Source organism: Oculina patagonica, chromosome 3 (genome assembly GCF_052425735.1).
Source record: "Oculina patagonica isolate OP01 chromosome 3, crgOcupat, whole genome shotgun sequence".
Classification (NCBI taxonomy): domain Eukaryota; kingdom Metazoa; phylum Cnidaria; class Anthozoa; order Scleractinia; family Oculinidae; genus Oculina; species Oculina patagonica.
Genome location: NC_135760.1, coordinates 7,870,252 through 7,922,824, shown reverse-complemented (window position 1 = coordinate 7,922,824; position 52,573 = coordinate 7,870,252). Strand labels below are relative to the sequence as shown.

The window sequence follows — 52,573 nt, the reverse complement described above, 5'->3', positions numbered from 1 at the left end:
ATAGAGTGGAATCCGATGTCTTGAACCTCCAAAGGAAACCAGGATTGGTTCTAGTAATCGGGGAATTTATGAAATGGGGGGGGGGGGGGGGCTAAGAATTGCAGGAATTGACAGAGGGAACGAAACGACTTTTGGTTCGTGGTGTCGGAACATCGTTTTTAGTAGTAGATAAAATATGAGCGGGAGATCTGTATGGGCGTATACAATGGCGAGCCGATAGGTGAGCCATTGTATACGCCCATACAGATCGGACACGAATATTTTATTCTACTTGTGAAATGAAAACAATAAATTGAATGCGAAGTTTTGTTATGCGAATCAGTAGAGATCTGTATCAAAAGTAAACGAATACTAATTAGCTGAGCAGGAGTCTGTATCAAAAGTTAATTCTATTGTTTGATTTGTATTGGGGTTTATAGTTGTGTACATGTGATCTGAATACAGTGCTGGGATTGGTTTGCACCCTCATGAATAGTTAATGAATTTTACAACGTTATATAAAGTTAAGTGTCCTTTTTGGGCGATTTAAAGCCTTATTTTTAATAAAAACACGACGTGCCTAACTTTAAAACACAATAGGTGAGTACCAATAGATACACAGAGCAGAACTTTCTCCGGTATTTTAAAAAGGCAGTTAATATTTTTATTGTCTCAACCAATTAAAAACGACGTGACTAAATTAGGTACACAAAGCAACTGCGTTTCTCGGGCACTTTAAAGATGAATTCCAGTCCGTACTGCGCAATCTCGGCTGCAATGTTTATTGAGCCCACACGAAGGGAATGATTACAAGCAAAACTAAAAATTCCGCGACAAACTTACCTTTTTCTTCATTATTAACGCCAGATATCCTTGCAGAACAAATAATAACGAGTAGAAGAACCTTGACGCTATTTCAAACCGACGTTTTAGCTCATCGGAACTTCTTGAACGAAACGAACTGTAATGGCGGACTAAAAAAACGTCATGTATGCTGTCACCGAAGTGTAACGTTTTAACGAATTCAAAACAAAAACGTAAACAAACCCCGAGTCTGCGCAGTACGGACTGGAAATCATCTTTAAATTTCCCATAAAAAACTTAACGGTGTTTTAATTTTTTCGACCAAGTTAAAAACGACTTGACTCTAAGCAGTAGTTTTTCGGGGACTTATCGCAGTAAGAAAAGTGCATGTTTTAATATAAATTATTTGACCAAATAAAAAACGACGTCAGAACTAAGTACACAGAGCAGAAGTTTTTCGTGTATTTTAAAGGAGGTGTTAGACTTAATATAATTTAATTCTTTGACAGATTAATTAAAAAACGACGTGTTCACAACTGATCAAAAATTCTCCATCGCAAAACATTTCTCCACCGATTTCTCGACCTCGACGGGCAATTATTTTTGGTCTGCTGTCTGCTGTTTTAGGCGTTCACTGTCAATTTTTCAAAGGTGGGTTTGATCTCGCTCGGCTGAAATGACATCTGTTTTTTCTTGTTGTATTTCCTTAACTTTGCTATGCTTTATCAGGGTGAAGCGTTAGTTGGTTGCCAGCTTAGTGATTATAACAGCAGCCTTCCCGCTCTCCCACTCTAATGCAAACCCTCATTAGTTTAGCTGAGTTTGTTCTTTTCAACTTTTTTTATTGAATTTGTAACTTCTTGATCAGCCACAGGCGTAACGAATAAGGATCTGTCACCTTGTACCCTTCATAGCGAAATAGCAAGCAAAGAAAATTTTTGACTGTTTGTATTTATCCACTTTTCGACTTGATAGCTTTGTGCCAGTTAAATCTGCGGGACCTAAAAGCATGCCCTGCATCCCCCACCTCTCACGGTAAGGTAAAACAATAGAGATTGATGACGCAGGGGATTTGTGACTACATCAGGTTTGCCGTCGAACATTTAAAAAAACGACAGATTCGCCGTAGTGCTCTTATTTAATTATTTCCTTCGCTGTCGCTATTTCAATAAAAGTCTTGTCGTTCGTCGCCATTTTACTTTTTCCATGTTGCTATTTTTAAATGCCGAGTCGCTTGTCGGAATTTACCCTAACAGGGCTTCGGCCATATGTGGGTTGAGTTTGTTGTTGGTTCTCGTCCTTGCTCCGAGGGTTTTTCTCCGGGTTCTCCGGTTTTGTCCTCTCCACAAAAACCAGCTTTATTAAATTCCAATTCGATCTGGAATAAATGGGATCGGAAAAGCCACCATGTGGAAGCTGCCACAGTAAATTTCCATTTATTTAGAGTATTTAATTTTACTCCGAATCAAGATTTTTATAACAAGATAGTGCTTTAATCTAATCAAAACTGATATAGCATCAGCATTGTATAATATGATAATATTATGAAATGTTGTACAGACTTTGACCTAAAACTTCAGAATTCTTTCGGTTCAGCACTTGCGCAGAAATCCATAGAAAAATTCTTGCCAAATAAGAGAGAAACGATTAATTACTTCTGTATTGAACTCTTGTTTTAATTTCGGCGTAGATGTCATGTTTTTTCCTTGTCATTGAAACGTTGTCAAAAAACTATTGTACACCGACATAAATAAAGAAACTCATCGATAGTACCCTGACATACCAACAAATTAATAATAAAAAAACTCTTAGAACTAATTTAACTTAATTAATACTGTGCTTCTAATATTCAGTGCTTAATTGAGTTTTGATGTTGTATTATTAAGAACAGCTGAAACCCTTTTTTAAAATAAAATTTGTTCTAGGTAATTTTAATTCTGCCATAAAACAAATTTAAAACTGACACGCAGCTGTCCTGGGCCATTTAAGACTCGGCGTAATGACGTCATGACAGGCGTTTTGCGCATGGCTGTTACCAGTAATTGGACGGTTATTGACAAACTGTCGACCTGCTGGCGAAGGTAATTTTCTTCTCACGAGGTTATATCAGCTATTATATCTATAACCCCTTCGTGATTTAAGACCACATATAGCCGTTTGCTGCGTGCCTCGCGATTGGCTGTAATAGCCTTTAAATAATCCCAAGAAACAATGCCCTGAGATTTACGAGCAACATAGGTGTTATCGAAAAGGAATAAATAAACATAGAGGTAGCGAGAAGAGCTAATTCAAAATCTATCCAAATACGAAACTGGATGTGACTTCCCTCAATGTAAGTACCTTTATTTACTATACTCACCTAGAATTGTTGAAAGATGATAGCTAAACTAAGTCTTTTTGTAACTCAAAACAGGATAACTTTCATCGACGAAAAGCAACACCATTTTAGACTAAAGTGTAATGCAACATGAAGAGTTAGAATTAAACAGCTGCCGAGGTGTCAAATAAACGTCTTTCTTAAACGAACGAGGCTTTTTAATTAATAAAAACGGCCCTTAAATTTTGAGTTAAAATCCTCATTCAACTATTTCGCCTCATGCATTCTCTTTAAAGACTATCGTTTTATTTATAACGTCTTTTTTGTATGGGTACTGTACTTTTGACTCGCATTTACTTTGATGCGATAGACGCATTTGAAGAAAGAAAGCTGAGTTGACACCTCTCTATTCGTGAAAAGGTTTCTTTCATGTTCTTTGATGTGGTGTACAAAAGGCAAATGGGACATCTGCGTAAGGAAAACACAATTCATGATCAAACTATCTGTCACTTTTACAGCTCGCTAAATTTCCATTCAAATCGAAGAGAAATGCAGAAAAAAACAATCATGATTAACTATCAGTTTAAGTCCAACAGCTCTTGACGAAAAACATTTTGGTCATTTAAACATTCTTTGTGTTTGTGTTGCCGAGTATTCCGATTGTAGTAGATTATTTCCGTTTTGCAGCTTATATCAGAGTTAATAATAAAAAGCCAAAAACGCGGTGACGTACTTTCGACAAGTCAATATGGCATTTGTGGACTTCTGTCAGTCTTATTTGTACTTCGTTTGGCCTTTTTGCTACTTTACATAGCTGAAACTGGTTTCCAAAACGGCACTGAGTGAAAAATATTTCTTTTTCAAAGGTAAGGGCTTTTCATTTTGATAAGGGTGATCATAAGATGCTGAGTCGGAAAGCCAATTAATCAGAGAATTTTTGATTTTTTTAAGCCGTCTGCGATTCTATTTCATCGGTCGGCGTGATTTTTATATTATTAATTTAAAGAAACCAAGCCAAAAACGTCCTGAAAAAATATTTTATAGCTTGGCATGTCTAATTATTTGTAGGTTTTTTTAAATAATGATTAATAGAAGATCAAAATTCTGGTGAAGAATTCCTTCAAGGACATACCCTTATTCCATATGAAATTGTTATGAATTCTCTAGGAAAAATAGATAAATTTAAATGCATTAAATTCAGTAATCTCACTTCTACTAAGCTTTATATTTCGCCAGTGGCTTTTATCTAGCTAGCTACACAAAGTAAACCAATTCACAAACGAGATTTTTTATTTTCTATACTATTTCAGTTTCGCAATTAAGCTCGAAAATATAAACAAACAAACCCATTGGCGACAATAATAACATTTTCGGAAACCTTTTAACGTCCATTTGCAACATCGATGATGTTGACACTGATATAATGGGCCTTCTTGTCAAATAAACAACTGTAACTGTACAGCGGTCGCAAACGAGTGCACAATATTGCGGACACGAATGTTTCCCTGTTTGCCTGCGCGCGCAACATTCCTTGCGGGCACAAAATTTCTGTCCAGGACACAAAAAATGTTTCTGATTTTTTTGGAATCATTTTGTGTCCAAAAAAAATCATTTCCCCTTTGCACTGTATGGAAACAAAACATTTATTTTGCCCGTGTGCTCACCCAAGTAACATCACGAGCAACAATGTGTTCACGTTTGCCACGGCCCTAATCGTATGAAATCCTCGTAATCTCTTTAAAAATAGATATTAAAAATACCGTCCGTTGTAAAATAACAATAATAGCAACTAAGATAGCACCTAATCCCAAAATTATACAGTATTTTCTACAACAATAAACGCAATCTAAGTTTGATGTTAATGCTTTCAAACTTGGAGGTTTAAACTATCCTCCCTTCTCAAATTTCACGTCCAAGTTTACTTGACGGTTGCGAGAAGTCATTTAAGACTTTCGTTTTAGGTCTTTTAGGAAATATGGTTTGTATTTTTCAGAGTTGTTTACGAAGTACACACTTGTATGCGCTTGAATCCATAACCAAACCATCACCCGTACTTATCGTTCTTTTTCCTTCGTTGCAGTTTGTTTATAATGAGAAGCATTTGCTGTGGCTTTTGGTTCTTTTTGTTTGTTCTCTTCACTGTGATTGGTTAGTATGCTAGTTTTGTGGGGGGGGGGCGGGTGGCCAAAAACCGGGCACCGGAACCGATTTTATCTAGTTTTTATACTTTTGAATGGTATGGCTTGAAATATTCACAGTATGGTACAAGGAAGCATTGTTATGTTGGTTCTCGCGGGTCTGTTCAATTCCATGCCCACATTGCTGCCCACATAACTTTAGTAAATGGTATGTTGTAGCGCCAGAAGAAACAATGCAGGATCAGCCACTACGATACAGCTGAAAAGATATAACGTCTTTTCATTGGCCTCCTTATATAGTCTGTATTGTCCATGACATGGGATGGGATGGGATAGGATAGGATAGGATGGGATGGGATGGGATGGGATGGGATGGGATGGGATGGGATGGGATAGGATAGGAAAGGATAGGATGGGATGGGATGGGATGGGATGGGATAGGATGGGATGGGATGGGATGGGATGGGATGGGATGGGATGGGATGGGATGGGATAGGATAGGATAGGATAGGATGGGATGGGATGGGATGGGATAGGATAGGATAGGATAGGATAGGATAGGATAGGATAGGATAGGATAGGATAGGATGGGATGGGATGGGATAGGATAGGATAGGATGGGATAGGATGGCATAGGATGGCATAGGATAGGATAGGATAGGATAGGATAGGATAGGATAGGATAGGATGGGATGGGATGGGATGGCATAGGATAGGATAGGATAGGATAGGATGGCATAGGATAGGATAGGATAGGATAGGATAGGATAGGATGGCATAGGATAGGATAGGATAGGATAGGATAGGATAGGATGGCATAGGATAGGATAGGATAGGATAGGATAGGATAGGATAGGATAACTTTTTCTGGTTGGCTGACTGACTGACTGACTGACTGACTGAAAAATTGACTGACTGACTGACTGACTGACTGACTGACTGACTGACTGACTGACTGACTGACTGACTGACTGACTGCTCCACTGACTGACCGAGTGAATGAATGACTGGCTGGCTGACTGGCTGGCTGACTGCCTGGCTGGCTGGCTGACTGACTGGCTGACTGAGTAGTGGGCCTCCTATAAGGCACACTTAAAGTTCCTGACACTCAAATAAAGTTAATGCTGATGATGACAGACAGGCATACAGACAGACAGACAGACAGACAGACAGACAGACAGACGGAAGGACTGAAGAACTAACAGACTGATAGATCAGTTAAGCTTGTTTGTTTTAATTTCTTTAGAGACGGCAGTTTCGGACTCTGGAAGGTTCTGGGCTATCTGTTCCAGTGACGAGCAATGCCAAAATGGAGGAAGCTGCTTGCACCATAGTTGTGTATGCGACTATGGTTACACAGGCCCAAACTGCGAAGCCAAGATTCAATGCAACGACTTTAGTTGCATTAACAATGGTACATGCGTGTTGGACCTACAAACAAACAGAACTTTCTGCAACTGTAACCAGCATACAGTAAGCGATGGTCGATTTGAGGGGGTTTTCTGCGAAAGAAAAGAGCCCTGTCACGCGCTTGGTTATTGCTTGAATGGAGGGTTATGTAAAAGCGATCCTTACGTGAAAGATGCGTTCTTTTGTAAATGTCGTGACAGTTTTACTGGACCAGTTTGCGAAGAGAGAACATCTTGTTTAAAAAAAGACGATTGTCTCAATGGCGGAGTGTGTGACTTCAATATGTGCTTGTGTCCCAAGAAAAGCGGATACACTGGTTATTTTTGTGAACTGGAAGTCACGCCAGGTATGTCACGGTATAGTGAGATGTGACTGATAGTGACTGACTGATACTGACTGACTGACTGACTGACTGACTGACTGACTGACTGACTGACTGACTGACTTAATAACTGACTGACTGACTGACTGACTGGGTATAGTGGGAAGAAGAAACTTCTGGGAATGCGGTTCTTCTCTGTCTTTTTTCTCTATTCTCCTTTTACAGCTAGGTAACTGGCCGTAGCTAGTGGGCACCCCCTATGAGAGTTTTATATTTCTTACACCCCTTCCCTCCTCAGGCATATGGACACTTTCCTGTCCCATTCCACGACTTTTCTTTTTTCAAACGTGCAGCAAAATAATTACTGAAGATTGCCAATTGCTTCCACTTTAATAAGGCTAAATTAAATTCATAAACTGATACATATACGTTGAAAAGCTGTAAATAACTAGGGAGAACAAAGAACTGTCTTTCGATATACATATACGTTGATTTTTGCGAACTATGGCGGCTTTATAAGTTGTCTCTCTGACAGTAAAAATGGTCGAAATGCATTTTAACACAATTTTAATGTCATTCATTCACAGCGGTGAACTATTCAGCGGACTTTAACTGGGCTTTCAACCGTCAGAACTCTGCTTTCAAAGGTATAAAGTACACTTTTTTTCTTGATCACTCTTAGTTTGATTGATCTAGCACAGTTAAAACTGGGGTGTATGGACTATGTAACAGAACCGATCACAAAGATAAAACAGTGCCCATATGTCATGAAATTCCGGGGGGGGGAGGCTACTCAAAAACATTTTGTACGGGGAGGCTCCGCCCCGAGGTCCAACCCCTTATCCTTTTATATACCATTTTGACTGAAAAGGCACCCCATTCATATACCTTTTACTGAAAAATCCCTACAAAAAATCCCCTTAAAAACTACAAAAAGGTACCCCTTTCATATACCTAAAAGACATGAGGCGTAAAACATGATGTCTTAATGCCATTTTTATGTAGCGTTTAATAAATTTAAATGTTACGGCCATAAGGTGCGTCTGTTCGAAATATTTTAATTGAAATCCCTTTTAAATACCTAAATGACCGATATCCCTACCCTTTCATATATCTAAACTTGTGAAATCCCTACCCTTTTATATACCTGAAGCATGAAAAAGGTACCCCTTTCGGGCGGAGCCTCCCCGTATAGGCCATTATAGGGTGTATCCCCCCCGGTCATGAAATTCTCTCAACAAGTAAAAATAATTTTTGTGTTGATATAACGGTCAAAGAAAGGCGTTAAATGATAACTAGAGCAATTACCAGTGTAAACTCCAAATCTTACAAATATCACTGGCAAGATGTTGTTTGAACTTGAAAAGAGGAAACCGTGTAGCCTACAATGGCTGGTCTAACATACAACCATCATAACAAACCATTTGACTATCGTTTTTTTTGGCCTTTTTGTTTAATTTCTTCTGTCGTTTATTTTTATTTTTATTTTTAGTGAGTTGTCAACAGGCAATTCACCTTCACCTGTCCCCTGGCGCCAAGTTGGCGCTTAGGGCCTCGTCAACAAACAATACAACCTATTTAATGTGAATTATTATTTTTTAGCTCTCTAACTCATATTTTATTTTTCGGTTATTTTTCCTTAGGCGCAGCTAAAGTAGTCCGAGATCCCCAAATGGGAAATGTTATCAGTCTTCTACAAACAGGGGGAGGCTGGGTCGAGCTAGGTGAGTAGCTCAAAATAATCAAACCTACCAACTACAATACTGGTCCGGGTTGTTCGAAGCACGATTAAGCTAATCCATCATGATAATCACCCCGATCGCTTCTATCGCCTCTGTCGGTTCAAAAAGTTTTCATGTGATCGGGGCGATTTTATGGGAACTTTATTCACGATCGCTAACGTCTGCGGCGATTAGGGCGATCACGATCGCTTGAATCGCCCGCGTTCTATCCTTCTAGCTTCTCTTTCCCTTCTTTTCCGTAAAACTAACCTAACCCTAAACCCACAAGTTTTGCTCTTTCATTGAAAGCTGTCATTGTCCTGGATCTAGGGCTAAAGCGCCGCGGCGCTTAACTGATCATTTACGGTAGACTCTTATTTTCTAAAATGGATAAAAAATCTTATTAAGAAATAAGATAGGTCGACATTCTGGATGCTGTTTGAAGAGACTTAGGAGCCTTAAACCTGGCGTTTACAGCGACGCATCACAAGCGCAAGCACAGACGCAAGAATAACGGCTCTCATTTCACCGTCATTGCACCTCGACGCAAGCAGAAGCAGAAGTGCAATCACAAGCACAAGAATCAGAATTTTTCCACTTGTGCTTGCGCTTTACATTTTGTTCGCGTTATGCAGTGTGAAAACGAAACACCGCATAAGCACAAGGAAATTCACGACGTCTGGCCGTTTCCGCCCAGTAAAAACCCTCGTTCCAGATTCCCCCGCGTCTTAGCATTGAGCCTTGTAATTAGTAAACATCGTCTCCCTATTCCTGTTCCAAACGATATATGTCGACGTTCGTTAAATTGGAACAAAATACTTATGCTTGTGCTTGTGGTTGCGTCGATAGTGAAAACCAGCCTTTATCAGTTTCACTTTAAACAATTGCTTAAATAAAATGATATGCAAATTTCAAAGGGAAAAGGCTGAATACCACTAAAAATTCTATTAGCAATAATGTATATTTTTCTTTAGATAAAATAAGAACTTATTAAAAATCTAAATAGCCTAAATTTGAGCTACTTAGTTTTATGTACCTAAGAACTTGTTTAGGTTAAATTGAGAAAAATGCAGGTTCTTACTTGCGGGTTTTTACTGCACTTTATACGCTACCTAATTGGCAGCGTTAAAGTCCTTAAAATTCTGCCACATTATTAACTTATTTTGTATGTATCTTCTTGCCTAAGCGGTTTGCACATACATTTGATCACGTGATGCTGCAACAGTTTTTGACTTGTCGTTCTTTTTCTTTTTCTTCTTTTTCTTGTTCTTGTCCTTCTTCTTGTTCTTGTTCTTGTTCTTCTTCTTGTTCTTGTTCTTGTTCTTGTTCTTCTTCTCCTTCTCCTTCTCCTTCTCCTTCTCCTTCTCCTTCTCCTTCTTCTTCTTCTTCTTCTTCTTCTTCTTCTTCTTCTCCTCCTCCTTCTTCTTCTTCTTCTTCTTCTTCTTCTTCTTCTTCTTCTTCTTCAGAACAAGCCTTAAGTTTCCCAATACAGACTCGTGCAGAACAAGCTTCAACCTTCCATACACTAATAGGAAAGGTTATCTTGGTCTTCACGCGCCATTCGTCTTTTTTACTGTCATAGCATTCAACTGAGTACACGTCATTTACAGGATAACCAGGGCATCGACCACCTAGGACATACAGTGTACCATCAACACACACCATACTGCCACTGTGGCGACCAACTGTTAAACTTGCAATAAAGCACCATTCGTTTGTAAACTCATTATACACTTCGCAGCTTCTTAGCGATGTTCTACAAGTTCCGGATCCAGTTCCACCAGCGATGTAAAGTTTTTTATTTGCAGCTGCACCAAACGCAAAAATTCTCGCCTCTTGCATTGCAGCTATCTCTTCCCATGTGTTACTTACAGTGTCAAATCTTGCAGCGTCACTTAACGGAATTTGCTGATAAAAATTACCTCCATAACCACCAACAAAATAAATGTATTTGTTGAAAGCCACGGCACACACTCCAGGTTTTCCCACCAAATACGATAATGGTAGAATTTTCCATGAGTGTGACTCCAAGTTGTATTTCAAAAATAGGGGTTTGCCATCGAGTTGAATGTCGCTCCACACAACAAAAATCTCGCCACTGGCCCATAGAATACTAGATATTACATAACACATACAGAGTTCCTGGACTCTATTTACCTCCAGTAATTCAGAACCATCAGCCCATTCTAATGAAACCCAATTGTCAAAAAGAGGCTGATAACGCTCTGTCCCACTGAGATCATACGAAATGGCATAGAGTTTGCCATCACAAGATGACACCTTTAGCCCATAATTCCAATCTATATCGGGTAGCTGATACCACTTGTCTTGATCAGGAATATAACATGCTACGCTCTCACCGTGCATTTCATATGCCACTAAAGCATCTGACTCATATGTTTTTCTTGGTGATTTCGGTGACGGAGGATCAAAGTAAGTTGATCTATCAATCCAATTAATGGCCTGTGTCACGCGATTCATACATGACTCATTTTGCTGCACGAGATCGTTGGTCACGAGCTCTTTCAGTAAAAAGTCACGCGACGCAAATATTAGTCGAACGTGACGAAATAGCCCCTCAAATTTTCCTTTTCTCATCTCACGCTCTTTTGCTATCCATCCAAGGATAATATTAAAAACAACTTCTTCCGCGTTAACGACAATTTCATCACTTGAAATCCATTCTTCGACTTCCTGACTCGTCAGATTCAAAAACTCTTCTGATTTGGCCACAATGGCAAAGTTTGATTGTATAAATGTTTTCGCTCTGGCTGCAAGCTCTTCACACCGAAATTTTTCTGCAAAGTAATACGTCGAAATACAATTTGAAGTGGTCGTGCTGCGCTCAAGAAATCTTCCGGCAATTGCCTTCAGTTCTGGAAGAAATAGATAATCTCCTGCCATGATCAGCTCTTTAGAACTTTCTTCGCTCAATATCTGAACATCACCAGTGTAAATAAATCTCAGAATTCCTTTCATGAGCAATTTAGTCAGCATTTCCAGACGAACAACACCCTCTCTGTTTTCTTTCATGTCACTTTCCAGCAGCTTAGCGAAGAAAGGACTCGCTTCTGTCAAAACACGTCTGTGAGCCTTGAACTCTTTTCCATCTTTGGCAAGTAATGTGATGTCGAATGGACCCAACTGACTTTCCATACTACGATTGATCGATACATGTACTTCTCCTCTCAGCTAGCAGTTTATATGTTCATATTTTCCTGAAAATTCAAGACAAATTATAGCAGTGTATCCAAGCGTAATCAAGCGTAATCGTAATCGCACGTAAATAATCAAATGAGACTTTTGTTTGCGAGAAAGCGGAAACGTCGATTTTGAATATTCGATATGGCGATCAGCCAACGCTTGTGAGTACCGAAAAACGGAAACCACGAAAATTGACAATTCAGCAGTACACAACAAAATGCCAAAACGATCAATCGTAGACGGTTCAGACGACAGGAAACGATAGGTAAAAGTGCGAAGAGCCTGAATTTTTTTTGACCAAAGCGATTCCGAAAAGCACTGCGTGTCGACTCCTTCGCAGCCGTTGCGTGACATACAAAAATTTCGTGCTTTTGCGATGTCAGTTACAAGTCACAACAGTTTCGAGTCGATTCGAGTGTACTTTTCCCAAATTGTGCCTTGAATAACAAATTATTTTACTGTTTCAGAAAACTTAACACGCACTGTAAATTCCAAGATATCACTTGTTTTGAAATCGTGCCGGGTCGCATATCGAAATGCAAATCAACGCGGCCTACAAATTGGCGTACGTTTTTTTTTGTTTTCTCTGGTTTACAAAAATGAAAATTTGCTCGCACTAAAAAAAAAAACGAAAAATACTCGGCGCATCGTGGAAATTTTCATCGCTCGCTGTAAATTATGCCTTTAAGTTCCGAATATATATGTAGTACAGTGTCGTCGTGAGGCACTGTTCTGACAAGTGAGATGTTTATGTTGCGTTACACATATCGCTGTCAAAATGGTTTTAAAATGATCATTGGCGACAATCTCGTTCCCAGCGCCTGCGTGCCCCTTGGCTAGCGGTCGGGAACGAAACGGCTCTGACGTGCGTTTCTCAAAAGTCCCGAAATCTTCTCGTTCCCGAAAACGGTCCCGTAAAGCCCCCGAAAACGGTTTCGGGTGTTTCTCAAAGCGCACGAAACTCTCGGGCCCGAGAAAATCACGTCATTTTCCCCCGTAAACTTTACGGGAGCTTTTGAGCTCCTGAACTGATTAGCGCGGATTTTGATTTCAACCTTTAACTTTTCAGTGAGGTTTTCTGTTTATATTTTCTGTCCTCCAGTTTTGACGTCGACTGATCTCAAACTCCACAATACATACGAAATAAAAACGTTTTTATACAAGAGAAATTGAATTCTCGATCAACTTTTAATCCTGCAGGGTTAGTGTTTACAGTCAACTCTCTCTTAACGGACACCTCTATAAGACGGACACCTCCATAAGACGGACACCTGGTTATGGTCCCTGTCGTTTTTCAGTCATTTTACTGTAAGAAAACACCCTGTAAGACGGACACCTCTCTAAGACGGACAACGGACACCTTGAAACCGCCAACGGACAGGCACTAAAAGTTATTTTTCGTGAATAATTCTTCAAAACTTGTTATCGACATATAGCATAGCAGGTCAGCGCCTTTAGAATACCAAATTTACCAAAAACAATCCGCTAAAACGCATTACTTCTCTGCTTAAACTTGTAGATTTAGTTTTCTACTTACAGTATCACCGTTTGTTATTAACAAACAAGTCGAATCTCTGATATTATTTTTGTTCCACTTTATAGGTTTTGCTAACGTAAGTGACTAAAACAGACGTGTATTCGTTGTGCATAGCCGTTTAGCTTTATCGTCTCAAAATTTCTGGTGTCACGTTACCTCGACTCTCTATAAGGCGGACACCTCTATAAGACGGACAGTTGGGGCCGGTCCCGACGGTGTCCGTCTTAGAGAGAGTTGACTGTATTGGCTTTCGAACAACGTGACCCTGAAGACTATATTGCTTTTTATCTGAGGTTTTTTGTATGAGGAACTGCTCTCGAGAGCTCTGTCAGACCAGTAATAACAAGTACCGAAAACTTCCTGAGTGCTTTTAGGCGGAAGATTTTGTAAGAAAAGAAAAACTAGCCAAGGCGAAGTATTGACTATCTATTAACGTCCGAGAAGATGTTGATTGTCGAAAACTCAAAAACATGACAAGAAGAATAGCTTCTTAATAGGTATATGGAAGAGAGCTGTCCCTGGTAGGAGTGTTACCCTCTCCCTGAGACATCTTTTGCCGAGCGTTTATATGAAAAAGTTGTCCCTGTTGACCGAGCCAAAACTTGGCCCTCTCGATTCAAAAGACTGGCGAGAGTTGTTTTGAAACATCTATTATGGCTGCTTTTTCTAAAATCGGGAACGCTGAATCGTCGACCAAGACCATTTTTTGGACGAATTTACCACCGACTTCGATTTCAATTTATTTGCAATTTTGTTTTGCTGATTTTAGCGTTTGCGCATGCTCCGTATGTGTCAACTTGTCCCTGGTAGGCGAGGCAAAAATAACCAAACTGTTTATATGGAAAAAAGTTGGCTCGCTCCCCAGGGTCACCCTACCTTCAAAGCGAGTGACCCTCCACCCAGGGTCACACTGCCCCCCGAGCCAACTTTGCAATTTCTCATATAAACAGTTCGAAGCTATTTATAAAGAAACGTATGAAAAGCCCTCTCGCCCGGGGTAGCTCGGTATGGAGGGTAACCCTGCTACCAGGGAAAACTCTCCTCCATATAAACAGGCCCTAACTCGCACCTTTCTGCTATGAAAACATCGCACATTCAATGGCTTGTTGGGGTGAAAATGCTAAAAAAATGTTCTGCGGAGCTTGTTCATTTATGCAGGAATTGTACATTGTGTAAGAAATGTTCTTTTCTTTATTATTTTTGCAGGCAAGTTTGACAACAAATGCATCAAAAACTTAAACAACTGTAAGCAAGGATTTTCTATGTCGTTTTGGCTTCAGTTTATCGACGGTATGAATGTGATGGCCATTACAAACGCCAACAACACAATACTCTCAGTGCAAGTCAAAGACAACAGAAATTTACTTATACAGCTTACGGCTGGATCCAATCGCTGGGAAATAAAACGAAGTTGTTTTCCCGTCGATTGGTTTTACCTGACGATCACGTGGGACCACAGAAGTAAGTGAAGAATATTACAATTGTTAAACGGGACTAACTATTAAGCACTCTGTTGATGTCGTGAGACAATAGCGAGACACCCCATGACATATTTATACCACGGAACACTCAGTTCATGTAGTGAATACTAAACAGCACTGCTGTTAGTCTAACTAGCCCTCCGGTTAGCCTAAATAGCGTTCGGTTAGCCTAACTAGCACTCCGATTAGCCTCCTTTAGCTTGGGTTGCTTGCGGTTAGCTTTTATTATAGGGTTAGAATTTCTATCTAAAAAAAATCAGGATTCTGGCAGCTGGTCGTCGGTGGCCTAGTGGATGTCGTTCTCGCTTAGCATACCGGCGACCCGGGTTCGAATCCTCTTGGTATCAACTTTTTTTAACTTAAAAAAATAAGATTTAAGTGTAATTTATACTTCATGTATGAAAATATTAGAAGTCTCACGACATCAACTGAGCGCTAAATAGTCACTCCCATTGTTAAACAAAACTTGCATACACTTGCAACTCTGTTTCCGTTTGGCTAGGACTTTTGCAAGGAGTCTGTTTGGCCATGCCATGCACCTAACGCAAACCTGTACGCAAGTTCAACTTGCGACTCCTTGCGCTTGGTATCCGTATGATTGCAGGCCTCGCTGAAGTCACTTGATTTTCTTCATTTCATTCACCGTATTTGCGCCAATCTCGCTGATTCATTCGGAATAACAGTATCAGTTGTCGAATCGATCGAGAAATTCCAGCTCTATTTGTTCATAGCTGAGAAATGGCCGATATTGAAATGAAAACTGGAATTGAGCTTCTTTATTTAGATACTGTTTTAAAATCATATCATTTTTGGACTATAATTAATAAAAAGTAGAAATCTGTAATTTTCCACTAGTGTAGCAACTATCGTAAGCTTGTAATTCTACTGGTCCTCTGGTGTAGCAGTTGCAGTTTTTTGGGCAAGAGGCATTGTTCCAGTTGTTCATTCTATTGTTCTCTCGAAGAAAAGCGAGCCATTTTTGTGAGACCCTGGAAGAACTGCTACCCAACCCGTGTTTTCTGATCAAAACACTGCAGATTTGTGCATGAAAATTTTCCTCGCTGTATATAAAATAAAAGGAAGCATTTTTTTGTTTGCTGTCTTTTTCTCTGACTTGACTTACTTTTTCTCTAGGTATGTTATATTATGAAAATGGTCGACTCGTATCCGAGTCTTCACCACCGGGTCACGTGAGTATCTCATCGCCTGCGGACTCCAGTGATTTATCTGTTGGTGGACTCAACGGACAGGGAGGGTTCTCTACTATGAGAATGAGCGACCTAGCCTTGTGGACGCGAGTGCTCTCAAGAAAGGAAGTAAATGACATGTACTTGAAAAGTAAGTTGCAAAGAAATTAACTTGTTCACACAGAACATTAAAATTAGATTACATGAAGAAATCTGTTTTTTCATTATTGTTTGGGTTGGGTAGGAAACCATGAAGAACAGTAAAGAAAAGATCGATATTCTGATGTAACAAATAACTTTAATTTTACAGAGGCGGCGGCGCGTTTTTGAACGTGAGGGGGCTAAGACTGTCCCAAAAAAAACTCGGCTGGTTTTCATATTTGAAGCAACATTTACTGTTCTAGCAACTTTTTGTTTTATAAGAGATTTCTAGACCGAAGATTCCCCGATTGTTGTTCGAAGGCCATACGAGCGTTTCCGATCATTTTTCGAATTCGAACTTTTCCGATGATAAAGATGAAGACTTCCAAGGAAGTTTCGAAGATGTTTGAACTCACTCACGAGACGGAATACCTTGACAAACCAATTTTACGCTGCGCTTGCGATATTTGTGACACCACAACGTGGGTTGAGGGGGGGGGGGGGCTGAGCCCCCTAAATTTTCCTTTTTTTGGGAGGGGGGTTACAACCCCCCTGCTCCGCCGCCTATGCTTTATACTTGACTCTTTATTTGTTTGGGGAGAAATACATGAAATAGGCACCTCGATGCTCTTAGATATTAGCTCGGAAAGATGTTCCATGATTTTGTTTCATTCACTTTCAGTTAGTGTTTATTTTTTTAAAATTTTTGAGGGTTTTGAGATTTATTTTAATTTCAGGTCTATGATTAATTAGTGTGCCATCAGATCTTTCTATCAGGCTAGAACTGATTCGATATTGCTTCCACTTTTCTAGAAATTTCCTCACCCCTCACAAAGCACTGCCTCTCAAATCCCTGTCCATCCAACCATTGGTGTAAAGATGAAAGCAACAATTCTCGCAACTTCACCTGCATTGAGCCTGCCGGTTTTTACTGCAGTTTTGACAGCAGCTATTGCCAATGGCAAAATGCGTCAAGCAATAATCAACATTGGATGAGATTCAGTGAATATGGCTCCCTGCGCCATGATCATACGAGTAACTCTTATGGAGGTAACTCTTCTGTGATTTTTGTTCAGCTACTTCTAAAAAGGCCACTTAAATGATACTATATCGCAGTGGTATATTGCAATTCCTGCGTTTTGATTGGTTGACAGAGAATGGTATATGAGCTCATATACCATGGTATATGAGCACAAAAATGATAGCCGATACGCGTCAACGAAAACAGCTGGGGAGCTGAAACACTGCAATTCTTAGGGCGTTTTTAATAAAACAATTATTCCTCTCACGCTTGTTGGATATGAGATCGTTATAGCCAACGAGGCGCGTAGCGCCGAGTTGGCTATCTACCATCTCATTTCCAACGCGCGCTCGTGGAATAATTGTTAATTATCACATCTGTGTCAGAGTGGTATACGACAAGAGTGTTACAAAAGTGTTACAAGAGTGTCAAGAGTGTTACATTTTGCGGTAACGAAGTTGCGTCCTTTGGCATCAAAAGTAATTACATTTTGCGTTTTCATTTTGTGTTAGTTCAGTGTTACATTTTGTGGTCTAACAGACGCACTGAAACATCAGCATAACCCTTGCGGGAACAGTGTTATCAAACAAAGTGTCAAAATACACAACTACTTTCCTAGCAGATGAAGTTCTACCGACGTTCAAATAAATTTGCCTCAGATTGGCTGTTAGATTCTACGTATTTAAAAGTTCCAACAACATTTTGCGCTGTTGATCACACCGAAAAAAAAGGAAATTCCGTGTTATATATTTTATGCCGTGGTTCAATTTTATCCTTGGTACAAATTTCTATTTTCCTTTGTTCTGGTGTATGTCATAATATGATAATGCATATAAAACAAAGTAACCTACCAGGGGTAAAAATGTACCAAGGGTAAAGTTGAGCCCAAAATATATGCTTTTGTAAAAATGACTATATTGGCCAACTCTTTACCTAATCAACGCATACATGTACAGGATTTCCGTATAAATTCAAATTGACCATGCTGAGAGAAAAAAAATTGACATATCCTTTGCTCTGATTTCTTCCTCATCAGGCTCCGGGAAATTTCTCGGCTTGGCTTCACAGAGTGTTGCACCAGGAAGAAAAATTAGCAGTGACATCATAAGTCAAACATTTCCAAGCCCGAGCGTCCCTGGACAAAAAGTGTCACTATCCATGTGGTATTACACGGAGGGGTGGACGAAAAAGAACTTGTATCTTATTATTCAAAGCTCAGCTACAAATCAAACGGTGTTTACAAATTTGAATAGGCAAAGTCGGCGATGGGAATATCTCAAGATTGAATTTTTAGTCAACACGACATTCCAGGTGAGGTATACATTTTACGAAGTTGTTCCGTTTGAAGAATACGCCTGAAGGAAAATCTCAAATAAAAGTGACAAGTGTTATTGACGAGCCTTTTAGTGTTAAAAATTGATGGCTTATAGCACCGCTTAGGTTATTGGCCTTACATCCAATTGCGTTGTCTCGTTAAGGTACTATGTCGAAAAAAAGTGACGGATGTCAAAAGTCACTTTAGAATTTATTAACTGTGAAAATGATTCGAGTTACGCCCTCAAAACAAGATTCTGCAATCTTTAGGTAGCTCTTCCCAAAACTTGCGAAGATTACCTCGGTCACTTTTTATATGGAGTCCCTTTGGAGGAAAGCCCAGCAAGTTGAACCTTGCGACTCTCTGTTCAAGGAATGAATTGTTCAGCAATCAAGTTTAATCATATATATCAGACCAGAGTATGCATGGAATGTACTTTTTGATAACGAATTTGTATTTTAATAGCAGGAACCTTAAATGTCTGCTGACGGGAAGTCGATTTTAGTGTAAACCCCCGTAGTACTAAAGCGATCTCAGGAAGGGTGTCCTGGTCCATAAAGTCTCTGATGAAATGTTACTTGTGCACAAAAAATTACAACTGAGTTGGCGTCAATTGATCAGGGACACTACGTCTCTGCAGTTCTTTAGTAGTATGGTATTTTTCGGTTCGATCTTCAAATGTCCTTTCCACTGGAGGTCTGTGGAACAAAGTGCAAGAACAAAAGAAACTATTTACTCACTGATCGAATTGATTCTTTTTTTTTCTTGGTTCAAGGTCATTCTTCGTGGTGAGTTCAATGACAGTGGAGGAATATTTTTGGATGATATCTCTGTCGAAACTTTCAGTAAGTTATCTAAATCTAGTGCACGCACAATAGTTCTTCTCTTTTTTAACCTTACATTTCAAGAGAAGATGGAGATAAGATGAAAGGCCGTTCAAATACATTCATCATTGTGGGTTTCTGCTTTAAAATACAGGTTCAAATCCTCCCTTATTGCGTTAGCGCGCATTTACGTAAAAAGTGAGGAAGGCGTGAAGACGTTGTACTCTCCAAAATTCAATTTAAAATTAAATTAGTAAAAATGATTTGATGATATACAATTAGCTGTATAATAGACAAACATGGGCTTTCTTTTGGCACCCCTGTCCACCCCATCCTTCGAGGAAGCCGGTTTGAAGTTTCTCGATCTACCTGGCGATCTACCAAGCCTGATTCGGGCCTTTTCCAGGCCAGAGCAATTTCCCTTACTTTATCTACAAGCCACGAATAACAATACCCAGGGCAAAATATTAGCGGAGCTCCAGCGCGCGATGCGCGCCAGCGGAGCACCATGAGTAAGGAAATTTGGAAAACCCATGAAGCCGAAAAAATTTCGTTTTCGAGTGAGCGCACGCCCGCCCGCGCGAGCTTACAGACTCTCGGGGAGGAGAAGGGGAGTCACAAAGCAACCCGAGCGGGGGAAGAAGAATGCCATCTCGGCTTGAATCTTTGATTAATGGACAACCATGATATGGTCAATTGACAGCTGTCAAAACAAGGCATCCGCTGACCAGTATCCCATGACCATATCACGGGTTTCGGTTGAGAGATCATCGAGGTCACGTACTTTTATGAAGTGGACCGCTGACCAGGTTATATTTTCCATTCGATTGCGGGCTCAAGTTTTGTTTTTTCTGTTTTCAACCGTTTGGCAGCGGAATTTCTGCGTTTGCATTGGAGTTGACTATTTATTTTGGCTATTGACGGTATTTTCAATGATGGTAGTTTCAAAAACTTTTAAGAACAGGCAAAAGATGTACTTGTGGAGCTCCGTTTTAGGCTTGACGAAATCTATATATTACACTATTGAGTAAATAAAATTAAATGATTTCCATAAAGAAGGTGTGGCATCACATGCGCTACACTGGACGCCCTATAAGAAAAAAATCACAATGTGTCTAACATTATTGATATGTGCTTTATTTACTACAGGCTTGCCAGTAATCTTTGGAGATCAAACCAATTATTTAGCCAATTTACACGAGTCAATTAGAATGGAATGTGCGGTCTACAACTCATTGAACATAACCTGGTATCACGGGAATAACAGAGTCAAACAAGGCCAGAAATACTACATTAATAGTATTTATATGCTTCGTAAAATGCTTAGCCTGTTGCACATCGCGGACACCGACTGCCAAGTGGCGGGAAATTATACGTGCGTGGCGGCAAACGATTATGGCAGTGACCAGCGACAATTCACACTTACCATATTAGGTGAGTAATGATTGCAGTGAGTGTAACCGTAAGTAATAATAATACAAACGGGTGAGTTTTCAGAACGTTTGAAACGCAATAACTTAATGGGATATGACAAAGTTTCACGAATAAAGATAGGGACTTATTATATAAACATCAGTGAAATACCAGGAAATCTTTCGCGCGAAAAAATCATATCTTCACACGTGAAAATAACATGTTTTATTTTTTTCCAAGAGGGCACGGTAACGAATCCTGCAATCTGATTGGTTATTAGCGCGGGCAAGATTCTCCTATCTCTGCCCACGGGCCACGGTAACGCTTTCGTGAGTTTCATTTCGCGGCGAGACGAACGAACCCATGACAGTTTTGCTCTCCAAAATGATTTAAATCGATGTAGTTGCTCACCAACCGTTGTAAATTTGAAAGGGAAAATTAGCAGTGGAATTAAAGACCTTGAAGTTCTCCTAAAGGCGAGTATTTATTCTCTTTAGTGACAAAATGAAGTTATAGTTTTATGGCCGTGGTTTGCCGATCGTTGTTTGTGCATTCGCACTGATTTTCACGCCATTGCGGTTATTTTGCAAGTCGCCGGTTTACAGACTCGATTTATCCTTTCAAACACCTTGCTTCTCTGCTACTTTTCTCCAAAACCGAATACTGCTTATCGCCATTCAAGAAAATGAGATGCTTTATTAAAAAACAGTCAAATTAATTCTCGCAATATTGTGCCGTCACTGTGCAGGCGACCAAACTACACATTTCAGCTTCATTCAGTTTCACATTCGCAAACTTTTTGTCAAAACAGAATACTGTAGGAATCAACACAGAGGTTTTTGACTCGTTAAATACAAATGTAAATAGCTAAGTGCTTTCCAGTCCGAAAAGTAAGTTTAATTAACTAAAGAACTCACAAGCCGAAATGGAGTTAAAAGTGTTTCGCAACTCGCTGATTGCTCTGTTCTACATTGTGCTTTTCTATTATTTCAGATGCTTTTTTTCTTTCTTTTTTTCAGATGAAATTTTCCTTGAGTACTGTTCATTTTAGTGAATTTATTTTGTTTGGCAGTAAGCTCTTATAGCAAACAGATCATTATTTACTCTTGCCGTAGCTTATGGCGATCGACTCAACATTGGATGCGCGCGTATATAAATACAAACACATTTGGCAAGAAAGTCTTTGTAGGTTTTTTAGGTGTTTTTTAATCAAACACATTAAAGTAGGAAAAAAATAAATAAGTTATTTACCGGCTTAGGGTCGGTCCGTATAGTGAAAAACTGTGACCTCGGTCACAGTTTTTCACTATACGGACCTCCCAGCCGGCAAATAACATATATTTATTATATAAACATCAGTGAAATACCAGGAAATCTTTCGCACGAAAAAATCATATCTTCACATGTGAAAATAACATGTTATTTTCACATGTGAAGATATCGATTTCGGAACATTTTCTGGCAAGTTTGCCCTGTTTCAATGCTTAATGAGCCAAAGAAAATCGATATTAAGTCGAAACATCCTCGGATCTTCCTCGGCAATCTTCGGCAATCTTCGGATATCTTCGTAAAATTTGGGAAAAGTTCGGAAAATGTTCGGAAACATTCGTACGACCTTCGGACAACATTTTGAAAATCTTCGGAAATCTTCGGAAAATGGTCGGAAATCTTCGGAAAATCGTCAAAAACATCGTAATTAATAGGTTTATATAATAAACAGAATATTACATGGTTGCTTGGAGATATGAAGTTTATCTTCTCGTGTTCAAATCGATATCCCACTCGTTCGCTGCGCTCACTCGTGAGATATCGATTTAAACACTCGAAGATAAATTTCATATCTCAGCGCAACCATGTAATGTCCTCTATATATGTAATCTGCAATCAGGCGTTCTTTTTTTCGCCGCGAATAAAAAGAACGCCTGATCGGAGGTTAGGACATATGCCAACCCCGTCCCCTTCACGTACCAGTGGCATTGCCTCAGGTCCCTCAGGGGAATGAAGAAGAAGACAAGAAGACAAGGTTGTTTTTTGGACTTGCAAAAACTGTTTAGTATCTCAAACAACTCCTGCCTTTCGGAGGTTGACTTTTCTTCGGACGGTTTCTGTGATTCAAACAGGGTTAAGTGAAGGCATTAAACGGTTAGAATTTTTAGTAGTCATCTGTTTTACAAAACTTCACCAGATGTATGAGTCCCAAGTGAAATGACGCATAAATACCTTGAAATAATAGGTAAGCGCTAACTTTGTACATTTAGACAACTTTTGAGAGGGTCCTGAAGGGGTAAAATGGGAGCTGGGATTTGCCTCTTTTTGGGCTGGGAAAATGGGATTCGTGCACTGGGACTTGGATTTTACCACTGGGAATGGGACAAACACTTTGGAAAATGGGAATGGGATTTCTCTTCTTTGTGAGACTTGCTATGTTCTGACTCTATCATTTCACACAAATACTCATATTATCCCAAGTCAGTATTTTTCCAGGCTTTACGCTACGGTCATATTATGTCCGTGATCAGTGGTTTGTTTAAATAGAGAATAATAAATAGTCCGGCGGCTTAGCTCGAAATTTTAGTTGAATTGTGCACTTTTTGATACAAGCATGAAACTTGGCACAATGAAAGTGGTCACCAACAGAAATATTTTCAGATATAGTGCCAAGCCCGAAAACCACCGGTTTCCATGGAAACCTTAATTTATTAACCCTATTCAGACCGGGCTTTTTTGGATCTTTTCAGACCTCCGCAACTTCCAGAATATTTAAGCAATCACAATCAAACTTAGGGAATGTATAGTATGTCCAAACACCTATCTTTTGGTATGCGTCATGTGGGAAGATGACGTCACATGACGTGAAAATTACATCATAATGTCAAAACAGCGGCCATCTTGAATCCGCCATCTTGGATTTCGATTTTTTTCCAAAACTTCATAAAACCGCCCAAAATTACTGCAAAGTACTCAAAATAAATAAAACTGTGATAAAAAACCGTAAAAGGATGAAAATTATTTGCATAAAAATTATTTTTCATTTATAGAAACACGAAAATTACAAAATTGGGAAAACATGCCTGTCAAAATGCCGTTGCCATGGTGACTTCAAGTTCATGACACAACAACTTACCCTACCAAATTATTTCCAGATAAATTTTAGATAAGCTCGCAAAGTTTGGTAGCGTTTGGTTGAATCTTGAAAAAGTTATAAGAGTTCAAAGTCAGCGCGGGCACTTTCCGCCCCTCCCGGTCTGGGTAGGGTTAAAATCAATGAAATTTCGTGAAATATTTGTTTGTCCTGGTTTATAGACAAATACTATTATGCCAGGTAGTGATACCAAGTCGCACGTACAAAATTTAGAATGAAATGCTGTAATTTAGACTGTTCACAGCCCTATATTTTCCTATTTTTCTTCTGTTAGCGAACGGTTCACCGATCGCGAGAGACCTGGACGCTAGCGCAAAACGAAAGACGCGAGGGAGCAGAGGGCGGGGAACGAAAAATCTTTTCCCATGCAATATTTTCCTATTAAATTATTGGTATCAAACAGATGGTAAAAAATAACAATTGTAAGCCTAATTAAAAGCATTCATATCTGTATTTATGAATAAAAGTCAACAATAAAAGGTTTATAAAAGTACAAGAAGAAATACTTTGTGGGGAAGGGGCAGGGGGGCCTCTGGGCTGAAAATTTCATTGCTGTTTACTATCTGAAAATAGGAAATTGGCGTTGACACTATATCAAGAATTTATTACAGTCAACTCCCGATAACTCGAACCCTCGCTAACTCGAACCTCGCGCTAACTCGAACCAAAATCGATTTCCCCTGGATTTCCGTCATACATTCACTGTAATTTTACCCTCGGTAACTCGAACCCTCGATAACTCGAATCTCCCGCTAACTCGAACCAACTTTTGTTTCCCTTCAGGTCATTTTCCATATAATTTTACCCTCGATAACTCGAACCATGCCTGTCAATACCTGACAAGTCAAAACAAACAGTGTACTGTAGTCCAAAACATTGAATTAATTTTGAAATAAAAACGTTCACACGTCAGAGCCGTCCCCGAAACGCCCCTCAAAACACGAAATGTGCCACGCCATTGACGTGCTACTGATGTTCAGTTTGTTTGTATAGGTTAATACCGATTCTTTTGAATCCAACCTCAGAAAACTTTAAAGGATTATCATCAGGACGAATTAACTGACCATTTCTTGAAAAGTAAATCGCATAAACTTTGCAGCAGTAGCCTATAGTGTTGTTCTCTTTGAAACCTGCAACGTTCACAGCTGATTCGCTTTGTTTTACGTTACGTTACGTTCTGGTTTTTCTGGTTTATGCAGTGATTTAGGAATATATTGTTCCTTTTTTTCTTTTGGCTTCTCTTTACTCTAATTAAATTTGTTTTAAATGTACACTGGTCTTCACTGTGTGAATAGAAAATCAGTAAATAACGTTTTTTCCTTATTTCCGGTCATTTGTTTTCAACTCTCAATAACTCGAACTCCCGATAACTCGAACCATTTTCAATTTCCCTTGAAGGTTCGAGTTATCGGGAGTTGACTGTAGTATGCGAATGCTTGTAATCCTGCAAAGTTTGGTGCTTGTATCAAAAATCGCACAATTCAGGAGCTAAGCCGCCGGACTAAAATGGTTGTGCGGAGATATAAAATTTGTCTTCGAGTGTTCAACTCTATGGCTCACGAGTGAGCCATAGAATGAGTGAGATATCGATTTGAACATGAGAAGATAAATTTCATATCTCCAAGCAACCATGTATTATTTTGTTTATTCTATAAACCTACTAATAACGATGTTTTTGACGACTCTCCGAAGATTTCCGACCATTTCCCGAAGATTTTCGAAAATTTTCAAACTGCTGTCCGAAGGTCATACGAATGTTTCCGAACATTTTCCGAACTTTTCTGAAAATTTCTAAAGATTGCCGAAGATAACCGAAGATTTCCGAGGAAGGTCCAAAGATGTTTCGAATTTATTTCGATAAACTTTGGCTCATTCACCTTTGAAACATGGCAAACTTGTCAGCACGTGATTGGTGATATCGTAATTCAAGTGATGTTCTGACTGATCTTTATGAAGTTGACGAAAGTGAATACCATAACACAGAAGAATTTTGTCTTGATTTTGATTTCGAATCTACAGAGATGATTAGTGATGCAGGGAATCTGTAAATACTCGATGAGGAAACTTCACAAGATACTGGTGCTATAAATGATCCGCTTGAAATAAATTACGCAGATTTCAACATGCTTCCGCTATATGTGTTGAGCAAGCGGATTAAGTTGCTTTGACATTAGACAAACCTGTCAAACAACGGAAAATACCAAAAAATGGGATTTTCTGTAAGTACCTTCAAGGACTCCTGCAAGTGTATGTATTCCCATCAGAATATTCGTGGGATCCTGAAGTCATAGATTTTTCAAAACTCTGAAAAAGCTTGGTGGTCAGAATACAGTCAATATAATAAGAGGTCCAACGTGGCATGGAATGGAAAGAGGGGGTGTCTCAGAAACGATAAATCCAAATTTATAGTCATTATATGCACAGGTTTTTAACCTGTACTTATGGAAATGGGATTTCTTGTTTATGAACTGGGATTTGGATCAAAATTAGCCTGGGAACTGGGATTTGAAGCCTGGGAACTGGGATTTGGACCAAAATTGGGCTGGGAACTGGGATTTAGGACCCCCCTTCAGGACCCTCTTTTGAGCAATCTTATTACCAAAATGTTACGAACGGCGATGTGGTATCTCAAAATGTGTTTATCAACTGCTAAAAATACTCCTAACCTCTTTCTTCTATTCTTACATTGAAATATGAGCACGAACATATCCAAATTTGTCCTGTAAAAAATTATATCTGATGCTCAAAAAAGCTGTTCCACGCATGAAGCTCTTTTGCGAGTCACTAGGTAGGATCCAGGCATAAAATGTTTTCTTTTACGCTGAGTAGCATTTTTATTTTCCTTGCATTGACAGACGCGCCCCAGGCTCCATCAAATGTCGTAATAAATTCAAAAACAAAACAGGTCACATGGAAAGAAGTTGCTGGGTACGAGTGTCTTCCTCAGTCACATTTCATGGTGGAGTACAAGAAGAGCAAGTCGGTGAATTGGACGACTGCTGGATATTTTGACTACGAAACTTTTGATCTCGTAAATGCTTCTAAAGGAGAGCAGTATGACGTAAGGATCTTCGCACAAAACGTTATTGGGAGAAGCCCTGCATCTAGGACCATCACTTTCTGGACAAATAGTAAGTTGAGAGAGATATTTATTAGAAAGGAACATTAGCTATTTGAACCAATTCCGATTTCTCTCAGTAGGTATGTAGCATCAGTGACCTACTAGCTGCCACAAGCCTCCTGTAACTCTTCAGTGATAGAGGAAGCGTCCTTCTGCTTGTGTGGAAGGATGTGGGTTGGGCTCTTGTCAGGAAAACTCTGACATTTTTTGTAGCTTGCTTCACTGATTGATTTCTACATTAAATAAGAAAATAAAATTTTAAAGATTATCTTTAAGTTATCATTGGCTGTCTTTTAAGCTCAGGCTGGTATAACATCGTCTGTTTCAACAAATTGCAAGTTTTTTAACCATTTTAGGCATTTCTTATTGTCCAGCCAAAAAGCACTAGCTATTTAAAAGTTGAAACGAACTATTACTAGGTAGAACGTTTGTAGGAATGCTGGGGAATTAGCGGTTCAAGAGCTACCCAGCATGCCCCACTGGTTCACGTCTTCTGACTCTCTTATTAATAGGGCCCCAACTGTCTCAACTGCGACTAACTAATAACTTCAACCTCGAAAGTTCATCACTCAATTCTAAATTGATATTACTGTTCGCTTAACAACACTAAACTGTATTACTACGATGTGGATAAGTCGCAGTCCACGTCTCTTCTGTTGTTTTTGTTTACTATTCGACACTATATTTTTCTATTGTTTTCACCAGTTGAACCAAGTGAACTTCAACTTCTTGTCAACAAAGTGGCGGCCCACGCGGTACAAAAAATATATCTAGAGAGAGGGGCAAAAGTGAGTCTGAGATGCGAAGTTAAAGCGGAACCGAAAGCATCAGTTACGTGGATGGTGCCCGGAACAATAATCAATATCACAGTTTCCGGAACGTCCTTGGTCAGCGGCAGAAAATGGCAACGAACACTTGTTATAAGAAGCATGAGCTGTCGCAATTCTGGTATCTTTCACTGTCTACCCAAAAACGGGATGGGAATGACACAAAAATCAGTATCCGTAGCAATCGGAGTCAAAGGTTTGTTGGTAGAGCAGTTTTCAATTGAGTATCGTAAAACCAAAACCAAAGTAATTACACTGGCCAATCACAAAAGACACAGACAATCCAGTGAACCAATCAAAACTCGAAGCAAATACATGTAGCCGGCACGAAGCGCGGGAAAACGTGCGCAAGCGAGTCATGATTGGTTTTGGTTTTACTTCTGATTGGCTGAGAAAGTGGCGCGAGATTTTTGAGCCAATCACTAAGAGTAGTAATGCAAAACCAAAGCAAACACAATTAACTTTCGACACTCAAGTGAAAACCGCTCTAACAAGATTTGTAATTTTAAACTTTCGAAATAATTCATGCTGTCTTAAACTAGGAGGTAAATGTTTTTATTGTGCTCTTGGCATGTTAACAAAATAAATTCGACTTTGCCGTGCCTCTATTTAGCTTATTATATAAAAATGAGGTACGAATAAAAATGTGTTCGCTGATGTTCTCACCGAATCAGGACGTTTTCTGCAATTGATTTGATGTTGATTATATTGTTATTCATTTCTATCCTCTCTGTTGTTCCAATGGTTTTCTGAAGTTTAATTTGCTGATATGTTCAACAGAAAAAGGCAATTGTTGTTTAGCTCTTTTGTTGTCTATAGGGGTTGACAGTACAGTGATTCATACACTTTTATAACAGCTCTCAAATCTCTCATGCGCCTCAGTTTCGTTGCCGCCATTTCAGATCATGTGACTCCACCCTGGAGAAATGATTCTTACAAGCTTGTTTTTTAGCGTGCCATGACGTCATACCGTGGTATACTTTAGCAAAATATGAAGCATTTCTGTTGTTTATCGGTTCAAAAAATCAATCGGGATGCTGATAAAACACGAGAGGAGAGATTGTAAAACTGAGCCGATCGAAGGCGAGTAATTAACAAAGGTTTCTCCTAATATTCCACGTGATTTTTCGGACTGATAAACCATGGAAATGCATGATATTTTTTACTTTTTTGTTTTTCGTTTATGTTGGTTGCCAATTGAGTAGTCAATCAGAGCGTACACAGTCCGTTTTTATGAAAAAAAAAAAGAAGACAACGTCCAAATGGCTAACTACGTTTCGTGTTTTATTTACTTAACTAAAGGACGAACGATTTTAAAAGCGCATGCGGGTTTTCATGTTATAGTGCTCACTATGCGGGCTAAAAGCGTAACAAGATTAGGTGTCTTTAGAAAGATTCACCAAGTAAATTAGTCCAGTCGCTGAACTCTCTCTTCCGCGCGCCCTTTAAAGAGGTTGAACCCCGGCGCGCAAAGAGAGAGTCCAGGTTAACTTGCATACGCATGCTCAGAACGAACCAATCAGAAGCGAGGAGTGTGGCGTCACTTGCTTGGGACGCGCGCGCCTGGTTAAAAATGCTCGCTCAAATGACGAATTCAACTACGCGACCAAGCGCGCGAATAAATGCAAGAAAATAAACTGTGCTCAATTGAATTCAAAACAAATTAAAAAAAACAGCTACAAAACAAGGAATGGTTGACGGATTACGATTTGTGTTTTGGCCGTTAGCTTTTAGTAGACACTGACTGGAAAACTAGGCTTTTTAAAGTTTTTCCGGTGATCCAGCTTTAGTACACGGTCGCGTAGTTGAACTCGTCATCTGTGCGCGCGCGTTTTCAAAAGTACTGCCAAATATGGTTTTTCCCCCAATTTTGGGGGAAAAACTGGCGCATGCGCATGCAAGTTATCCTGGACTCTCTCTTCGCGCGCCTGGGTTCAGCCCCTATATAGGGCGCGCGGAAGAGAGAGTTCAGGGACTGGACTACAAGTAAATATAATCGAGGTGACAAATGTAGTGTTGTATGTGGCAGTCTCAATGACCAAGTGTCCGCTTACGGGCTGGGAGGTGTCTGCCCGCATGACGGTTTCCTTTTAATTAGCGAAGGTTCGACTGCACGTGTTTCTTATAACGCTTTCCCGCACGTTAAGTGTTCTTTGAATAGCCCATTTCGACTAACAGTTTGCTTCTTAAGTTACTTTTCTCCTTCACTTCTTCTTACAGAACCCGACCCGCCAAAAAAGTTCAGTGTTGTTTTCGTCAACATCACATCTGTGCTGATCTCCTGGTCAGCCTACACGTGTAACAATGCGAATCCAAGTGGGCTGGTGGTTCGATACAGACAAGAAGGTGGATTAATCTGGATTGAAAGACTCTTCAAAAACATGGCCAATGATTTGATTCTGATAGGACAGTTTCAGTACAAGACAGTTTACGAGTTTAAAGGTCGCCTTGTTTATGATGGTCGAGTAGGTGTCTTCAGCGACGTCATCAAAGCGCGCACTCCAGGTAACTTAGTTTTTATTAAAATCATCATCATCATCATCATCATCATGCTTTATTTGATAAGTAGGTGGTAATAGCAGCCACGGAAAAAGTTGATGTGGACCTATTCTTCAAAATAAACTTATCTAACTAAAAATGTAAAATATGATGAAAAATTAGGAAAGTTGAAGTTGAAATATTCTTCAGTTCATAAACGTCTCCATTTAATAATTAGACTACGAGCCCTAGTTTTCAATAAGCGAATCGCTCATAAAGGCCAAGGCGAGTAGGCTTTATTTAGTAGAAACTCTTAAGGATTGCAGTCCAACCCCTACAATTTTAGTAGTTTTCGTTCAAGAAGTTTTTAAGCAACATGACGTAATTGTACGTGCGATTGCGTCGTTAGCGCGCTCGCGCTAGTTTTTGATTGCATGAAATAATTTGAAAATTCTTCGAGTGCTTCAACGAAGATTTGCCAAAAGGGCAGTTACCGTATTTATTCGATTAAACGCCGCCCTCGAATAAACGCCGCATTTTAGAGCAGAAATATTAATAAACGCCGCCCTCGAATAAACGCTGCGTCACGATGCGGCGTTTATTCGTATTATAGACTCAAAAAGCAAATGCAGTGAAATATCAAGTTTGAGCAAGCCTAAAATAATTATTTTTCTTGATGGTAACAATGTTTTAAGGTATTGAAAATGGCTTTTGAGACAAGTACTACAACATGTTCCTGTTTTCAAAGTTCAAATGTTCAGTAACCATGCTGTTTGCAAGAAATAAATCGAATTTTAAATAAATGCCGCCCTCGTATAAACGCCGAATAAACGCCGCACCGGAATCGCGAAAAAATTAATAAACGCCGCGGCGTTTATTCGAATTAATACGGTATTCCCCCAATTGCGTTTGAGAAATGGGAATTCTTCTGTGGAAAGAAGCTGATTTTGTTGGCACATTTAAATACATTTATAGCCAGTTAAAGGAATCGTGAACTTTAGTAAGAAAGACAATAATATTATATTTATATCCTTCCTCATTCCTTTTTAGATTCGGTCAAGTAATTGTTTTTGTTTTAACCCAACAGAATTACAAGTATTTTTGTACAACGTGTCATTTGAGTTACTCAGCGAGATGTACAGCCCAGAGTTAGCTGACGGTCAGTCTGAAGAATTCCTCAAGTTAAGCAAGGAAGTCCGCAAGCTGGTTTGTAAATACCATTACTCCGTGGCGGATCCAAATGTATTCAAAATTGGGGAGTGGGGAGAAGGAGAGAATATAAAACCTTTACTTGCTTAACAAGGAGGCGCGGTGGCCTAATGGTTAGCGCGCCCGACTCCGAATCAAACGGCCCGGGTTCGAGGACTGGCCGGGGAGCTACGTTGAGTTCATGGCCAAGACACTTTACTCTCACAGTGCCTCTCTCCACCCAGGTGTATAAATGGGTGCCGGCGAATTTACTGCTGGGGGGTAACCCTGCGATGGACTAGCATCCCATCCAGGGAGGAGTAGAAGTACTCCTAGCCGCTTAATGCTACGGAAACCGGGATAAGCTCCGGCTGCATGGGCCTCATGGCTCGGAGACAGACTTTACCTTACCTTTACCTACTTGCTTAACAAGAGAGTGGGGGAAGTACGTATTTCACTAAAAGAAGGGGCCGTTTAGGCAGCAAGAAATTCACGATATCACGCAGATGTTTATTTTAAAAGCAACACCGTTTCTTGACAAGGTTTTGGATATTACAGTTGCATATTGATGGCTCTTTTGAAAGACGTTTATATAGAGAAAAACAATCCATTTTCTGTAATCCATTCCTTACCATTTTCAGTGGCGGATCTAGGAGAAGGACCTGGGCCCACCTTATTTTTTGGCCAAATAGAGGCCCCAAGGGCCGAGAAAAATTATTTTCGAGAGCGGGCCCCCTCCCTTATTCCAGGGGCCTGAATGATCGGGGGGGGGGGGCACTTAGCTGAGATTCTGGATCCGCTAATGATTTGTTGGAAAACACAGGGAATTAACAAATGGTCGATGTGGGAAAGAAGGTGGAATTATACCCAACCTGAATGGTAATCAAAATAACTTGACCTAGTTCGTTTCTGGCTCTGTCACTTCAATTTCAGATTCTACAAGCTGTTTCCCATCTTCCTGAACCAAAAGCTATGAACGTTATTTCTTTTGAGGGGTAAGTTTGTGGACCAAACTTTCTCTTATCGAATTCACCTCAGCCTGCGCCAGTGTAGTTTTTGGGAAATGCAAAAGGCGCGAAAATGGCGGGAAGGCCACGCGAGGGAAAGGCAGAGAAAGCCTTCTCTCCCTTTTTCCTTCGCGGGGCCGTCTCGCGCCTTTCGTGTTTCCCAAACGTGCGCTCAAAAACTACATAGGCGCCTGCTTTACTCGCATCCGCAAATTCGCAAAGGTGCGTAATCAACAACGTTTTTCTCCCTTTCGATTTCAACACAATGTTAAGCACGAAGATGATGAGAAGTATGAAAATCATCAACATAGGGATACTGTCTTGATGTAGCAGCAAATTCTCAGAACTAACTTAGTGAGTATCCATGGCAACAAGTGAGAAGAATTAAATCTGGGCACTATAAACGTTTTGTCTGTGTTAGAAGCGATTTGTTGGTTGATAATGCACGGCAGGAACAATAGAATCTTTTTTTCATATTTCATTCTAATGTGTAACTTCTATTCCGCTATTTTCGACACAAAAGAACGCGGGGAAAACAACGAAATAACCAGTGAAGAGAGCGATCGCGAAGCACGAAGGGGTCACCCCTTCGCGCCTCTCGTTTTGCGCTGGCGTCCAGTTCTCTCGCGAATCTTTTTTCTGCGTTCAACGATGAAGAAAAATACCATAAAATAGAGGACTGTGAACAGACTAAAACTGACTGTGAAATTTTCCTTTAGACCAGGAAACACAACTGCACACGTTCAGCTCAGCATTGCATATTCGAACACTCTACTCCTAGAATGGGTGTTACGAACATTTATCAGTGTAAACAACAAGCAGAATGGAACACTGCACATTGACGCTGATTCCTTAACAATAATTCAAGAGCCAGGTAAGGTCATTCTTTTCTAAGGCCCGGTACGTACAATTACTGTATGAGCCCAATCCTGAAACTTATGCGCGCAAGGGATATTCTAACTTTTTTTTGCAACATTGCGAACAGCAATTTTAACGTGATTTGTGATCTGCAACGTTGCGTACAATGAGCTACAATGGCGTGGTACACCTGTGACTAACTGTCAACCATTTTCCTCCTTTTGGTTATGCAATCTTTACAAACAAAAGATGTTCTCAGGTTTTTACTTTCCTGTCCAATGTAAGATACTAGACGGCTGCGGAGTCATTTCTCTCAGTTAACGTGGTCATTTAACCAAATCAGAACTTGTTTGCCATGTAGTAAACAATGTAATGCGAAATGTAAAGTAGTATTATGATCACTGTCAGGGTGGCGCGCGCCCGAGCCTCGATACACCTTGGTGCAAAAATATCATGATCACGACATCATGAATGTGCTGAACAAAAGCAAACCGCTTTTTCCCCCTCGTAAACCCCATATGAGACTTTTTAACCAAATAGTTTTAAAATAGAAAGATATTATGTTCATCGTGCCACAAGAGTGGGAAAAAGAAGAAATCTGATTCCCCAACGGGAATCAAATCCATTACCTCCCAAAGACCGGAGGGGTCCACTGAGCTACGGAGACTCACATGAAGCCATTTACATTTAGTTGTGAAAGAATTTCAATGCCGTTCCCGCAAGATATAAATCAGTAAAGTTTCTTTAAACAATTTCTCAAAACATTTAGATTGTCGAAAGGCTGCTCTCGGAATGGCAAACGGCGCAATCCTCGACTCACAAATCAGTGCTTCGTCAGAATTTGATTCCAATCATGCCGCCATTCAGGGCAGACTCAACTTTAAGGAAACTGGAGCGAAAGAAGGTGGTTGGTCCGTTCGTACGAATGATGTCAATCAATGGCTGCAGATTGATCTGATTGGTCAGCACACAAGAGTGACACGTGTAGCAACGCAAGGAAGAAACGGCGCTTACAAACAGTGGGTGACCAAATACAAGCTGCAGTACGGTAATGATGGAGTGAACTTCCGGTACTACAGAGAACAAGGACAAAGTGTGGACAAGGTGAGATGAGGTTAATTCACCATAACCTTGATTGACTTGATTTCGAAGAAATCAGTTTTAAAGATTTTTTTTAAACAAAAAAAAAAAACTAATCAACGACTCAATAACCCTTCAAGTACTGCTTAAGGTCGGGACGCACTAGGCCACAAGTCGCGGCGACAAGTTGCTGCAAGATGTTGCCTCGTGTGACAGAGCATCCTTGCGACAATCTATGTCGCTGCGACAGAATTTTGTCTCGGCGATCTGTCGCACGAATTCAAACCAGTTTGAATTCATGCGACAGATCGCAGCGGCAAAATGAGCGAAGCAGCGTTGTCACAGCGTGTGAACACGTCTGCGACAACTCGCTGCGACAAAATATATATTAACCAATGAGAGAGCGTCATGTATTTGTGCCATATTGAATTGGAAAACTAGTTCACATTCCCACTCTTCAAAATTCGCTGTGTGTACACTGAATAAGCGCCTTGTCGCAGCGACTTGTTTTGAAGTAGTGCATACGGAGCGACTTGTCGCAGAGACTTGTCTCTGCGACTTGTCGCCTAGTGTGTCCCGACCTTTAAAAGTAGAAAGTTGACACATCTCAAAATAATTTGCCCAACTTTTAAGTCGATTATTTGGCGTAACTCATCAAAATTTTCCTTACTATTGCACTATTGCATATTACACAAATCATCTTGTTTCCTTGTATTATTAAAGAAGTGTTTTACTAACTGCAGCCATTAAACATTATTTTTGATTTTCCTAAGATTTGTAATTTTGTACATTAGAAATATCAGTTCCTTTTATTTTAAACTTGATGACGGCTCCAAAACTGATGAAGTTCATATTGGGAAGACAATGATCTGCAATAACAAGTTTCAATTTTATTGAATTAGGTTTTTGCTGGAAATACAGACCAGGACACTGTCGTGTCACATGACCTTAACCCACCAATCAGAACACGTTATATTCGTCTTCGACCAGTAGCCTGGTATGGACACATTTCAATGAGAGTGGAACTCTATGACTGTCCACAAGGTAACAAAACCGTGCTTTCATTTTGATAATTATTCTAGAACTTATGCTGCAATTATGGTACAACTTAGTACATTTTTTCTTAGATTAACCAATGATTACTCGTGCACAAGTACAGTTAGCGCAAGTGTATTCCAGCTGAATTCTTGGCTAAGACAATGATTCTCCCCACCGAGGCCCCAGTTGTTCGAAGGGTAGATAACGCTATCCACAGGATAAATCGCTGTCCAGTGAATAGCGTAGTATGTTTTGTCAAGACTTATCCGCTGGATAGTGATTTATTCAGTGGATAGTGTTATCCACCTTTCGAACAATCGGGGCCAGGAGTATAAATGGGGTACTGACTGAAATGGCAACCTATCAGTTAATGCTAGCTATGTGGCTCAATCTCCGATTTTCTTGAACTTGGAGTATTCATTCCCAGCGTTTGGGATGTTATTTCATCGCAGTTTACAAGCTTTACATTATGCATGGAGATACCGAAAGAGTATAACTTATCTTTCCTCGATTAATCTAGATCTAAAGTTGTTACAGTATCAAGACTCGAAATCTGTTCTTCTTCGCTTTTAATTGTATAGGTGTTGATCTGACCAATGTTGCAATAACTACCCACTTCTCGGGACAAGCTGATGCTACGATGACGATCCATTGCACAGCGGTCGGTTCTAGTAGTTCAACTTTTTCTTGGGCGAAAGACCACGTGGCCTTGCAGTCATCATATCGGGTAAAATTTGACGTCAACAGCACATGCTCTGTGTTGACTATTAGAATGACCAAGAAGGCTGATTCGGGAAACTACACGTGTAATGTTGGGTAAGAAAAAATGGGCGAAGTGTATTTGTTACTAATGGGTCACAAAGAACCTAACTGAATCAAATCTCCAGCCATTCACTTCGGCGGCAAGGGGCGAAAAAATCCAATCATGCAGAACTCGATACAGAACTCGATACAGACACATATAACCGAAAGTAAGCGCGGGAAAACGTCTTATACCGGCGAAAAGCGCGGTCAGGCTCGTATTCGTCAAACTGCGATTAACTTTGAGAGAGTAAGAGAGCGTAAGAGGGTGATAGGCGGGGGGAGGAGGGGGGGTAAGAGAGTAAGACAACAAAATAGTAAGAGAGTAAGAGATATATTAAGAGAGTAACAGAGGTAAAATAGTAAAATAGTAAGAGATAAAGAGAGCAAGTGAGTAAGAGAGTAAGAAAGTAGGAATTTTTAAACATCTTATTATTATTCTATGTTTTTAGTAATTCGTGGACAGGTCTGCAAGAAACAGTATCTGTGCGTGTATCTGAACCTCCCAGAGCGCATATCAAACCGCTTGCGAGGACACTTTTTGAAGGTATGTCTTAATAGATAAGTCTCATGATAAAAAAAATGTACATAAGCCAAACATTAACACACTTTGCTTGTCGGATGTTTGTTGACATACTTTTGAAGTAAGGGTTTTTCTTGCGCTCTCATTCTCTTTCTTAACTCTCTTTTACTCTTTCTTTCTCACTCCCCCTTTTGAAAGCTCTGTACAAATAAGCCTGGACAGTTTGTACTCTGTGCCAGTCCTTGACAGTTTTATTGTTTTTAATTCTTTATCTTTCCGTCTATATACATATTTTAGGTGAAAGCGTCACTTTTCAGTGTTATTTGTCACGCGGCAACATATCACGATTACACGTCGCCTGGTATGAGAAGACGGGAAACGATAAAGAAAAACTCATCAGCAGCAACAACGATTCGTTTGCTCTCACTCTCCAAGGAACTCCGACAGACAATATAGAGAGTGACGTGATGCTTTACAGATGCACTGTCAGAAACACTGACGGAGTCGGATCCAGTTCCTTTGCGAAACTAGTCATACTGGGGAAAGGTAACTTGAAGAGAGGGTTTGAATCGGTCAATTTTTGGAGTGTATTTTGCCAAAGCAGATGTTAATTATATTTTTTTACTGTTCAGGAGATGAATCTGTTTGTGCACGTGAAGAATCTCATGGTATCACGTGGCCAGTTACCTCAGCTGGAATGATTGACATGCAGCGGTGTCCAAATGCAACTGGTAAGAAAAGGGTTTTCTAGTAGTTTTAAATTTGTTTAAGGGATAATGTGTCGGCCTAAAAATAAAGTGAAATGTTTAATTCTCTATTGTAGCAGGAGTACTCATAGAATTTTGGAAAGTGCTGTGTCGCTGGACCCATAGAGCTTTAATATTGTTCCAGGTTTAAAAAACTTACGCAAAATTCCCTGTTTCCGGCTTATTTAACATTTGATGCACATTGACCACATTCAGTCTTCCAATTATTTTGCAGAAAATATGAGTGCATCCTGTTCAAAACCAAACTCGGTATTTTCAAACCTTGTGACACCTTTATAACATTTAAGGGTACCGTCTACGTTAAAAACGCCTCACTTTAGATACCAGAACCGACCAACTCTCCTAGCTGGCGCCCAGGCACTGTTTCGTAACCAGACTTCTGAAAGCCTATTCTCATAGACCTACGGTTAATTCCAGTTACCATTATTATTTTTTTCTTCTTAGGACAAGCAGTGAGACCTTGTCTTAAAATTGTCGCAAAAGCTGCTCAATGGGGACAAGTCAACTTCTCGGACTGCATGTCAAATCACATAAAGGAAATACACAATGAAGTAAGAAGAAAAACAGTGTAGAAAATAGACTTTCTCAAAGTCGTTCGCTTCTCCTATGCTTTGTATTACAAAAGTATAGCATAACTCAAAGATATCTGTCCGAAATCAATAGTACAATACAGCAATTTTCGATGCAAAAAAGGATTGCACATTTGTACTCCGTGTCTCATTTATTCTAGGGTGCTTTTGATCTAAAAGCTCTTTTAAAGGAGCGAAGTCACGGTATTTCCAGACATTTCTCTGGTGTACAAAGCTACTTTCAAATTTAAAGAAACCTTAAACTGCTAAACCTATCTAACTTAGAAAAGCACTAGAGAAATATCGGATAATAAACCAAAAATAAGCAGGACTAGCGGGGATGGTTACGACTGCGGAAGGGTAATACGGATAAAGAATGACAAAAAAGAAATAGCGGCCATTTTTGAAGATGTGCCGTCCTTGGCTTTGTTCCTTAATCCGCTCTCTTCACTCTCGCTTTTTATTGTTAAGGCAAGGACACGCGGTGCAACACTCTCTAAGTTGCATCGTTTCTCCACCCGCAAAATTATTACGCGTTGCCAACATTTACGAAATAGTATGAAGAAGTACAATGACTGGTGGACACACGCTGCAAAATGCAATTTGTGGCGCACAACATAATGTTGTGTGTCCGAGCCTTTTAAGTTTCCCTCTCTATGTTTTCATCCTTACGCTTTCTCAGCTAGAATGTATATGTATCATTGCCCCACCTAACACCATTGCAGCTAAAAACATCAGCAAACACTTGTTGGCATGTCGATGAGTAGATATGCTGCGTACATTCAGAATCCCTCAAGTAAATAAAAGTTCTAATTAAGAAACAACCTTTTTGGAATTACGTACCTCTATGAGATTTTAAAGCTAGATAAATTGTTGTGAGCTGTCACCTATTTGTTTATGAACCGATGGCGTGGCTTATACGAAATCCGTATACATGGGTTCTTCTTTACGCACTCAATGAAAATCTTCCGCTTTTCAACATCAATCTGCAGGTATTAGCAGTGACAGAGGGCTACACTGTGAACAAAACGTTAAGCAGCATAATCGAGGACCTGGAAAACGTCACAGCAGCTTACAAGGCTCCAAGATCGGGAGAGGATTCAAGGTCGATGTATGAAAAAGATCTGGTAGCTTCTGTTGATGCACTTACAAGAATGATTAAGTACAATGCAGAAAACAAAACAAGGCCTTTGAGCAATAATCACGACATCAAGAACTTGGTGAAGATCTCTAGCAACTTGTTGGAACTGTCTAATTTACCAGCTTGGAAGACGGCCCTCAAGGTAATTATTCGTAGATATCTCGTTACTTACTGGTCAGCGACATCCTGCCGCAGAACTGAGCCCAGTCAGCGAAGGATCTGCAAACAAGAATTTTTACTTTGCGGTATCAAAATTAAGAAAGCGCAATCTAGAGAACTGTAAGCAAGTGCCGAAGGAGCACACGAAGAGCTTACATGCCATTCTTATTTTGTGTCAATGAATAAAATAGTTCGAACACTGCGATTTTGTAGAACAACTCTACAGTTGAACCCCGCTAATTCGAACTCGGTTATTTTCGAATTGCCCGCTATTTCGAACAAAAATCAATTTCCCTTGGATTTTACTTTCCTTGGATTTTCCATTTACTATCGGCTGTTTCGAACTCCCGCTATTTCGAACTGTTTTTTTGTTTCTGATCTCCTGACGGTAAGAAATAGCAGGGTTCAACTGTACTATCCTAGGTCTGCAATGTGTATATAGGCCTAGATAATAAACTGTCCTAAGCAACTAGAAGGTTATTTTACAAGTAGAAGCGAACTCCACGGCAGAGCATTACGAAACAGTGGCATTATCGACCTACCCCAAGTCAAAACCTTATCGGGAAGAAGAACATTCAAACATGCTGGGGCAAGTGACTGGAACTCGCTACCTATAGAACTAAGAAAACAAACTAAACTATCTTCTTTTAAACTACAACTCTTTAAACATCTGAAAGAAATTGACATTAAGAATCATAAATGCTCAGTCTAATTTTTTTTTTTTTATACCAATGCATGTTGATATATTTTAAAAGTAGATTTTAGGTAAATTATATGTATTGTAATTTTAATCTTAGATTTTATTACTGGACATCTTGTTAAGACCAGCATTTTTTATAAATGCTGATAGATTTCTTTCCAGTTTAAATAAAGCTTTTATTATTATTATTATTATTATTATTATTATTATTATTATTATTACGAAACCCGACAAGAAGGACCATGCTAAAGCTATCTTCGAGGGGACTGCGATAAACATCTCTACGCAGGGACAAAAACATCTAGGCGCCGCTCTGGGCTCTCGAGCTTATCTCGAAGAGTATGTCGATGGAAAGGTTGAGGAGTGGGTGAGCCAGGTGGTAAAGCTAGCCGAGTATGCCACATCAAACCCACAGGCGTGCTATGCGGCATTTACCTTCGGACTACGCCACCGCTGGACATATTTTCTCAGAACACTTCCTGATATAGAAGATCTATTAGAGCCCCTGGAGCGTGCTATTGCAGATGTACTAATACCATCAATCACTGATCACCACTGCACAAAAGAAGAGAGGGACCTAGTGGCACTTCCAGTGCGGCTAGGGGGGGCTTGGACTTATTAATCCAAGCCAGGATGCAGCGTCCCAATTCAAGGTGTCAACCAAGATCACAGCGCCCCTAGTCGAGAAAATAATCGCACAGGATCATGAAACACCGGCTGATACTGCTGTCAAGACACTACAGCAGTGCGTGCGAAGAGAAACCAACGAAGCGCTTCAGACTAGGCTTGGCAATGTCAGGGAGTCTCTACCTCAGAAGACACAACGAGCCATTGATCTCGCAACCGAGAAAGGTGCTTCTAACTGGCTCACGGTCCTCCCATTAAAGGACATGGGCTACAATCTGAATAAAGGCGAGTTCCGAGATGCTGTAAAGCTCAGGTACGACTGGGAAATTGACGACAAGCCGACAGTGTGCGTGTGCGGTGACGCCTTTACAATCGATCATGCAATGATTTGTAGGAGAGGCGGATTCATAATTCAGCGCCATAATGAACTCCGTGACCTCGAGGCTGACTTGCTTAAGATGGTCTGTAATGATGTCGAAATAGAGCCCGTCCTTCAAGAACTGACTGGAGAGAGGCTACCAAGCGGCGCTAACACAACGCCAGATGCTCGCCTAGATATACATGCCCGGGGGTTTTGGGAGAAGCAGAGATCCGCGTTCTTTGATGTGAGGGTGTGTCACCCCAACGCGGATTCCTACAAGGACCAAACCCCCAAGCAGATATACCGTAACCATGAGAATGAGAAGAAGAGGGCTTACGCAGACAGGGTTCTTCAAGTAGAACAGGGAACTTTCACTCCATTGGTGTTTACATCCACCGGAGGAATGGGCGAGGAGTGCAAGAGGTATCACAGTAGGCTTGCAGAATTAATCGCCGCAAAGAAAGGGGAGGATTACGCAACAACGTTGTCTTGGATCAGATCAAAAGTCTCATTTGCGATCCTCCGATCCGCCTTAATCTGCCTAAGGGGATCAAGAACTGTAAAGAGAAACAGGAACATTGACATTTATGATATGGACTTTCAAGTAGAGAATTCTCGTACTGCAATTTAGATCGAATATTTTTTCTTTTAATATATAGTTCTTCTTTTATTATTGCTCTCGAAGTCGCTTTTACTATTTTTCTACATTTTTAAAGACACTGTTTTTATTATTATGTAAATAATATGTTTATATATAAAGTTCTTATTCGAATAGTCAAATCATTGTAATTCTTTTAGAAATTGGTTAATAAAGTGTTTATTTCATTTTTTTTTAAATTATTATTATTATTATTATTATTATTATTATTATTATTATTATTATTATTATTATTATTATTATTATTATTATTATAATCATTTCCCCACTGGTCTGTTTCCCCGCAGTTAGAAGACGATCTTGCTTACCAGATGGTCTCAGCGCTTGACGAATACGGACACCATTCTACTAATAAGACGAGCGATATTCACATAAATGCTGATAACGTCGTTTTGATGGCAGTTAAGGTTTCAGTCAACAGCTCTGTAAGTGGAACATATAAAATTCATTTATTTCGAGCACTAAAAAAAGAGAATAATTTTACATTTTAAGAGCAACTCGCATGCGATCAGCAAATAGAAAACACTGATAGAACCAATCAGATTCTCGGATTTTCAATAGAACACTGCTGAATGTCTATTGCTTGCGCGCTGTTGTAAAAACCACGATCGCGCGCGCGGTGCTTTTAAAATGTTATTTTTGTCACATAAGATTTAAAATTTGGAAATGCAATCATACAGTGCATCCCCTTAAACAATTAGACTACTCGCCTTCGTTTATCAGCGATAATTATAAGCGATATTTAATTCGGCTGCGCTTCATTGACTACACGACTGTTACACGCTCGTAGAAAACTCGGGCTCGTAGCCTAACTGTTAATTAGACGCGTAAACATAATAAAGCACGAGCGTTACGCGCGATAATGGCAGGGGAACGATGCATGGCTATTCAAGCATTTTGACTCACGCTCACCGCACGAGATACGCTAACCTAGTGTGACGCGTGAACCGGAGATGTCCACTCAGAAAATATCAAAAGAAACTCTCGGTAATAGCAGATAAAGCGAACCACTTAGGAGAAGTCTACGTTTTTCTTAAATCCTTTTTGAACCCCAAATTACTCATTCTTATTCTTCAATCAAAATTAACGCAAAAACGCACAGGTGCTTCTTCCCCGGGGGGGAATCTAATTTATATGGCAAGGCTTCTCCCCGAGTTCTCAACCCTTACCCTTTTATATGCCATTTTTCATTGATAAGATAACCGATTCATATACCTTTGATAGAAACTGGTACTCCTTTCTCGTACCACCTACAGTAGAAATACTCCATCCCTTTCTCTAAACTATTTTCTTGAGTAACCCCTTAAAATCATACTCAGATAAATCAGCCGTTAAGCATGCTTCTGATCATAGTTAGTAGTTAGTTAATAACTATGTTCTGATCGAGGCCGTTTAAAAAATTTAAAAGCATTTTTTTCTACCCTTTCGTATATTTTAACTCGTGAAATCCGTTCCCTTTTATACACCTCTACCTAAAAAAAGGTGCTTGTTTTGGGAGTAGTCTCCCAGTTAAGTCCACTATAGTAAGTTCCCCCTATACATCCGTCTCTCCCCCAAAGAGAACTCTAAAAGTTGCCATGGCGAGTCAAGCGGATTCTCGACCGTAGAACTTTTACCCTGCTCATTACTTCCGTACCCCCCTCTCAAATCCCACAGGCTGGCACAGAAGGTCTTCAGATGAGTCATGGACAAAGCTCGCTTGATCTTCCATCAACAATCTTCAGTCAAACAAACAACTCAGTCACTATAGTAAGCGTGATTTTCTCTACTCTGGGTAAAGTTCTCACAAGCACGGAGGCACTTGAAGAACTTAACACCTCCCATTCCAATGATTCTGATTGGTTCCTGAACTCGAGGCTGGCGTCAATCACTGTAAGGCCACGCCCACCTGACGTAATAAATCCTCCATTTAAACTGGCTCTTGAGACGAACAAGGTAACTTTATTAATTACTTCTTAACATAAAAGTAACTAAAGTATATATGTCAGCCTACAAATTAATAAGGATTCCAGCGATCATATAGTTTTTTTTCAGAGTGGAACTTTTATAGTTTAAGGTTCTTCTGTGGTGCTGAAATCCGAAACAATTTTCTCAAAAACTGTGGCTTATTCATAATTTTGCTTACAGTAAATTATGTATCTCAGTGTACATCGCACGAAGAAAGTAATTTCGTTTTACTTAGTGATCAAGCCTGATCTTTATTGACTAACTTGATATGAAAGCTGAGTGAAAGGAGGAATACTTTTATTTGAACCTTGTCGGAGAAAGCACTCTCGTAAACAGTTATGAGTTTCAGTAATAATAGCAAAAGACTTATGAGTATTTTCAAATCTATCACTCTGAGGTCAACTGTACTGTTGTTACCAAGACCGAATACCACAGGTTCGGTCGATTCTAGGTTCCATTATTTTTAATTATTTATTTATATTTATTCTCGCCTAGGTAACCATAGCAGGTAACAAGAGAGCGTGCGTGTTCCTAAACCTCTCTAGTGAACACCACAAAGCTTGGTCAACAGAAGGATGCAGCGTTGTTTCCTCGCGAACAAACAGTACAACTACAACGTGTGCCTGTGATCACATGACCCTGTTCGCGGTTTTGATGGATGCCAGTGGCTACACGGTAAGCAGGCCAATGAAAATTAAAAGTTATCAAAACTGACCAATCAAAACGAATGCGATTATCAGTTGAACCAATCACAACTCGAAGTAAAAACATACAGGGTGAAAAAGGGTGGAAGAGCGCGCAAAGTCACGTGGCTTTGTTTTGTTCCCGAATTGCTAAAAAACAGTTTGTTGTTTGTTCGTTCACTCGTTCGTTCGTTCGTTTGTTTGTTTGTTTGTTTGTTCGTTCGTTCGTTCGTTCGTTCGTTCGTTCGTTCGTTCGTTCGTTCGTTCGTTCGTTCGTTCGCTGACGTAAAAGCTCACAGAGCTTTTACGACCTATAAAGGCTGGTTCTCATATAATCGACCCGATCATTTCTATATCGCCTCTGTCATTTTAAGGAGGCTCGATGTAGTTTTTTTTAGCCCTAGGGTGGTCGTTTTAAAAATTAAAATTATCTCGGAAGCCAATGTTCGATTTTTGCCAAAATACACCATGATGATCAAGGATGACCAAGTTACAAAAAACTTCATTCTTGATTTACTTTAAAACGCTCTTACAATTTTTTCTAAAATTTTGTCTACAGGTAGTCAATCCACTGTACTTTAAATTATTACAAAATGAACGGCCAAGAGTCAATCAAGATTTCGAGAAAATCAATCGTTGCTATGGTAACAATCGTTGCTATGGTAACCTTTGTGACGAAATGACCAGTAAAAAATTAAAATTTGGTCATATTTGATCATTTTGGTGTATTTTGGCAAAAATTGAACATTGGCTTCCTAGATAATTTTCATTTTCAAAACGACCACCCTAGGGCTAAAAAAAACTACATCGAGCCTCCTTAAAAAGGTTTCTTGCGGTCGGGGCGATTATATGAGAAAATCACAAAGACGATCGCTAACGTCTGCGGCGTTTAGGGCGATCACGATCGCTAGGATCGCCCGTGTTCTATCTTTCAAGGTTATCTTTCCCTTCTTCGCCGTTGAACGTTTATAACTGCGAAGATAGGAGGCTACGAGTTTTGCTCCTCCATTGAAGGCTTCCAATGTGTTGGATGTAGGACTAAAATGATTGTTTTTTGTCCGTCTTCGCTCATACCAGGCGATCGAGAGGATCATATGAGAATCCCCGATCGCTTTGGCAGTCGCTTCAATCGCATACGATCGCCCCAGTATTTGCAAACGATCGATGCGATAGGAACGACCAGGGCGATCATATGAGAACCAGGTTAAACACTATAATATAGCAACATTTTTGTAAACATGTCTGATTACAGACAGAGGATGCCATCCACCGTACCGCCCTATCCTGGATCTCCATAGTAGGATGTATGCTGTCTCTGATTGGAATCCTCGTCACATTGTTAGTTATGTTCTGTTTCTGGAAGAACTTACGCTCTCCGAGAACAGTCGTTCTCGTGAATCTGTGTGTTGCCATTGCAGTGACGGACACGTTAATTGTTGCCATGGAGATTGCTGACTTGCAGAACCAGGTTGGTTTCAAAGTGGTGATATAAACAAGTGCTAGATTAAGAAGTGATGCAATGTTTCTATGAGAACTGAAAGAAGATGCTTCTCTAGGAGACTCATCAATATGCAAATGAAAGCTTGTCAAATTTGTTTGCGTTAAAGCTGAGAACGGAACATTTGATTTTCAAACAAGACAATCTGTTTCTGTCTTTCGAAAACTTCACAGCTGAAGACGGAGAGAGAAGGACCGAAACATGTTTTGTTTTTAAATACTGATATGTCATTCTCTGTCTAAGAGAATTTGGTTTTAAAGATAACCCACCCCCTTTCTACGAGGCTTAACAATTTTAAAGGCCGAACGTTTTCGATTTAACTTATTAAAATAAGTTAATGCTAAAGATGACTTATTTAATCAAAAAACGTCTGTTATCTTTCCTTTCTAAGCCTCGTAAACAGTTACCAGTTACCTATAAAGCGAACATTATGAATAAAATTGGTTTTCGTATAATTCATAAAAAACTAAGAAAGCATATAGCTCCTAGCAAGGAAAAAAAAACATATAATCACGCAAAGCGCGGGGAACTGAATGTGAAGTCAGTGACATGATTCAATTCTTCTAGTTGACACCATTTTAGATTTGAACAGTTTATTTTGCACTCAGTCAACAGTCATTTATAACTCGTAACCATATGTTTCTAATCCTTGACTTTAGACTGACTGTACTGTTCTGGCGGCCTTTCTCCACTTCTTCGTTCTCTCCATATTCTGTTGGATGCTATCAGAGGGAGTTCAGCTGTATTTCTCGCTTGTAAAAGTGGTTGGAGCGGCTGCTGATCCGCACATCAAATTATTCTACTGTCTCGGGTGGGGTAAGGTTCAATGTTACGTCTTAATAAATAACATATTTAGGTACTTTTGAATCCATAAAGGAATTGGTCGTAACACGATTACTCGATCCACCTTGTATATAGGAATACGAGGGCCTGAAAGACGCTACCTATCTGATGAGCCTAATGGTCAAAACCTATTGACCTGAATACAAATGTACAACGTGTGTCTCACGCTTGCATTATTAGTAAAATGGCACATTGAGGTTTGAATCTTTTTCTGAATTTTTCACCTGATAGAGTGGGAGCTGTAAAATCCAGACACCATCTTTTAAGGTGGGGTGGGTGGGAGGTTTGGGGCACATAAAGAGACTACTATCGCTTTTGTGGAATGGCAGGTCATGTCCAAGCACAATAGTTTTGAACATTTCCCTAAGCTTTAAGATTCTGCCACGAGTAAGCTAGAATCGCGGTTTGTTTGCCAAGTGACCATTGTGTTGCTTTTGATCAATTGAATAATTTTGTCGACAGTGAATGTCAGGAATAGTTGGTCACAGTCATTACATTTACTGTACTATTCAGGGTGGACATTCACAGGTCTAAAGTCACTATAGTCATGTTTTCGTGACAGTATTCATGAACTGGGAATAATTTATACAGCACGCAAAGCATGTCAAAACGCCGCTTCTACTCTGATGTATAAATGAGTTCCGGCAAATTTTTGAAGAAGTCTGAAAATATGCATACTGGGGCAGACTTCGGTGAAATAACATTTCATCCACATCGAAAAAGTAGCAATACTCTTAGTAGTCGCTTTATCTTACAGAAAACGGAGTTTAACGCCGTGCGTACAGATCTAACTTTCATTCAACTTCTTTCTGTCTTAGGTCTCCCCGCTCTTGTTGTAGCAGTTTCCTTGGCAGCTACTCAGGGTCGAGGTTATGCTGATATACAATCGTGTTGGCTGTCCACAAGGAATTACGTGCTCTGGGCGTTTGTGGCGCCAGCGCTTCTTATTGTCAGCGTAAGTTTCGGTTGCTGTTTTATCCGTGTAACAATTATGTTGTGTCCACAACTTTCAAAGACCTTTTGCAAACTCCATGATTGAAATGTCATCTTTTTCTCTGTAGGGAAACGTGGTTGTCTTTGCTCTCGTTATCTACAGTATGCTCTCAAGCCATCGTCTACGTAAAGAGCCGCTGGCACGGAGATTTCAGCGCGGGCTCAAGGCTTCATTCGTGCTGTTACCTCTCCTGGGAATCTCGTGGTCTTTCGGTGTTCTAACCATGACCTCTGACAAAATCGTATTTAACTACATCTTTGCGATCTTTAACTCGCTGCAAGGATTTCTTGTTTTTATCTTTCACTGCGTCTTCAACAAGCAGGTATGCTTTATGACTTTTACACAAAGAAGGTTACGTAAAGTTTGCTAAAATGCTGTTGCAATATCGACAAATTTCCAGCCTCGGGCATTATCCTCCAACCAATAAACCAGCCGCCTGAAGAGGTTTATTTAATAAATAAAGCAGCCACTTTGCGGTGGGGGGGGGGGGGTGGATAACGAAAAAGTAATAGAAAACCCCGCATTTTCCACAATTGGCCATGTTTTTATTGAATAAACCAGGAGTCCCTCCTGGATATAAACCCATTACAAAAACCTAGTCGAAAATAAGCCAACCCAGTGGGAATTTGGCCAACCCAGTGATTTTTTTCCCGAAACTCGGCGACGATAAAGATTCCACTGGGTCTGTTACAGAGGGGTTGAATAGGCCATTTCCGAGTTACCCTTTGCCTCTGTTTCAAAACGAGTCTACGTGCGAAACCATTCAAATGAAAATGAGTTTGATTTGCATGAAAATGAACCTGTGGTGAAACTCATTTTCATATGAATAGTTTCGCACGTAGACTCGTTTTGAAACAGAGACATAGGGTAACTCGGAAATGGCCTACAGTATTGTCTGTTTTTTGTTTATCATGATCCTACACGCGAGAAATTAATGAATGGACCCACTACTAGTCGACATTACCACCACAAGTATTGACTTTTTGAGTTTTATTGATACAAAACAACAAGAAGGAAATGTATTATTTTCTTAGTCTTAGTTGTTGCTTTATTGGAGTTCTAAATCTAATTTCAGATTAGAGACGTTTTAAATGAGAGAAAAAGAAAACGGACAGATTTCGTTACAGACGCCGCGACAGCTCATTCTAGCAGAAAACTCAGCACCACTACAAACACGACACGAGGTAATGAAAAGAAAAAAACTGAGGCATCGTGTTTAGTGACTAACATATTTATTTACGAGTGTGAATGTTGCTGTTGCTATATCACCGCAATTATGATCAGTCAACATGTAAAATTCAGCACGATTTATCCTACAAAGGTTTCAGTTTTAGAAAGCTCTTCTAAGATTTAGCCTCTGCTGCAACTGAAACAGTCGTTTTTTTGCGAACACGCGCGCTTTTCAAACGAAAGGTCTGGAGAGATTTTCAAGACGGAGTGAGACACTGTGGTAAGGCACGCGCGCGCTAAAGCCACTGTTTTTGTAGTCTAGATATAGCGAAATATTTTTAATTTTAACTATAGATCCTGATATGATCAGTGATAACCAGATACTTTCAGCCTTACCTAGATATTTTCAGGTTTAACAAGATGTTTCTAGAATAAACCAGATATTTTTTAGTTTTAGCCAGATATTTTCAGTTTTAGCCAGATAAGTTTAGTTTTAGAAAGATATTTTTAGCAATCTTGGCCATATATTTAGCCAGATTTTAAGACATGTGTTTTAGCCAGATCAATGAAAAATCTGGTAATTCAAAGACTAATCTGATTATGTCTATCTTTCCTGTGTTTATAAGGCACCAACAGCCGCCTCAGTTCAGTTACTCCCCTCAGAATCCTTAACCTTCAGATGTTCAGATCAGAAATCAGTCCCTCGCCACACCCTTCGCCAACGTCCAGCCGCACGCACGCTTTCGAGGAAACATCACTTGCATCAGTGAGCCCTGTCACACCTCGAGCGGAACGTGATAACCTGCTACGTGAGAATCGTGAAGAGAAAAGAAAGGAAAATCAAGGTATTCTGAACTAAGTTCCACTTTGTGACATGACTTAGGATCCTGTTCATGTGAGCCCTGTAAACGGGCTGTCGTGTGTACATATGGGAAATTTCAGACTGATTGACCGGGATGAAATTCAAGAGACGAAACCAAAAAAGCAACACATACAGTTGCATCGTTTGCGACTATCGTAGCTTTATCGACACTTGCAACTTTACTAATAAAGCAAATTCGCATACTTCTAAAGTGGAAATACATACAAGGCAAAATTATGCCATTTTGACCACCCAGTTGCGAAAGCGAAGCTATTTTCTCAACTGAAAAGAGATTCTTCACGGTAATGGGCTGGAGCGTTCATATGGGAAAATTTTCATCCCGCCGAGATCTCGTTTGTAGAAACCGAGATCTCGGCAACTGGGCTGACCCTCCGTATGAGCACATTGAAATTTTTACAAAGGAACTAGGAGTGAGGCGAGAGAGTGTTAACTGGGCCAGCCCAGTCAACCGGGATCATATGAAGAGGACCTTAAAAAGGAGACTGTTATAAGCCTCAAAATCCTTCAATGTATGCGCATGTAAACGCATTTTCACATACTTATCCATTGTCAAAGAGTGTATTTTTTTTTTCATTTCAAAGAGTCCCCTGACTGTGACTGTGTGGAAGATGAAATAACGACGAGGGAATCAAGCACCCCGATCAAACCTTCTTTAAAAAGTTTGTGTGATATGGACGAGAGGGACTGGACAAGCTTAGAATCGTCTTCTGTATCGATTGTTGAATGCAGTGGCGACGAAGACCTGACGGTAACTTTGGAGGAACAAAGCCGAGTTTGAAAAGCACGCGAAAGGGGAAGCAAATTCGGGAGATCGCAATTTTGGAAGAGTCGCTACTTTTATGTAGTCAATTTAACTTATTGAAATCTAAAAAAAGTGGCGAAGACGGAATCATCAGGAAATCGAATAATATTAATTTTAGTTCAACAAAAATCGAGTGACAGAATAATTTAAATCCCTGTTGCCGCGTTATTTTCTACCCTTTTTCAAATCAAAGATGTAAGTTTTTATCATTGATAACACCAAGAACAATTTCTTACCAGAGCCTGAGAAAATGAAAGTTCACAAGAACCATGAAAACTATAGGTAGAATCTCACGTGTAGCTGTTTTGTAAAATCGTCTTTTCAGTCTTTTAAGCGACTCGCAATTTGTTTTCGATGTTTGGTATTGTCAGAAATGATTTTTTAATAAGATATTTGAAACAGTAACACAGAAGTTTCCAATAAGATGTAAAAATGTTGGTACATAATTTTGTCCAATTAATACTCGACGTCCTGGCGGATTCCGTCTTAAAAAAGGTAAAGGATAAGATAAAACTTATTTAAAACAGTATTAACATCGATCAGAACAGAGTAGCGTATTTCCTTTGGAAAAACAGGATTCGTTTGGTATAACTTGTTGTAGCTGTACTAGCTGCCTGTAATTTCCATTACTTCTGTAAACAAGGAGTCAGGCCGTAAGGTCGTAACTTTCGCTACTTTCCGAGTCCACTACTCCGCATTGCTAATGTCCTCCTGCAATTTACCTGTGAAATTATCTGACCGGTTAGCTCAGTTGGTTGAGCGCCGGACTGTTGTGTGGGAGGTCTCGGGTTCGACTCCCAGACCGGACCAATGTTCACTCAGGGTCTTATAATAACTGAGGAGAACGTGCTGCCTTTGCAATATGACATCTGTAAATGGTTAGATGTTCTAGACTTCTCCGATAAGGATGACAAACCGTAGGTCCCGTCTCCTGCATCTTCAGTGTTATACGGTGACACTTATCGCAAAGAGTAGGGCACGGAGTTCCCGGTGTCGTAGTCAGGCTTTGTTTCACGGGTTGGTGCTTCACATAAGGTTAACCTCATTGCGCCTTTCCCTCTTGGACAGAACTGTCCAAGAAACATTACTATGATTACTTTTGTACTTTCGAAACTTCAACAAGCTCTCAGTAAGTAAATTAAGCTTTGAGCTAAATCAACTCACTAACTAGCGGCAAATAAAATGCGTCTTTAACGTAAAGGCTCTCGGTTTACGGATTTTTAACCATTTTCTTATAGGAAACAAGGACAAATCATAACGTGAACTGCTGATGACCCTACAGCACTGTTTTAAAGCGGCGTTCTTCGTTTCATAATGATGACTTCGATCCCGAATGTTTTTCATCTGGCTCTCGCTTCAGGATTCGCTGCGAAAAATTTTCTGAGTTGACCAATCTAATACCGTTTGGTATTACAGAGTGATGTGAGCCTGCAGATTTTTAAGTCAGCTAGTCATTGTGGTTTCTATGGAAACGCAGCCCGAGTCGTTTTTCGTTGATCATAGTTTACAATAAACTGAAAGTAACAATCCAGCGTTGAAACAATTCTTAGGCTTGAAATAAAGAGTTGAAACTTTATCTTTGACTGTGAAGGGTGAAGATTATCTTCACACACGCACTAGAGCTAGACAAGTTTCAGGCTTCTGCAGGATGGGCTCCTGGCTTCTGACTGTTTGGATAACGAGAGACACCGGGTGTCTGGAATCGAACTAGCTATTCCGATATTAGCATAGTCAGTAGAGGGTACTATGATTTTAGCCTATTGTTACTGAAGTTTCCATTTCGCGACGAAATATTTACTTCCGTAAAAAAAGGTGATTGCAGAACATTCTAAGACCATCTTTTGCAAGTTTTGCAAGTGACTTAACCTTTTGTCCTGTAAATGATAAGATCTGC

At 39.9% G+C, this 52,573-nt stretch overlaps 3 protein-coding genes across 3 annotated transcripts; 2 read left to right on the top strand and 1 right to left on the bottom strand.

The window, feature by feature from the left end:
• Positions 1–2,910: 2,910 nt before the first annotated feature.
• Positions 2,911–52,112, top strand: LOC144646334 (uncharacterized). The gene is made up of 36 exons (XM_078505887.1): positions 2,911–3,115; positions 5,181–5,248; positions 6,485–6,994; positions 7,558–7,617; positions 8,614–8,694; positions 14,639–14,893; positions 16,048–16,251; positions 17,055–17,291; positions 18,299–18,573; positions 19,353–19,422; positions 20,551–20,835; positions 26,812–27,087; positions 27,783–28,100; positions 30,125–30,409; positions 31,470–31,588; positions 32,504–32,565; positions 33,297–33,451; positions 34,205–34,539; positions 35,418–35,559; positions 36,135–36,369; positions 36,807–36,901; positions 37,175–37,423; positions 37,510–37,608; positions 38,089–38,195; positions 39,206–39,496; positions 42,147–42,284; positions 43,516–43,794; positions 44,302–44,481; positions 45,742–45,957; positions 46,647–46,803; positions 47,649–47,785; positions 47,892–48,146; positions 48,900–49,008; positions 49,621–49,839; positions 50,459–50,625; positions 51,918–52,112. The coding sequence occupies exons 2-36, from the start codon at positions 5,191–5,193 to the stop codon at positions 51,948–51,950; spliced, it is 6,693 nt and encodes a 2,230-aa protein (XP_078362013.1). The 5' UTR covers positions 2,911–3,115; positions 5,181–5,190; the 3' UTR covers positions 51,951–52,112.
• LOC144646338 (kelch-like protein 21) lies at positions 8,417–12,302 on the bottom strand. Its single transcript, XM_078505891.1, has one exon. It carries the CDS (start codon positions 11,845–11,847, stop codon positions 9,898–9,900), a length of 1,950 nt encoding a protein of 649 aa, XP_078362017.1. The 5' UTR covers positions 11,848–12,302; the 3' UTR covers positions 8,417–9,897.
• Positions 40,095–42,006, top strand: LOC144645812 (uncharacterized). Its single transcript, XM_078505351.1, has 2 exons — positions 40,095–40,106; positions 40,816–42,006. Exons 1-2 carry the CDS (start codon positions 40,095–40,097, stop codon positions 41,830–41,832), a joined length of 1,029 nt encoding a protein of 342 aa, XP_078361477.1. The 3' UTR covers positions 41,833–42,006.
• Positions 52,113–52,573: the final 461 nt, after the last annotated feature.

What these genes read in the sequence shown, in the direction of transcription:
- LOC144646338 (XM_078505891.1), bottom strand. Translation starts at nt 11,847, where the DNA reads ATGGAAAGTCAGTTGGGTCCATTCGACATCACATTACTTGCCAAAGAT.
- LOC144646334 (XM_078505887.1), top strand. Translation starts at nt 5,191, where the DNA reads ATGAGAAGCATTTGCTGTGGCTTTTGGTTCTTTTTGTTTGTTCTCTTC. An exon ending in TGCGAGGACACTTTTTGAAG is followed by an intron (nt 36,902 to 37,174) that starts GTATGTCTTAAT and finishes TACATATTTTAG; the next exon opens with GTGAAAGCGTCACTTTTCAG. An exon ending in GAAAAGAAAGGAAAATCAAG is followed by an intron (nt 49,840 to 50,458) that starts GTATTCTGAACT and finishes TTCATTTCAAAG; the next exon opens with AGTCCCCTGACTGTGACTGT.